The sequence below is a fragment of the Schistocerca americana genome, chromosome 6 (genome assembly GCF_021461395.2).
Source record: "Schistocerca americana isolate TAMUIC-IGC-003095 chromosome 6, iqSchAmer2.1, whole genome shotgun sequence".
Lineage (NCBI taxonomy): Eukaryota > Metazoa > Arthropoda > Insecta > Orthoptera > Acrididae > Schistocerca > Schistocerca americana.
Window position 1 is genome coordinate 484,669,505 of NC_060124.1, and position 60,948 is coordinate 484,730,452.

A 60,948-nucleotide genomic window follows, 5' to 3' on the forward strand; every position below is an offset into this window, starting at 1 on the left:
ATTATAGAGCCACCATCAACCTGCACAGTGCCTTGGTGACAAACTGGGTTCATGGCTTCACAGACCACACTCGAACCCTACCATCAGCTCTTACCAATGGAGGGGCTCATCTGATTGAGCCATACTTTTCCATTCGTCTAGGGTCCAACTTACACGGTCACGAGCCCAGGAGAGGCGCTGCAGGCGATGTCGTGCTGTTAGGAAATACACTCGCGGCAGCCGCCTGCTGCCATAGCCCATTAACGCCAAATTATTTCGACGCACTGTCCTAACGGATATGTTAATTCTACGTCCAAAATTGATTTCTGTGGTTACTTCACTCATTGCTGCTTGTCTGTAAGCACTGAAAACTCTGTGCAAAACGCCGCATCTCTCGGTCGTTAAGAGAAGGCCGTCAGCCAATGATTCGTCCGTGATGAGAGGTAATACCTGAAATTTGGAACTTTTATCACAATCGTCACACTGTGGATCTCGGAATGTTGAATTCCCTAACGATTTCCGTAATGGAATGTCCCATGCATCTAGCTCCAACTACCATTCCGCTGTCAAAGTTAGTTAATTCCCGTCGTGCGCCATAATAAAGTCGGATACATTTTCACATAAACCCCCTGAACGCAAATGACAGTTTCGCCACAGCACTACAAGAAGAATGGGAGAACACCCCTTGAAAACCTTACAGTACCTGTACTTATCCACTCTGAGACGACTGGAGGCTGTTTCGCATGCCAGCGGGTTTCCTACTTTGCTATTTCTTGATGTTTCCGTAATTTTCTCCAACATCCCAATCTAAATCGCACTCTAAGTCAAAAATGACGAACCACGAAGCAATTACCCAAATGGACCGAAAATCCGTAGACGTGATGTTCATGTGCAGACCAACGAATGATAACAGGTTTAGAAAAATTGGATGATTTATTCGAGAGAAGGTGCATCACAAATTGAGTAAGTCAATAGCGTGTTGGTCCACCTCTGGCCCTTAAACAAGCAGTTATTCGGCTTTACATTACTTGACAGAGCTGTTGGATGCCCACCTGAGAGGACTATCGACCAAAATTTTATCAAACTGTCGCGTGTGGAAACTTCTGAGGTGGCTGGCGGGCCCTGTCCATAATGTTGAAATAGTTCTCAGTTGGGGTGAGCCGGCGATCTTGCTGTCCGGCGAAGGGTGTTGTACACACGAAGACAAGCAATAGAAACAATCGGCGCGGGCAGACGGGCTTTATCTACCTGAAATGTTTTGCAATGAAGGGCAACAAATCGGGCTGTAGAACCTCGTCGACATACTGTTCTGCTGTGAGGATTCCGCAAATGACAAACAGAAGTGTCCTGCTCAGAAACGGAATGGCAACCTAGAGCATCACTACTGTTTTTGTGGCCATATGGCTGGCAACCCCTGCCCAGGGTGTCAACAGACACGACTTCACTGGTCATCAGAACTCATCGGGACTCATCACTGGAGACAACTGTACTCCAGTCAATGTGATTCCTGGCCACAGACGTGTCTGGATATGTTATGGACAGTGGTGCCATACAAACCTGACCGTCGCCCATGATAATGGCCCATAAGCCACTGCTTTTCATAGCAGGAGCCAAGTCGTTGTTATCCACGGCACATTTACAGGGTGTTTCAAAAATGACCGGTATATTTGAAAGGGCAATAAAAACTAAACGAGCAGCGATAGAAATACACCGTTTGTTGCAATATGCTTGGGACAACCAACAGTACATTTTCAGGCGGACAAACTTTCGAAATTACAGTAGTTACAATTTTCAACAAAAGATGGCGCTGCAAGTGATGTGAAAGATATAGAAGACAACGCAGTCTGTGGGTGCGCCATTCTGTACGTCGTCTTTCTGCTGTAAGCGTGTGCTGTTCACAGCGTGCACGTGTGCTGTGGACAACATGGTTTATTCCTTAGAACAGAGGATTTTTCTGGTGTTGGAATTCCACCACCTAGAACACAGTGTTGTTGCAACAAGACGAAATTTCAACGGATGTTTAATGTAACCAAAGGACCGAAAGGCGATGCAATAAAGGATCTGTTTGAAAAATTTCAACGGACTGGGAACGTGACGGATGAACGTGCTGGAAAGGTAGGGCGACCGCGTACGGCAACCACTGAGGGCAACGCGCAGCTAGTGCAGCAGGTGATCCAACAGCGGCCTCGGGTTTCCGTTCGCCGTGTTGCAGCTGCGATCCAAATGACGCCAACGTCCACGTATCGTCTCATGCGCCAGAGTTTACACCTCTATCCATACAAAATTCAAACGCGGCAACCCCTCAGCGCCGCTACCATTGCTGCACGAGAGACATTCGCTAACGATATAGTGCACAGGATTGATGACGGCGATATGCATGTGGGCAGCATTTGGTTTACTGACGAAGCATATTTTTACCTGGACGGCTTCGTCAATAAACAGAACTGGCGCATATGGGGAACTGAAAAGCCCCATGTTGCAGTCCCATCGTACTGGTCTGGACCGCCATTTCTTCCAAAGGAATCATTGGCCCATTTTTCAGATCCGAAACGATTACTGCATCACGCTATCTGGACATTCTTCGTGAATTTGTGGCGGTACAAACTGCCTTAGACGACACTGCGAACACCTCGTGGTTTATGCAAGATGGTGCCCGGCCACATCGCACGGCCGACGTCTTTAATTTCCTGAATGAATATTTCGATGTTCGTGTGATTGCTTTGGGTTATCCGAAACATACAGGAGGCGGCGTGGATTGGCCTCCCTATTCGCCAGACATGAACCCCTGTGACTTCTTTCTGTGGGGACACTTGAAAGATCAGGTGTACCGCCAGAATCCAGAAACAATTGAACAGCTGAAGCAGTACATCTCATCCGCATGTGAAGCCATTCCGCCAGACACGTTGTCAAAGGTTTCGGGTAATTTCATTCAGAGACTACGCCATATTATAGCTACGCATGGTGGATATGTGGAAAATATCGTACTATAGAGTTTCCCAGACCGCAGCGCCATCTGTTGTTGAAAATTGTAACCACTGTAATTTCGAAAGTTTGTCCGCCTGAAAATGTACGGTTGTCCCAAGCATATTGCAACAAACGGTGTATTTCTATCGCTGCTCGTTTAGTTTTTATTGCCGTTTCAAATATGCCAGTCATTTTTGAAACACCCTGTATATCACAGTGGTACGTCGTCTAACTCTATGTACTTAAAAAAAAGCTGATAAAAATGCTCTTAACGTCTTTTTAAGAGACAGTCTTCCCACCTTCCGATCTGATCATGTAAGTAACTCTTCCAGTCCATATGTGACATAACAGCAAACAAGCACTTAACAGTATTGGTTAACCAAGAGTGTTTTTAACCAATACTGATCATGTAAGTTTAGAAAAGTTGTGGAATGTTTTCAAAGAGATAGTATCGACAGCAATTGAGAGATATATACCACATAAATTAATAAGTGATGGTACTGATCCCCCATGGTACGCAAAACGGGTCAGATCGTTGTTGCAGAAGCAACGAAAAAAGCATGCCAAATTTAAAAGACCGCAAAATCCCCAAGATTGGCAAAGTTTTACAGAAGTTCGAAATATTGCCCGTACTTCAATGCGAGATGCTTTTAATAATGTCCACAACGGAATTCTGTCTCGAAATCTGGCAGAAAACCCAAAGAGATTCTGGTCATACATAAAGCACACTGCGCGATAACAAAGGCGAAGTCACTGATGACAGTGCCACTAAAGCATGGTTATTAAACACGGTTTTCCGAAACTCTTTCATCAAAGAAGACGAAGTAAATATTCCTGAATTCCAATCAAGAACAACTGCCAAGATGAGAAACGTAGAAGTAGATATCCTCGAAGTAACGAAGCAGCTTAAATCCATTAATAAAGGCAAGGCCTCCGGTCCAGATTGTGTGCCAGTCAGGTTCCTCTCAGAGTATGCTGATAAAGTAGCTCCATATTTAGCAATTATATACAACCACTCGCTCACAGAAAGATCCGTACCTAAAAACTGGAAATTACTCAAGTCACACCAATATCCCAAAAGGGAAGTAGGAGTAATCCGCTGAATTACAGGCCTATATCACTAACGTCGATTTTCAGTAGGTTTTTGGAACATATACTGTATGCGAACATTATGAAGTACCTCGAAGAAAACGATTTATTGACACAGAGTCAGCACGGTTTCAGAAAATATCGTTCTTGTGAAACACAAGTAGCTCTTTATACTCATGAAGTAATAAGTGCTATCGACAGGGGATGTCGAATTGATTCCATATTTTTAGATTTCCAGAAGGCTTTCGACACCGTTCCTCAGAAGCGTCTTCTAACCAAACTGCGTGCCTGGATTCGTGATTTCCTGCCAGAAAGGACACAGTTCGTAGTAATAGACGGAAAGTCATAGAGTAAAACAGAAGTAATACCCGGCGTTTCCTCTATTGTTCCTGATCTATTGTAACGACATAAGAGACAATCTTAGTAGCCATCTTAGATTGTTTGCAGATGATGCTGTCATTTACCGTCTTGCAAAGTCATCAGAACGACTTGCAAAATTATTTAGATAAGATATCTGTAGGGTGCGAAAAGTGGTAATAGACCCTGAATAAGGAAAAGTGTGAAGTTATCCACATGAGTACTAAAACAAATCAGCTAAATTTCGATTACGCGATAAGTCACACAAATGTGAAGGCTGTAAATTCAACTAAATACTTAGGGATTACAATTACAAATAACCTAAATTGGAACGATCACGTAGATAATGTTGTAGGTAGAGAAAACCAAAGACTGCGATTCACTGGCAGAACACTTAGAAGGTGCAACAGGTCTACTGAAGAGACTGCTTACACCACGCTTGTCCGCCCTATTCCTGAGTATTGCTGTGCGGTGTGGGATCCGCATCAGCTGGGACTGACGGATGACATCGAAAAAGTACAAAGATGGGCAGCTCGTTTTGTATTATCGCGGAATAGAGGAGATAGTGTCGCAGACATGATACGTGAATTGGAGTAGGAATCATTAAATCAAAGGCGCTTTTCGTTGCGACGGGATCTTATCATGAAATTTCAATCACCAGTTTTCTCCTCCGATTGCGAAAACATTCTGTTGGCACCCACCTACATAGGGAGAAATGATCATCACGATAAAATAACAGAAATGAGGGCTCGCACCGAAACATTTAAGTGCTCGTTTTTCCCGCGCGCCATTCGAGAGTGTGTAAGTAGGCTGTTTAGGTTTTTATGTTGGTAACGCCACATAGCGCTCTATATGAAAATCACTGACTGTGCTGTGTAATGGCTGTGGTTGGTTTGCATTGTTGGAGTATATGCTATTGTAGTGTTGGGCAGTTGGCTGTTAACCAGCGCGTAGCGTTGCGCAGTTGGAGGTGAGCCACCAACAGTGGTGGATGTGGGGAGAGAAATGGCGGAGTTTTGAGAACGGATGATCTGGACGTGTGTCCATCAGATACAGTAAATTTGTGAGACTGGATGTCACGAACTGCTATATATTATGACTATTGAACACTATTGAGGTAAGTACATTGTTTGTTCTCTATCAAAATCTTTCATTTGCTAACTATGCCTATCAGTAGTTAGTGCCTTCAGTAGTTTGAATCTTTTATTTAGCTGGCAGTAGTGGCGCTCGCTGTATTGCAGTACTTCGAGTAACGAAGATTTGTGTGATGGTGGTGGTGGTGGTGGTTAGTGTTTAACGTCCCGTCGACAACGAGGTCATAAGAGACGGAGCGCAAGCTCGGGTTAGGGAAGGATTAGGAAGGAAATCGGCCGTGCCCTTTCAAAGGAACCATCCCAGCATTTGCCTGAAGCGATTTAGGGAAATCACGGAAAACCTAAATCAGGATGGCCGGAAACGGGATTGAACCGTCGTCCTCCCGAATGCGAGTCCAGTGTGCTAACCACTGCGCCACCTCGCTCGGTGATTTGTGTGAGGTAAGTGATTTGTGAAAGGTATAGGTTAATGTTAGTCAGGTTCACTGTTTTGTAGGTATTATTGAAAGTCACATTGCGTTGCGCTAAAAATATTGTGTGTCAGTTTAGTGTTGATCAGAATAGGTAAAGAGCGAAATGTCTGAGCACGTTCAGTTTTCTTCAGCTGATTGAAAATCAAATAACGTAAGAGGTTTATCAGCACAGTAATTCATAAATTTTTCTAAGGGTACGTTTTAGGGGGAACGGTAGAGAGACAGCTTGAAGGTGGTACATTGAACGCTCTGCCAGGCACTTTATTGTGAATAGCAGAGTAATCACGTTGATGTAGATGTAGACGTGTATGCCCCGTTTTGTTTCACATCATGGCAGGCTATTCTGGGCTTATATTTCAGGAACATAACGCCCGCCCGCAAACGGTGAGAGTTTCTACTGCTTATCTCCTTGCTTGCCAAACCATATCTCGACCAGGAAGGTTGTTGAATCTTCCCCATTTGAGGACATTTGGAGCATTACAGGCATGACCCTCCAACCATATCGTGATTTTGAGGATCTAACGCTCCATTTGGTTACTCAATTTTTGAATACCTTTCTCTTGAATAAACCATCCAGTTTACCTGAAACTGTGATCATTTGTTTGGGTGTACATGTACATAATACCTACATGTACATCCGAACCTTTTGGATAATTCCTCCATCGTGCATCGTTCTTTCCTTCGTCTTAGAGTGCATTAATAAGAAAGATCATGGATTAATGATTACAAATGCGTCTTTTAGCAGATGAAGACCACAGTACAGGAAGTGCGGTTCCTGGTGGGTCCTGCGGGGTCGGCACTGGGATGGCTGGGCATGTGGCGGCTGCCCGGAAGCCCGCCAGTCGGGCTCAGGATGCTGAGGGGTGCTGCGGTGATCGCCCTGGAATTCATTCTCTGCAGCCTCTCTGTGCTGCTGCTTCTGGTGGACCCGCCTTCCGATGCGGAGAGCTACCGTGAGACCTGCTTCTTCACCATGGCGAGCTTCACCTGGCTGATACGGGTGAGTTCACGTACCTCGCTCGCTGATAGTTCCATCCCCATGCGAATAACTGCCACTGTGAGGAACGTAGTTCCAATCCGAAAGCAGAGTCGAGAATGAAGTGCAACCTTTAGCACTGAAAGCTCATTTGTTAGACTTACCAAAGTACAGACAGAACAGAATTGCTTCCTGACAGAGACAACTGATACACTCGCTAAACCCGCTGGGCAAAACAGGTAATAGTATTGTGGAAAGGGCCAAAGGTTGAGGTCAGTTTCTCCTTCTAATGGTCATTTATTATAATTTAATAATCTCCAAACAAGAAATCTTAACAGATCAACAAGATAAAAATCCAATTAAGATAACAATAAAATAATTTTAAAAAACAGTAAATATATGCAAAGTGCAATACAAATGGCTGAGGGTCACAATTAAAGTTCAAAATTCTAGAATGTGATACTGTAGACTTTTAAAGGCAGAAGGCCGCATAGTTCAAGCTTGAAAGATAAATTTACATCTACATCAACATGATTACTCTGCAATTCACGTTTAAGTGCTTGGCAGAAGGTTCATCGAACCACTATCATACTATCTCTCTACCATTTCACTCCCGAACAGCGCGCGGGAAAAACGAACACCTAAACCTTTCTGTTCGACCTCTGATTCCTCTTATTTTATTTTTATGATCATTCCTACCTATGTAGGTTAAGCTGAACAAAATATTTTCGCATTCGGAAGAGAAAGTTGGTGACTGAAATTTCGTAAATACACTCCTGGAAATTGAAATAAGAACACCGTGAATTCATTGTCCCAGGAAGGGGAAACTTTATTGACACATTCCTGGGGTCAGATACATCACATGATCAGACAGAACCACAGGCACATAGACACAGGCAACAAAGCATGTACAATGTCGGCACTAGTGCAGTGTATATCCACCTTTCGCAGCAATGCAGGCTGCTATTCTCCCATGGAGACGATCGTAGAGATGCTGGATGTAGTCCTGTGGAACGGCTTGCCATGCCATTTCCACCTGGCGCCTCAGTTGGGCCAGCGTTCGTGCTAGACGTGCAGACCGCGTGAGACGACGCTTCATCCAGTCCCAAACATGCTCAATGGGGGACAGATCCGGAGATCTTGCTGGCCAGGGTAGTTGACTTACACCTTCTAGAGCACGTTGGGTGGCACGGGATACATGCGGACGTGCATTGTCCTGTTGGAACAGCAAGTTCCCTTGCCGGTCTAGGAATGGTAGAACGATGGGTTCGATGACGGTTTGGATGTACCGTGCACTATTCAGTGTCCCCTCGACGATCACCAGTGGTGTACGGCCAGTGTAGGAGATCGCTTCCCACACCATGATGCCGGGTGTTGGCCCTGTGTGCCTCGGTCGTATGCAGTCCTGATTGTGGCGCTCACCTGCACGGCGCCAAACACGCATACGACCATCATTGGCACCAAGGCAGAAGCGACTCTCATCGCTGAAGACGACATGTCTCCATTCGTCCCTCCATTCACGCCTGTCGCGACACCACTGGAGCCGGGTGCACGACGTTGGGGCGTGAGCGGAAGACGGCCTAACGGTGTGCGGGACCGTAGCCCAGCTTCATGGAGACGGTTGCGAATGGTCCTCGCCGATACCCCAGGAGCAACAGTGTCCCTAAGTTGCTGAGAAGTGGCGGTGCGGTCCCCTACGGCACTGCGTAGGATCCTACGGTCTTGGCGTGCATCCGTGCGTCGCTGCGGTCCGGTCCCAGGTCGACGGGCACGTGCACCTTCCGCCGACCACTGGCGACAACATCGATGTACTGTGGAGACCTCACGCCCCACGTGTTGAGCAATTCGTCGGTACGTCCACCCGGCCTCCCGCATGCCCACTATACGCCCTCGCTCAAAGTCCGTCAACTGCACATACGGTTCACGTCCACGCTGTAGCGGCATGCTACCAGTGTTAAAGACTGCGATGGAGCTCCGTATGCCACGGCAAATTGGCTGACACTGACGGCGGCGGTGCACAAATGCTGCGCAGCTAGGGCCATTCGACGGCCAACACCGCGGTTCCTGGTGTGTCCGCTGTGCCGTGCGTGTGATCATTGCTTGTACAGCCCTCTCGCAGTGTCCGGAGCAAGTATGGTAGGTCTGACACACCGGTGTCAATGTGTTCTTTTTTCCATTTCCAGGAGTGTAGATCTAGCCGCGACGAAAAACGTCTTTGCTTTAATGACTTCCATCCCAACTCGCGTATCATATCTGCCACACTCTCTCCCCTATTACGTGATAATACAAAACGAGCTGCTCTTTTTTGCACCCTTTCGATGTCCTCCGTCAATCCCACCTGGTAAGGATCCCACACCGCGCAGCAATATTCTAACAGAGGACGAACAAGTGTAGTGTAAGCTGTCTCCTTAGTGGACCTTTTGTATCTTCTAAGTGTCCTGCCAATGAAACGCAACCTTTGGCTCGCCTTCCCCACAGTATTATCTACGTGGTCTTTCCAACTGAAGTTGTTCGTAATTTTAACACCCAGGTACTTAGGTAAATTGACAGCCTTGAGAATTGTACTATTTATCGAGTAATCGAATTCCAACGGATTTCATTTGGAACTCATGTAGATCACCTCACACTTTTCGTTATTTATCGTCAACTGCCACCTGCCACACCATACAACAATCTTTTCTAAATCGCTTTGCAACTGATACTGGCCTTCGGATGACCTTACTAGACGGTAAATTACAGCATCATCTGCGAACAACCTAAGAGAACTGCTCAGATTTTGCAAAATTTTAAGAGAATTAAGAAAAAGGGCCATAAGCCTTGAACTTAAGGTAGCTGACAACGGGTAATTAAACACCGGTGGCACTCAGAAGCCTCCAGGGAGGTCGGTCAGCCATTGTTCACTTAGACGAGACAGGTCACCCAACTACGCTTATCCGTCGGAAACCAACCAGGCGACAGACACGGACCGACCGACAAAACTTGTTTGCGACCAATCGGTACATGAGAACTCAAACACCAAAGTTAGGAACGTGATTATCGACAATATGTATCTAACCACTCAACATGTATGAACATGGCTTGTGTGGTTGAAACCACTGCTCAACTTTGACGTCCCGGGTCGGAGAACCACGAAGCCCGTGGCGATCGGACAGCTCCACACGCGCTCCTACATTGCGCAGGGACCGGCAGCGGACCCAGAGACTCCACCGAGCGGAGATATCTTCCCTGGTCCGCAGCAACTGACCGACTGCTTGCTGGTCCGTCCACGACTGCTGCTCCATCGCAGATGCACTGCTGATGCGTCTCCCGTTCACTTCTAGTCACACAAAGGCGGAAATACTGGCTCGGACCCATCCATGCAGAGGAAACACGCCCACTGGCTAACCGACATCCCTGCACGAGGAAAGGACCGACAAAAGTTCCACAAGATGGTAATTGAAGGGGCTCAGAAGTGCTCAGAGAACCAGTCATACGTCGCGCGATGAGACGACCGACCTCTCAGAGCTAGTACGCCGACAACATTTAAAATAATCGTCAGTGGAACTGACGCCAAATACACACAGAACCTGAGAAACACTTGCAGGAAGACCTGAACGATACAACAGCAACTAATCACGCATCGGGAGTCGGTGCACACACACACACACACACACACACACACACACACACACACACACACACAGCCGACTCATGAACGATCGGCGAGCCAAAACACGTCGTTCGGTAGGACGACCTACCGACGATCCACCAAAACCGTGGCCCGGCTCAAGTGATGCGTGGAGGCAATGGTCGGGCGAGCCATGTGGACGCAGACCTCACTGCTTCTCCAACTGACTGCACTAGTGTCGCATTGCAACTCCCTGACTGGCTGGTCCGAGCTGAGCTCCAGACGCGTTCCAACTGACTGGCAGACCCGAACTCGTAACCCGAACTCACTGGCTTACGACAAACTACGACCGGGAAGAAATAGCAGTCAAGTAAAGATACTACTAGAGGGGATGTATCGATACCCGCTGCTAGCGCCAGTCACAGTCAGGGAAAGCAGCAACTCACTGACATTAGTAATTCAAATAAACGTAGTCAGATGGAAGTATGTTAAAAAGAGGGTGTAAAATAGATGATGACGGGAACACGAGCCACGCACTGCTCAAGTACAAAAATAACAAATACAGGGTGTTACAAAAAGGTACGGCCAAACTTTCAGGAAACATTCCTCTCACACAAATAAAGAAAAGATGTTATGTGGACATGTGTCCGGAAACGCTTAATTTCCATGTTAGAGCTTATTTTAGTTTCGTCGGTATGTTCTTCCACCTACGCTCAATGGAGCACGTCATCATGATTTCATACGGGATACACTACCTGTGCTGCTAGAATATGTGCCTTTACAAGTACGACACAACATGTGGTTCATGCACGATGGAGCTACTTCACATTTCAGTCGAAGTGTTCGTAAGGTTCTCAACAACAGATTCAGTGACCGATGGATGGGTAGAGGCGGACCAATTCCATGGCCTCCACGCTCTCCTGACCTCAACCCTCTTGACTTTCATTTATGGGGCCGTTTTAAACCTCTTGTTTACACAACCCCGGTGCCAAATGTGGAAACTCTTCGTGCTCGTATTGTGGACGTCTGTGATACAATACGCCATTCTCCAGGGCTGCATCAGCGCATCAGGGATTCCATGCGACGGAGGGTGGATGCATGTATCCTCGCTAACGGAGGACATTTTGATCATTTCCTGTAAAAAAGTGTTTGAAGTCACGCTGGTACGCTCTGTTGCTGTGTGTTTCCATTCCATAATTAATGTGATTTGAAGAGAAGTAATAAAATGAGCTCTGACATGGAAAGTAAGCATTTCCGGACACATGTCCACCTAACATATTTTCTTTCTTTGTGTGTAAGGAATGTTTCCTGAAAGTTTGGCCGTACCTTTTTGTAACACCCTGGATATGATAATCATAAAAGTCTGAATAAATTTTCATTGTCTGTACAGTTACGGTTATAGTAGTACATTTAACGTATGAAGTTCGACTGTAATTATTACGCAAGAAGCAAATTTTACAACGGAAATCCATATACTTCTAATCTATAATATTATTAGTAATTTTACAGTAACTGACAATTTAAATTCAGGCATTCTGCCTAACTGATATATTGGGTCCAAGGGATATTTCCGAGCGCACGATGTACTTTGTAAATTAAATACTCATGTAAATGTTAAATATAGTTCCCAGACTATTTTACAAAGAGAAGCTCTGAAACTGCATTTATATCTTTGAATAGTTGTCGCAATAAACTCACTTTCTTACTGAAACAGTTAACTGATAAATGCTGCCAAATCAATAGTTTTAAAACCAGTTTGTATGTCCTGAAAAGCCTGAAGTGTGTGGTCTGCACACATATACATTCACACAAATGTAATTTTTGTGTTGGCAGGGCACGTTCTTCATGCTGGAGAGTTCCAGACTGGAGAACCTAATGTCCATCTTGCTGGATTCGGCGAAGCAGTTTCCTGATGACGGCGTCGGCATCCGTAGCAATTATCGCAAGAGGACCGTCATGCTGTCCCTCCTCTGGCAGGTTAGATCTTATTATGAGTCGCAATCACTCAAAACCGTGTGCGCTGTCAGTTAATGCAGTGCTTTTTATGGGCCAAGCTTGTGTCCTTTCTTGTAGTATGACGGACTGCTTTAAATTTTCCATGAAAAGTATTAAGGGCTATAAAAAGTTCTGAAAAGTGATGGCGTAACTTGCAGTCACTGTACCATGTTTCACAATCTCCATCTCATCTACATCTACAGCTACAAGGTTACTTTGCGATTCACACTTAAGTGCCTGGCAGAGGGTTCATCGAACCATTTTCATACTTCTTCTCTACCATTCCAATCTCGAATGGCTCGCGGGAAAAAGGAACACCTACATCTTTCCGTTCGAACTCTAATTTCTGTTATTTTATTATGATGATCATTCTTCTCTACGTAGGTGGATATCAACAAAATAATTACGCATTCGGAAGAGAAAGTTGGTGATTGAAATTTCGTAAATAGATCTCGCCGCAAAGAAAACTGCCTTTCTTTCAGTGACTGCCACCCCAACTCGTGTATCATATCAGTGAAACTCTCACCCATATAGCACGACAACACGAAACGAGCTACCCTTCTTTGCACTTTTTCGATGTCCTCCATCAATCCTACCTGGTAAGGATCACAGACCGCGCAGCAATATTCCAGTCTTCTAAGTGTTCTGCCAACAAAACCCAGTCTTTGTTTCGCCTTCCCCACAATATTATCTATGTGGTCTTTCCAGTTTAAGTTGCTCGTAATTGTAATTCCTAGGTATTTAGTCGAATTGACAGCCCTCAGATTTTTGCGATTTATCGTGTACCCAAAATTTATCGGATTTCTTTTAGTACCCATGCGGATGACCTCGCACTTTTCTTTGTTTAGTGCTAATTGCCTTTTTTCGCACCATACAGACATTCTCTCAAGATCATTTTGTTGTTGTAATTCCCCTGCAGATGAAGTTTTATCCCTCACGTAGTTTTCACATCATGGTGAGTCTCCTTCTACTCTAGTACACTGACGGAAGGAAATCGCAAGAGCAAGAAGGGTTTGCGCGACATCAACCAAAGTTGTTAGCTGTACTTCTACATCTGAAACGTGATGACATTCCAGATTTCTTACCAGCTGCAGAGAGTGGCGCTAGAAGCGTCGCTGCGAGGATGCAAATCAATTTTGCTTAAAATACACGTTGTAAAAGTATTGAGCGTTAATTTTGAATTTGGAAATTTGTGGGAAGTTCCTATGGGACCAAACTGCTGAGGTCATCGGCCCCTAGACCTACACACCACTTAATCTAACTTAAACTAACTTACGGTAAGGACAACACACATACCCATGCCATAGGGAGGACTCGAACCTCCGACGTGGGGAGCCGCGTGAACTGTGGCAAGACGCCCCGCGCGGAGAGCGTTAATTACGCTGAAATTGGTCGTGGTGACTTGTTGTTAGACAAGAATGCCTTTAAGGTGCCAAAGATCCCGCAATCAGTTTGAACGAGGTCGTGTAACAGGGTTACGAGAAACTGGTGTTTCTCCTGCGATATTGCAGAAAGACTTGGCACCATTGTGAAAACTGTACTTCCCTGCTGGCAGCGGTGGTCACAAGAAAGTGTCGTCGCAAATAGACCGGGCTGCGTAGGGCCACGTGGCACTACCGAGAGGGAAGACCATCGTGTTTGGAGCATCTGCAGCAGCAATTTGAGCAGCAGTTGGCACCACAGTGGCACAACGGTCAGTTGCAAATCGGTTACTTTAAGGACAGCTCCGAGCCAGACGCCCTGTATCTTGCATTCCACTCACCTCAAAGCAACATCTTTCACGACTTCAGTCCTGTCGAACGAGAGCTCATTGGAGGACAGGTTAGAGGTTCGTTGTGTATTCTGATGAAAAGTGCTTCTGCCTTGGTCCTATTGATGGCCATGTGTTGGTTAGAAGGAGGGCAACTGAGAGCCTGCAACCAACCAGTCTGAGTGCTAGACACACTGGACCTACACCTGCAGTTATGGTCTGGGAGGCGATTCCGTATGACAGCAGGATAACTCTCGTGGTTATTTCAGGTACCCTGACTGCAAATTTGTACGTCACTCTGATGGTTCGACCTGCTGTGCTGCCGTTTATGAACGGTATTCCATGGAGTGTTTTCAATCAGGATAACACTCGCGCCGGCCGGTGTGACCGAGCGCTTCTAGACGCTTCAGTCTGGAACTGCGCGACCGCTACGGTCGCAGGTTCGAATCCTGCCTCGGGCATGGATGTGTGTTGTGTCCTTAGGTTAGTTAGGTTTAAGTAGTTCTAAGTTATATGGCACTGATGACCTCAGATGTTAAGTCCCATAGTTCAAAAATGGTTCAAATGGCTCTGAGCACTATGGGACTTAACTTCTAAGGTCATCAGTCCTCTAGAACTTAGAACTACTTCAACCTAACTAACGTAAGGACATCACACACATCCATGCCCGAGGCCGGATTCGAACCTGCGACCGCAGCGGTCACGCCGTTCCAGACTGAAGCGCCTAGAACCGTTCGGCCACACCGGCCGGCTAGGGCAATACACTTGAACCGTATCATCTTCATCTTTGCCCAGGGGTGGTGGGTCGTCTTCCGGAACCTTGGCTTTGCTCTGGCGCGATTGGTCCGTTTGCTTTTAAATTTCGGAGGGCGCTGCGTTCTGGGGAGAGACCTGCTGACGACGAGAGTATCGAGTGCTGCTGCCGGAGTGAGACGGGGAGTTTAGTTTCCGGTTGTGTGGCAGCGCAATGTTGTGGGAAAGGTGGTATAACTTCCTGTGAACGCACGTGATTGCTACGAGCGTGTGTACTCGGGACGGCGGCAGTCGTTCTGGACGGGCTGTGTGGTAAGGAAGCTCGGCGTGGCAACTGTTGACTTGGCATGTCCGCGTTGCTATGGCGGAACTGGGACGATTGACATAACTCGAGTTGGTGCTGGTTGCAACCTGTCGCCGAATGCTTGTCTGCTTTCTGTACTATCGGTGAGAATTTCTTGACTTGATGTGTCTCACTCAATTTCTGCCCGTGTCGTCGGGTGTGTTTTGCTCTAAGGTCGTGTGCCATGGTGTTTCGCAATTTTAGTAGGCTCAGGCGTGCCCGATATCCCGATTCAATGATCTGCTGTTATATTGTCAAGTGTAACTATCACTAGAAACGAGTGTTAACTCTCTGTGCCTTAATAACTGAACCCATAATATTATCTGTGGTTGAAATTTTATTCTGACAAGCGCAATAACGATCTTGGGTTTTACAATTTGTTGGGTGGTATTATTATTTAGTACTGGCCGTCACATTTATTAAGTCGAAGATTTACGAAGGCCAGTGGGCGTCATTAACAGTTCCTGCCTAGATAGGCGTTATATTTTGAACCATGTGTTTCAATGTTTAGTAATTTTTATTTTATATGTTATAGAGAGTTGATGTCATGCCCTATATGGACGATTCGCCACGTTGGTGAAGATTCTAGTTGTTCTGCTGGTCTGTGCCACATTGCAAAAGCAGGCAGTCCTAGCACAGCTGATTGTAAATTTTTCTTAGTGGTGAAGAGCACGGGTTGGTTTTAATTGCTAACTCACGAACTTCAACCATTCTAAAATATTTATTACTACTGATATTCAGGCTCTTCAGGCCGAGTGGTGACGTCACTACCCATTTTTGGTTATTAATTTTATATTGTTAGCTTGTTTCATTAAAAAAAAACCTTTGGTATACGAATTTGTCTTTTGGTCTTTACTGCTCCTTTGGACGAAGTAAATTAACTGATGATTTTGCATCCTTGTAGCATTATCAAAACAGCATTTGTGGTTATATTTGATTGGCCCTTGTGGCCGAATGATTAAAGTCATTCCTTTCAGTAACTTACTGTATTAGTCAATAATTAATCAAAAGTGTTGGGTCTTTCAGACCCTGATTATCTCCTTATGTTGAATCTTAAGGTTGTCATTCTGATATTACAGTTCTGAATGTTCAGCGGCCCTTTAGGCCTGGAGTTTAAAAATTTTTATTGTGTTTTTTATATATACATACCAGTGAACAAGTGTTTTTTAATGTTTAACAAAATTAAATTGTGTTTGAAACTGCAACCTCATTTGGATCTACGCTTTCACTCCCTGCAGCCTTTGAGCTCTGCTTACCCTACGTTTTGGTTAAGTTTTCCCATACCACGACGTATCGACACTAGTTGGTTGCGTCATGGTGGAAGACACCAAAATGAATAACCTCTTCAGAGTCCTAGAAGCCTCTCGCCTTGACTTTACTGGCTGAAGATGCGACTTTGAATTTTTTTCTTCGGTGAGAGGTGGTGTGGCCTCACTTCATGGATTGACGATTTGTTTCCGGGACGAAGTGACAAACCCATGTTTCACCGCGTGTGATGATGTTCAACGTAAAAAGGTCACCATCAGTTTCGTAACGCGCAAAGAACCCCGCACAGACGGTCCTTCGCTGCTCGTCTGTCCGCACGTCTCAACATTGCAGGACGAACAGCCGTGCCGCCCGAGGTGGCCGAGCGGTTCTAGGCGCTACAGTCTGGAACTTCGCGACCTCTACGGTCGCAGGTTCGAATCCTGCCTCGGGCATGGGTGTGTGTGATGTCCTTAGGTTAGTTAGGTTTAAGTAGTTCTAAGTTCTAGGGGACTGATGACCTCAGAAGTTAAGTCCCAAAGTGCTCAGAGCCAGTGGAACCATTTTGAACTGACAGCCGTGTGCTGGCGGTGGGCACGCGGGAGATGGGACAAGTTTGTGCGACATCGTTGCAATGATGACAGACGCCTTGTCCAACACCTCGCGGTGCTTTTGTTCACTGCCAGGTCTCCGTAGATATTCTGCAAGCGTCTATGAATATCTGCGATGCTCCGGTTTTCCGCCGAAAGAAACTCATTGAGGGCTCTCTGCTTGGAACGCACCCCTGGTACAGACGCCATTTTCAAATTATTCAACAAATTATAGGGGCTGAAGCAGGAGTATTCCAAGGTGCACTGCAACTAATTCTGCATTTTCTCAACAGAAACTGGCCGAGAAAAAAATGTGTTGCATTACTTGTTAAACGCTCCTTGTTTATTAAGAAAACTCATAGGAGAACAATATGCCACGCGCCACTTTGTACGACTTCAGTCTGACACAAATCTTTTCAATCTTTGTTAACACTGGAAGGAAGCTCTCTGCTTCACACCTCCCAGACTTCAAGCGAACCACTGCTGAACTTTTTCCCTAATCCCATAGCGCCATAACCTATTAAAGCGCAATATGGATGCCTCCTGCTTGTTCCAGGCTGCTCCAGTCCTGGTGTTACCGGCGTGGATAGCACAGCCGTTGCTGGAACGGCGTTATGTGACGACTGGGAACATGACCGAGCTCTACCGGCGCCCCGTACTGTACATGTTGACGCCTGGGGACGGACAGGCGTCACCGAGTTACGAAATAGTGTACGTCCTCCAAGTAGTCTCTGTCCTGATCGCTGTCCAAACCAGCGTCATGATGGACATATACTTCTCTCACGTTTTGCTGCTGCTAGCCGCCGAACTGGATGTCCTGAATGCAAATATCGCTCGTATGCAATTGACGGCGGCAGCACGGATGGAAAGCCAGTCGATGGCGAACATGACCATCCTGGAATATTCTGGTACAGGCAGGTGGCCTTCTAAAGGAATTCATTTGTACAACAAGAATAAAATAATAGAAGAAGACGAGCTGCATAGCAGTGCACCTCTCTACGAAAATACAAGCGATGCATGTCAAGAACTCTACGAGAGCTTAGTGAAGAATGTTCGCCATCATCAGAGGATCATGATGTAAGTACGGTATACACTCTGCTTCGAAAAGGTTGTAGTGGTACCTGCGAGGTAACCGACAGTAGCCAGTAAGTTATTTGAATATTTTTTCCATACATCTGCCGTTTAGGTGCTTACACATATAGCGTGACGTGCAGCGCGCTAGATGGGAGATAGGAAGATCAGGGAGACCAGCATAGAATTCACAAGGTTGATTATCGACCGTGGCCGGTGCACTGGCCAGTCTGAGTTAGGGCTGTTGATAAAACATCTATACACCGATATTTTATCCCTAAAGTATTGATATATACAGCGTGATTCAAAAAGAATACCACAACTTTAGGAATTTAAAACTCTGCAACGACAAAAGGCAGAGCTAAGCACTATCTGTCGGCGAATTAAGGGAGCTATAAAGTTTCATTTAGTTGTACATTTGTTCGCTTGAGGCGCTGTTGACTAGGCGTCAGCGTCAGTTGATGCTAAGATGGCGACCGCTCAACAGAAAGCTTTTTATGTTATTGAGTACGGCAGAAGTGAATCGACGACAGTTGTTCAGCGTGCATTTCGAACGAAGTATGGTGTTAAACCTTCATTATAGGTGGTGTATTAAACGTTGGTATAAACAGTTTACAGAGGATGGGTGTTTGTGCAAAGGAAAAAGTTCTGGACGGCCGAGAACGAATGATGAAAATGTAGCACGCATCCAGCAAGCATTTGTCCACAGCCCAGGAAAATCGACTCACAGAGCTAGCAGAGAGCTGCAAATTCCACAACCAACTGTATGGAGAGTCCTACGAAAAAGGTTAGTTATGAAACCTTTTCGTCTGAAATTGGTTCGCCCGCATCTCGTGGTCGTGCGGTAGCGTTCTCGCTTCCCACGCACGGGTTCCCGGGTTCGATTCCCGGCGGGGTCAGGGATTTTCTCTGTCTCGTGATGGCTGGGTGTTGTGTGCTGTCCTTAGGTTAGTTAGGTTTAAGTAGATCTAAGTTCTAGGGGACTGATGACCATAGATGTTAAGTCCCATAGTGCTCAGAGCCATTTGAACCATTTTTTTTAAATTGGTTCAAGCACTGTCTGCAGCTGATAAGATTAAAAGAATCGATTTCTGTGATTTTTATCCTTGCTCAAATGGAAACAGATGAATCTTTCGTTTCAAAGATTGTGTTTAGTGATGAAGCAACTTTCCACACTAACGGGAAAGTCAACCGTCACAATGTCTGTATATGGGGCACTGAGAATCCGCGGGAAACAACTCAGTATGAACGTGACTCGCGTAAGGTGAACGTTTTCTGTGCCATTTCAGCCAATAAAGTTTTTGGTCCCTTTTTCTTCGAAGGTGCTACTGTAACTGGACTACAGTATCTGGAGATGTTAGAGAATTGGCTGTTCCCTCAGCTCGAACAAGAAGCACAACAATTCATATTTCAGCAGGATGGAGCGCCACCACATTGGCACTTATCTGAACGTCAACTACCCGAGGCGATGGATCGGCCGCCAGGCAGCCCGTGGCAGAGCACTTCATCACTGGCCTCCAAGAAGCCCTGATCTTACCCCCTGCGATTTTTTCTTATGGGAGTATGTTAAGGATATGGTGTTTCGGCCACCTCTCCCAGCCACCATAGATGATTTGAAACGAGAAATAACAGCAGCTATCCAAACTGTTACGCCTGATATGCTACAGAGAGTGTGGGACGAGTTGGAGTATAGGGTTGATATTGTTCCAGTGTCTGGAGGGGGCCATATTGAACATCTCTGAACCTGTTTTTGAGTGAAAAAAAACCTTTTTAAATACTCTTTGTAATGATGTATAACAGAAGGTTATATTATGTTTCTTTCATTAAATACACATTTTTAAAGTTGTGGTATTCATTTTGAATCACCCTGTATACCGGCAATATCCTTTTCCACCGATATAGCGATATCAAAATGGCTATATCGAGTGTCAATATTTTTTTTTTTTGTATCATATTTTTTCACAGTTTGCGGTATATATCTGAAGTACAATGGTAGAACACTCATTCTGGAAACGTCCCCCAGGCTGTGGCTACGCCATGTTTCCGCACATCCTTTCTTCCAGGAGTGCTAGTTTTGCGAGTTTCGCAGGAGAGCTTCTGTGAAGTTTGGGAGGTAGGAGACGAGGTGCTGGCAGAATTAAAGCTGTGAGGACGGGCCGTGAATCGTGCTTGGGTAGCTCAGATGGTGGAGTATTTGCCCGCGAAAGGCAAAGGCTCCCAGTTCGAGTCTCGGTCCGGCACACAGTTTTACTGTGCCAGGAAGTTTCATGTCAGTGCACACTCCGCTGCATTGTGAAAATCTCATTCTGGATATCTGATGTTGTTCTTTTGAAATTGTGGTGGAACATAATTTTACTCTCGCTGTGTCGAGTAGTCTTATTATTGTTTCAGCTTTCGTTACATCATATCTTTCACTTTGACTGTGTGCAGCAACTACATGTGGCACAAAATAAGAAGAAGTCCGATTGCAATCTGCGTTGTGGCGTGAATGGAATAACAAGATATCCGATGTGAAGAAATATCAGACCACTGGCGTTAAAAACAATTTCAACAATTTTTAACGCAGCTAGCGGACTATTCCTTCACATCGACATTCTTCAAAAACAGCTTCTGAAACTGATGAAGATAAATCTAAATGACAAGATTGGTCTTTCCGGTGGGCGGTCACGTGTGAGTGAAAACGGTGAAGCAATTGGTGCTCGCCTCTGCCGACAGAAACTGCAACTTTTGGATCACCATATAGTTTTCACACTACAACTGCTAGGTCACTGACTTTGGCAGAAATAATAAGAAAAATAAAAAAATGAATAAATAAAACAGGAAAATCGGCACGTAGTGCTCCGGAAAAATCCGATACGTGACGAAGCAGAACGACGGACCAACGGACGCCTTGTATTGTGCCATTTACACACAGTTACCATGGGTAGCAAAGTGGTTATCGCCAAGCGTGAACGTGCATCGATTTCCTTTCAGTTCTTGCTCTAATGGGAATAGGCAGGCTGCTAGCTTGCTGATGTACAGAATACCTAATAGTAAATCAATACTTAAATATACAGCTCTAAAACTGGCAGTATATTTGCAAATGTGCAGCCGATTTTTTTAAACGCAGATAGGTCGACATTTGTTCTGTCGATAATTGATATATCGATACTATTTTCAGTATTTTGAAGGCCAGTAGTAACATTTTTAAATATCGATATTCCGGATTCGAGAAATTTTCAAAAATATGAATAGTCCTAGTTTGTGTTTCCCACACTCCTTTACGCAGGGCCCCATTTTCCGCCTCATGAAATTCGATACGCATACAGTTACAATACGATCAAACACACACACACACACACACACACACACACACACACACACACACAACAAATTTTACACATTTCGCAGACAGGGGGTGCACACGACTCCCTCACCTAGGTAACTCACGACTATAGCGATAGTAAGGACATCGGGCTGCAAAGCTAAATAAATTAAAAACTGGCAAAACTTCAGTATGGCGGCGCCCGTATCTACAACGGGGTAAACGCTAACAAAAGGAAGAAGAACAAGATTTCTCATTTACGGCCGTACCCAGTAACCATGATTACAGTGTTAGGTCGCGATCGTTGACATCCATAAAATTCTTCTCAGATTGTATAGCTCTCTTTCAGACTTTGATTGTACTTACACTAGAAAAAGTTCGTACCATCCTATCAACAAATATATACGCAGCCCATTCCTTATTAAAACTACTTTTCCATTCCTATTCATCCGGCTGTAAGTCTCATTTTGCTCTGTAAAAAGTTATTTTTCTTCTTAATGAATTTTCACTCTGCAGCGGAATTTGGGCTAATGTGAAACATTTCCCCGGATTAAAACTGTGTGTCCTAACGAAACTAGAACCAGGAGCCTTCTTCTTTTCGCTGGCAGTGCTCTACGATTGAGCTATCCTCAAGCGTTTTACTACCGCCCGTGTAACATTACTTCCTCCAATACCTTACTTCTACATCTAAAAATTCACAGAAGTTCTCTTGCTTGGGTTGTGCAACTAGCACGTCTGGAAGAAAGGGCACTGCAGAGGAATGGCCACAGCTCAAGGGATTGTTTCCAGGATAACCATTCCCCCTGCAGTGGAGTGTGCGCTGATTTGAAACTTCTTGGCAGTTTAGACGGGTACGTTCTACCGAGATTCGAAGACGGAAACATTGACTTTTGTGGGTAAATGTTTATGTCTTCCAGGATACAATGTTAATAGGAGGAGAATTCAGGTTTGTGAAGATTAGATGCATCATCATCTTGAGGTTTGTCCCATGTTAGTGTTTCGCATTTCCATCTCCGATGGTCCAATGCTTCCTTTCTAATACGGCTGTTTGTGCTGCCTTCCTGTATATCGCCCAAGGTCTGAAGTCTCTTGCCCCTCCTTCCCTTCCACAGCTGCTTTTATGAGCGCCTCCTTTCTTTTATGTCCAGTCAAATGGATTTCTCCGCTCTCGCACCTAGCGGAATGGGACAGTGGTTACCATACTGGACTTGCATTCGACGGACGACGTTTCAAATGTGCGTGCGACCATCTTGATTTAAGTATTCAGTCAACCTCCTAAATTGCTTCAGGCAAATGCCGGGAAGGTTCCTTAGAAAGATCACTGCTGATTTTCTTCCTCATCCTTCTTTAATCCAATCTTCTGCTACATTTCTAATAATATTACTGTCGACGGGACGTTAAACTCTTATCATTCTTCTTTCCTTCTGCTCTCGTACTGTTCTCAGCACCTCCTCAATTCCCACCCGCACATCTCAAATGTCTCCTGCAGTGCTGTTTTTCCTCATTTCACACGTTTACACACCAAATATTTGTCCATATATCTGCAGAAAACTCAAATTCCTCTTTGGCCATTTCGATCCCGGTTTTCATTTTTGCGCAGCACTTTTAGCTGGCTTCTATATTAATGTGCACATGTTCTAATGTTTCTCTAATCATAATTAACCTTATCTTATTTTCCCTCATAATGGAATTATATTTGTTTCCCTTGCTCTTATTTTCATTCCGTACCGGCTTCCTTAAGCTCCAATGATCTGCACCATCACATGCACTTTTTCGCTCCCATATTCTTAGATCAAGTTAATTGACTAATTGGTAATTAATTGAAACCCTGAGCTGCCGACAGGTGTTGTTGATATACCTCGATGGGGACAGCTGAAAATGTGTGCCCCGACCGGGACCCGAAACAGGAATCTTCTGCGTACATGGCAGACGCTCTATCCATCTGAGCCACCGAGGACACAGATGAATAGTGCGAATGCAGTGAATAATCCGTTGCACACTTCCCGTGAGACCCACATTCCCAACTGTCCACAATTCTACATATGTATTGTACCTTATAGACATTTGCCCACCCACTCATTACTCGCGCACACTTTGGCGATTCCCGTAAGAGTTCGGGCAACCTGCGCGCATTCGCACAGTCGAAGGTCAGTGGCTGGGTAGCGTTTAACTATACAGGGTGTTACAAAAAGGTACGGCCGAACTTTCAGGAAACATTCCTCACACACAAAGAAAGAAAATATGTTATGTGGACATGTGTCCGGAAACGCTTACTTTCCATGTTAGAACTCATTTTATTACTTCTCTTCAAATCACATTAATCATGGAATGGAAACACACAGCAACAGAACGTACCAGCGTGACTTCAAACACATTGTTACAGGAAATGTTCAAAATGTCCTCCGTTAGTGAGGATACATGCAGCCACCCTCCGTCGCATGGAATCCCTGATGCGCTGATGCAGCCCTGGAGAATGGCGTATTGTATCACAGCCGTCCACAATACGAGCACGAAGAGTCTCTACATTTGGTACCGGGGTTGCGTAGACAAGAGCTTTCAAATTCCCCCATAAATGGAAGTCAAGAGGGTTGAGGTCAGGAGAGCGTGGAGGCCATGGAATTGGTCCGCTTCTAGCAATCCATCGGTCACCGAATCTGTTGTTGAGAAGCGTACGAACAGTTCGACTGAAATGTGCAGGAGCTCCATCGTGCATGAACCACATGTTGTGTCGTACTTGTAAAGGCACATGTTCTAGCAGCACAGGTAGAGTATCCCGTATGAAATCATGATAACGTGCTCCATTGAGCGTAGGTGGAAGAACATGGAGCCCAATCAAGACATCACCAACAATGCCTGCCCAAACGTTCACAGAAAATCTGTGTTGATGACGTGTTTGCACGATTGCGTGCGGATTCTCGTCAGCCCACACATGTTGATTGTGAAAATTTACAATTTGATCACGTTGGGATGAAGCCTCATCCGTAAAGAGAACGTTTGCACTGAAATGAGGATTGACACATGGTTGGATGAACCATTCGCAGAAGTGTACCCGTGGAGGCCCATCAGCTGCAGATAGTGCCTGCACACGCTGTACATGGTACGGAAACAACTGGTTCTCCCGTAGCACTCTCCATACAGTGACGTGGTCAACGTTACCTTGGACAGCAGCAACTTCTCTGACGCTGACATTAGGGTTATCGTCAACTGCACGAAGCATTGCCTCGTCCATTGCAGGTGTCCTCGTCGTTCTAGGCCTTGCCCGGCCGCGAGTCATAGGCTGGAATGTTCCGTGCTCCCTAAGACGCCGATCAATTGCTTCGAACGTCTTCCTGTCGGGACACCTTCGTTCTGGAAATCTGTCTCGATACAAACGTACCGCGCCACGGCTATTGCCCCGTGGTAATTCGTACATCAAATGGGCATCTGCCAACTCCGCATTTGTAAACATTGCACTGACTGCAAAACCACGTTCGTGATGAACACTAAACTGTTGATGCTACGTACTGATGTGCTTGATGCTAGTACTGTAGAGCAATGAGTCGCATGTCAACACAAGCACGGAAGTCAACATTACCTTCCTTCAATTGGGCCACCGAGCGAGGTGGCGCAGTGGTTAGACACTGGACTCGCATTCGGGAGGACGACGGTTCAATCCCGCGTCCGGTCATCCTGATTTAGGTTTTCCGTGATTTCCCTAAATCGCTCCAGGCAAATGCCGGGATGGTTCCTTTCAAAGGGCACGGCCGACTTCCTTCCCCGTCCTTCCCTAATCCGATGAGACCGATGAGCTCGCTGTCTGGTCTCCTTCCCCAAAAAACCAACCAACCAACCAATTGGGCCAACTGGCGGTGAATCGAGGAAGTACAGTACATACTGACGAAACTAAAATGAGCTCTAACATGGAAATTAAGCGTTTCCGGACACATGTCCACATAACATATTTTCTTTTTTTGTGTGTGAGGAATGTTTCCTGAAAGTTTGGTCGTACCTTTTTGTAACACCCTGTATATATGAAGATAGTAATTGTTCTCGAAAGAACAGATACCACTGATGACCGTGCAGCCGGTGCTCCCTGATAAAAGTTGCCACGCACAGGTGTATATATTTGACAACATTTGACGGTCGAAATTATTTTGCGATTTTCTCAATAACGCTTGAGAAGTACGCGCTATTGCTTACACATTTTGTTGTCCTAATGGAGTACTACGAGTGTAGGAAGTTTGCAGTAAATCCGCGTTCCAAACGTCGTGGCCTCCTCTTGTCAGAACGCTTCCTTGGTGCTGTGACTTTTTATCCGTCAGTGTAGTAGGAATTTCGTTTTTTAATCTAGAGTAACCACTGTGAAATTTCTTGTCTGTGAAACGGTGAGACAGAAATATTGATTAACTTTTTATTTTCTCTAAATATATATAAGAACGTAGCATCTAATTTCATTCTGGAGCAATGTGAGCTCTCATGGAATGAAATATTACTGTTACAGATGCACCGACGAGCTGGAGGGAGCGATGAGTAAATCTATCACGATTGTGCTGGTGGTTAGCACTTTTGTCATTTGTCTGAATGCTTTCGGATTTGTGGAGGTAAGCAGGTTACACGGTAAGCAATAGTATTTGAAAATGGTAAGGCTTTTAACTGCAGTAAAATTAGTAAAGTAGATGTCACAGGAGAGACAAAACGAAGAGTGTATTCGGATTTGTTTACTCAGAATACAGAGGTTAAATAATTTGAATCATGTTGAGGACTGATTTTCAAATACGACCATTCCACTTCAAACTATCTTTGTTTTACCTGAACCTTACAACTTAACTTAATAATTCCGTTACACAATCCCTGAAGGAGTCATACTGAATTATTACTGGATAAAACGTACTAGTGAATGTGCGTACAGTGTGGCCTCAAACTTTTACGTGGCTCATTGACCTCTATGTGGGTGACTCTGTGTCGTTCCTTTGAGCCTGTATCCCAACACGGTAAGATTCTAGAAATATCTCTGTAGCAAAAAACTGGGCAGCTGCGAATGGGACTTCTGCACTGTGGATTTCTTAGAAACTGAATCCATTCGGGAATCGAAGATTTCGATGATTTTTGCCTGTTATCGAGATTGATACTGGCAGGATATCGGTCCCCAGGGATTGCGAGACTTTCAACAATGTTTTAATATCAGGTTTGAAGTCTGATAATAGATGATAAAAGAAATATTTCTTTCGTGTGATATAATTACAAATTAACCATTTTCTGACTGTTTTCCTGTACTTGTACTGTAAAACCTTCTTTCTAGCCAAATTTTATAATTCCACTTCAAAGGGAAGTGCTCTATAGATTTTAGTGAGTGAGTGGGCCAGCATCAAAATGCTTGACATATGGTGCCATATCTTTTGATTGTGAACTTAAAAGATTAACGTTTTTATATCACTAAAAGATTATCGACCTCAGTATGTGAACTAAATTTCAACTTGATATAGGCGTATCTACGCGTTCCTGAGGAGAAAGGGGGTTTATGAGAGGGAGGGAGAGACAGACGGATGAATAATAAATGACAAAAAAAAAGTTTCCTTTCATATAGTTGCAAAATTCACAATTTTCGAATTTTTTCCTTTGGTTGTAGTTTGAAACGTTACTGATAAGCCAATTCCATGATTCTAAGTCGACGGGAAGTACCTTTTAGGTTCTGAGGAATGATTTTACGAATGTTGAAATATGTGACATATGGCCGTTACCTTTTGGTAGCACTGACATTAGATGCTTAACATTTCTTACACTGCCAAGTGACTACAGACCCTAGTATGTGACATCAATTTCAACGTAATATGTCTATAGTTCTTGAGAAAAAAGGGGCTTAACAGACTAACATACAGACAGATTGACAACAAATGATAACATATTTTTCCGTGCGATATAATTAGAACTTCACAATTTTCGGATTTTTTAAATTGTAAAGTAAAAAATTGGTTCTTGCCAGATTTCATGATTTTTGCTCATCAGAAGTACTCTATAGGTTTTGATGAATGAATTTGCGTGTCTCAAAATATGCGACGTAAACTGCCGTACCTTTTGACTACAATTACTTAGATACTTCACTTTTTTACAACGTCAGGGGACTGTAGACCTTAATATGTGAGATAAATTTCAACTTGTTACTTTACCCGTCCCTTAGAGAAATGGGACTTACACACTGTCGTACAACAAACCAAAAAATTTTTTTGTGTGATGATATAATTACAAATTTACAATTTTGGACTGCTTCTTTATTTGTATTGTGATACGTTGCTTCTTGTCAAATTTCATGTTTCTAGGTCACTGGGAAGTACCTTATAGGTTTTGATGAGTGAGTTTGTATCACAATATGTGACGTAAACTGCGCATCTTATGACGGCACTGATTTAGAAGCCGAAATTTATTACACCGCCTAGTGATAGCAGACCTTCGCATCTGACATAAATTTGAACTTGATACATCTCGTTGCTGAGAAAAGTAGGTCTTAACAAAGAGACACAGACAGTCCTACAAAAATGAAAAAGAAATAATTTTTTCGTCTGATGTAATTACAAATTACCAATTTTTGTATTTTTTTTCCTTTTCTCTTACTGTTAATACTTGCTTCATGCCAAATTTCATGATTCTTGGTCGACGGGAAGTATTCTAAATGGTTTGGTGTGAGTTTTTGAGTACAAAAATGGCCGTTTCTTTCGACTGCATTGGCTTAGAAGCTTACACCGCGAATGAGCCGTACACCTTAGTATTTGACATAAATTTGAACTTAACACGACAACATGTTACTGAGAAAAGGGGTCGTACCAGACGGAGAGACTGACAGTTAAAAAAACGGCAAAAATTTTTTTTCGTGAGATATAATTATAAATTAACAATTTTTGGATTTTATCCTTTACTTTTACTGTGAAATCTTGCTTCTTGGCAAATTTCATTCTAGGTCAACGGGAAGTACCCAATATATATTTTGATGAGTGAGTTTGTAAGTATCAAAATTTATGATATAGATGGTCCTATCTTTTGACTGCATTGACTTACAAGGTTATATTTTTTACACCACGAGCTTAGTAAGTGATATAAATTTCCACTTGAGACGTCTACCCATTCCTGAGGAAAGAGGTTCTTAACAGTCGGACAGACAGACAGACAATGAAATGGACAACATAATGGTCGTAAAAGGGTTCCGTTTTTCACAAATTGAGGTACATGACTCTAAAAAGAGACGAATCAGGTTAACTAAAACAGTTACGAAATGTAATTTATGCAAAATGGGATCATGAAACCGTGCATCAATTCTCGAAACGAGCTGTAAATCTCAAAGTGCGTTTCCAGACACCTAATATATTCGTCACGCAAATATTAGAGATCACCTCTGCCTGAACACAGTTAAATGACGAAACAGCTCGTGTCAGTGTTTGCGAGGTATTTCCATTCCTTTTCAGCAAATTGTTGAACAAAAAAAGAACCAAAGTAGTCATATTCTTATCAATGAAAATAGCCAAAACAGCGTCGTTTTTATTCAGTTAACTTAATTTTGTAATTCTAGACTAAACTGTCATGTGACTCGACAGTGAAAGTTCGGAAATAAGCTCAGAAGCGTGCTGGTTATTCAGAAGCCGGAAACACACACTCCAACACACTCACATTCGCAAATGACAGACTGAACACGCTAAGGTACATTCTTCTTCAAAGAAAAACCTCTCGAGTCCAGGTGGAACTGAACCCACGGACACTAAAATATGGTCTAGAAGATAGAACAGTTATTAAATTCAAATACAGTGACATGTAATTATCATATTTATTAATTCAAGAACTTATAACATGAAATGGTTCGTAAATCAAATGGCTCTGAGCACTATGGGACTCGACATCTGAGGTCATAAGTCCCCTAGAACTTAGAACTACTTAAACCTAACTAACCTAAGGACATCACACACACCCATGCCCGAGGCAGGATTCGAACCTGCGACCGTAGCAGTCCCGCGGTTTCAGACTGCAGCGCCAGAACCGCTAGACCACCACGGCCGGCATGAATCATTATACCAAAATTACGCATGGTGTACTCTCATGCCTAGCTTCGATTATAAAACAGTCACTTCCATCTTCTTCAGTATTACGGTTTAAAGCAGTTGAATAAACCGAGCTATTTAATCTTCCAAACTTTTCTTTAGTAGACATAGTATGGTTACAACACTTAGAGGAGGGAATTCACTAGCTATTTTTGAGTTCATTCTATTTCTAACTTGTGTTTTTGCTGCATACACAACGTTGAACATTTTTTTCCATTATAATATTAGATGTACTTAGTGACATTAGCAGTAATACAAATGCAGATAACTCTCTGAAAATTAAACAGCGTCCAGGATTTATATGGTGCAATACTATTAGCCAAAATTTGTATTCACTTGTCAAAATGTCGCGTCCTAATAGCACAGTTAACCTGATCGATGGAGTTACATTGACACTAAGTAACATCCGTATCATTTGTTATGTAAATATGTACAAATAGCAAATCTTTGAAATTTATTTTGGATGCTTGTGACAGGCATATCTTAGGACTGACGTACTGGAGTGTCTTAAAATGATTCAAATTTGTATGCAACTATGATAGGTCGCTAAATTAACATCCTAACGTATTGCTTTGCTTTGTTCTGCAACTGACGCAACATGCTTTCTCTGAGCTGAATTGTGACAAGTCTGGACCTAGTTCAATATTCTCATTATCTGCATACACTAGATCGTTATCAAAAGAACCATTTATTTTTTGTAATCCATTCTGCACACAAACAGGTTTGAAAATCATTCTAGCTAAAAAAGATGAACATTTTAACATTATCTTTTTTATTTTATTTATTTATTGTTTTGGGTCATCTTTCTTCTGTGTAGTTTGAGGCAGCGCGCCACTAATTCCTCTCCTGTGATAACGTCTTCATATCGCAGTAGCACTTGCACCCTACGTCCATAATTATTTGTAGAATGTATTCCAGTCTCTGTATTTCCCTAGAGTTATTACCCTCTATACCTCGCCTTAGTACCATAGAGGTTATTCCAAGACGTCTTAACGTATATCCTAGCATCCTGTCCCATCTTCGTATCAGTGCTTTTAACATTTTGATTTCCTCTGTAATTATTATCTTGTGATTCACCTAATTTTCACCATTCTTCTGTAGCACCACATACCAAACGCTTCGACTGTCCTTTGTTCCAATTTCCCACCATCCATGATTCACTACCATACAATGCTGCCCTCCAAACGCACATTGTTATAAATTTATTCCTTTTCTCAAATTGAGGATAAATTCACTTCGAGTAAACTTCTCTTAGCCAGAAATTTCCTCTTTGATCGAGCTAGTCTGCTTTTTATGTTCTCCTTGCTTCGTCCGACATGCGTTACTTTGCTTCGAAAGTAGCAAAATACTTTAACTTTCTCTGCTTCGTGATCACCAATTACAATGTTGAGTTTCTCGCCTTTCTTATTTCTGATACTTTCCATTACTATTGCCTTTTTCCAGTTTACTCTCAATCAGTGTTCTGTATTTCTTAGACTGTTAATTCCACTCAAAAGATTTTGTAATTCGTCTTCACTTTCAATGAGGATAGAAATGTCATCAGCGAATCTTATCATTGATATCTTCTCACCCAACATTTTAATCCTAGTCTTGATGTTTTCTCTTATTTCCATCATTGCTCCTTCGATGTATAAATTGAACACTAGGCATGAAAGGCTGCATCCCTCTCTTGCACCCTTTCTAACACGAGCACTTAGTTCTTGGTCCTCCAGTCTTGTTCCCTTTTGGTGCTAGTACATGTCAGCGGAACGTTAAATCCAGTCTTCCTTCCTTTTCCTTCATGTTTACGACCGCTACAGCATGCATTGAAAGGAAACATGATTTACATCCTCTTCGTGGCGCCACTAGCGCCACTCTTAGGCAATGGCGTGAAATTTGAATAGACAGCGTGTTTTGAAACACAACTACCAACTTTAGATTCTGTCACACAACCCTTGTTGGTGTTGTGATTTTTTTCCGACAGTGTATTAGTCAACAACTTCTGCTACGTGTGCCAAAATATCATAAAGAATATCATGTGCCTCATTTAGAATATTTCATTTATTTTGCTTGTAACCAAAGGCAATGCGGTGAAAAACGTGTTGTTGTTAAATTAAATAAAACATATCGTAGTGAGTCGCGAACTGTTTGTAACTTTATTTCAAACTCGTTTTTCCATATTTTGCCTTCGTTTGACAGATGTTCCAGGGAGCTGCATCACGAGGATCGGTTGTGAAGAGGATAGTTGGTTTCCTAGTCTACTTGGCGCACAATGGCCTCTTCTGCTTCCTCGGACAGGCAGTCACTGACCAGGTATGTGGAAGGGTCAATTTCGGCACGTATAACGATCACAATATGGCTTATCATTTTAACGCTTCAGTTCTTCATTGTTTTAATATGCAATGCATTATCTAAAGCTGAATTTTGATAGCTATTGCCCTGTTTAACAAACGTATCTTGGAAAGGAAACACAAATGCACGATCAGATTTAGCTGAATTCATTTTTGTTCTATGAATTGTTGTATAGAGACCGGTTGCCCACCACTGCAAAACAGTTCCTATTTAAAAAAAAGCAAGATTATAAAGTTACTTGCAGACTACAGTATAATTAAAAGAATGCACCTGGGCCTGATTTTATCAACTCAGCTAGATGACACAAGGGATTACTTTGAAATTCAACAGTTAATTCACTAATACATAACTTTACTGTATCACCAGCAATAACCTCAGCAAATCTAGCAGGTTGCGAAATACACAAAAACTGACTCAAAACGTCACTCGCAATCCGTGACTAAACGATCAGTTAGTTCTACAGTGTGTATTTGATATTTCCCTATAAAGGCTTTAGCAGCTCCATGCTCTCATCTGTGGATTGTCACGATGTTAACTGGACTCGGAAAATAATCGAAGTTCCAACACTTGCACGACACGGCCACTTGCCGCGCAGCAAACTAATCGCACACAATCTTTACAATCTGTCATCTCACTCTTTCTGCAGTGGACGTACTGTAAAAAGCATGAAAACAGCTGCATGTGGCCAAAGCTATCCGGACAATCGAATGAAAGCGCTGGGAGCGGCGTCAGGTGTACGTCCCAGGAATATACAGCATTGTGCAGGATGTACGAAAGTACACTGGCAATACTTAGTATGTTGTGCAGAACACCTATGCGTAAATTTTCTAGGGAGGTATTCCTGCCCCATAATATACAGTTTTAGCACCGTGAGACCTCGAAAGTTGAGAACGGCACCGTCAAAGTTGCTTCGGATCGTGTTTGATATTTTAATTAGCTATGCGAGCCCATTATATACAACTTATGCGTGTGACCACAGAAGTAATGCTTTTAGCTGAACGCTACTTGTGTGTACACTTTATAATAACCACAATTTGTTAATTACATACAGCATTTACAATTATTTTACACCAGTTTATAGATTATTTTTGTCACTAATAACTTGATTATTATCCCTTATTGCAGATATATATTTTCATTTCATATGGAAAGATTAAGCCCTTCATACAGTCGAGAAATTAAGACACCACTTAATAACCATTCGGGAAGAGTGGCAACAAAATACCAAATAGATCCGTTGTTCGGACTTGCATATACTGAAACAGCAACAATTCTAAATGGCCTATCTGGGCTGAAAAAAGCGGAAAACACGACTTCGACTCCTGGTCCGGCACATGCAAGCGTGTCCTAACATCGTTATTCTTAACGACACAAGCACTACTATATCATATTCCAATTAAAAAATGTCCTCCCCTGTACGGGAATTACATAATATGTGTACGAGAAGAGACTGTCAGGCAGAAACGAAGAACATGGAAGTTTCGGTCTAGCCGAGGGTCCTGAACAGATAACCAAAGCCTGAAACGCGGGTATGAGTCTCGGGCGGGCACAAATTTTCATTGTCATCATTCCCTTACACAGCTGATGGTTGTTAGTGTTCGAAAATGCGAATACGTTTCACATATTCCATAACCGCTGCCGTCACCGCAGTGCCTGTCCCTTCGGACATTCTTGCATGTCAGAATGAACATTGCAGAGTTATTCTTAATAACACAGGCATTGAAATATCACTGGAAAACTAATATTTAACATCCTGTCGACATCGAGGTCATTAGAGACCGAGCACAAGCAGAAAGAAACAATCCAGGCATTTACTTAAGCGAACTATGGAAATCACCGAAAATCTCAATCTGTATGACCGGATGGAGATTTAATCTACCGTGAGTTCCTTCTACACTTCAGGTCGAAGTTCAGGAGTAAATGACGTAAGCTCTTTGAAAATAAATGATAATGTATCTTCGTATCGAAAATTCACTAATACTTCCATCAAGTCTGTACTAAATCGAATGTATACGATTTTAACGCACAGATTCTGCTATAAATATTAACTTTATCAATTTAGTTCACTCAAACTGTACACTCTTCCTAGAAGTCAGCAACCACAGCGAATCAATGAGTTTCCTATTGCAAACCATAACAGAAATAAACCTGCTAACTCTCAAATTTTCACACTGTGTTTAGTGACTAAGTATATCTGTCAGAATATTACGAAGGTAAATTCTCAGCAGGCTTGTGTCTGTAAGTAAAATACTTGTAATACGCCAGTGGTATTACGACTTTGATTAAAAATCCAATTTTCAACTTACCTAACAAAAACTCGGAGAAAAATCATATAAATTGTACATTAATATCTCCACTTTATGCTCGCCGCTTACTGTTCCTTTTCTAAGAAGACTTTACCGAACTGTTCAAAGCAAAGTCATGACATCCTTTCTGAATGACGATTCGACCCCATCTCCTCAATAGGTTAATACGCACAGTCAAGCAACTGTCTCCAGAAAGGTAAATCGTTATCATGTGCATTGGTGCTGCCCTCACGTAGTTGGTTACTTTCCCAGCTCGACCAGTCATTATTCTTTAAATAAATTTAGTATCCTGACAAGTTATAGCGAAGAAGCGTTCACGTGTGTGAAAGACTGAAGTCAACATATTACTTTCTCGACATAAATAGCAGTTGATTTAAAAAATGCCATTCGTCAAGTGTATGTGATGTACTGTATGATTGCACAACATTATGCACAATTTTATACGTACTGACGTATTAACAATTTTTATATGTGTTCTTGACGTACACTCTTCACGCACTACACAGAACATTCTCATAGCGTAACAGCTGTATATCACCGACGAGAAACAACTTTTTCACCTCAAAATGTTCCGAATGAATGATTATTACAAGCAGTTACCTGACATATGACTGACATATTGAGAAGAAATTGTATCCGGGCATCTCTTTTACCACAAGTGAGGTGCGTTTGTTTATTCTGAGTCATCTGTCTTCTGACGGGTTTGACGCGACCGCCGCGAATTTCTTTCCTGGGCATCTCCTATTAATCTCGTAGTAGCACTTATACCCAAAGTCCCCAGTTATTTGTTGGATGTACTCAAATCTCTGCTTCCCCTGCAGTTTTTAGTCTCTGGAGTTCACTCTATTACCATGGATGTTATTCGCTGAAGACTTAACACATCTCCTATCATTCTGACCCTTCTTCATGCAAGGGTTTTTCATATGTTTCTTTCTTCGCCGATTCTATGGAGGATTTCTATTCCCTGTCTAATTAGTCCACCTTATTTTCAACATTCTTCTGTAGCACCATATCACTAGCGCTTCGATTCTCTTCTGTTCCGTTTTCCCCACTGTCCTTGATTTACTAGCAAACAATATTGTGCTCCACATCCACAATCTCAGGAATTTCTTCCTCAAATTACCGACAATGTTTGACACCAGTAGACTTCTTTTGGCTAGGAATGCTCTCTTTGCCTGCGCTTGTCAGCTTTTTATGTCCTCCTCGTTTTCTACGTCATGGATAAGTTTGCTTCCAATGTAGCAGAACTCCTTACCTTGGTCTGTTTCATGATCCTCAATTTTCTCTCATTTCTGCTACATCTAATTACAACTGTGTTTTTCCGATTTACTCTCTTTCCATATTTTACATTCATTAAACTGTTGATTCCGTCCGCCTGTAACTCTTCTTCGCATTAACTGAGGACAGCAATATCATCAGCGAATCTTATCATTGATATCCTTCGACCTGAATGTTAATCCAACACTGAACGTTTCTTTTGTTTCCGTCATTGTTACTTCGATGTAGGTATAGCTTATACAGCAGGAACGAAAGATTGCGTCCCTGTCGTACATTCTTTTTAATCCGAGCACTTCGTATTTTGCCTTACCATCCCTCTGGTTAAGTTGTATACTGTATGTTACCATCTTTCCCTACAGCTTATTAGTATTATTCTCTGAATTTCGAATATTTTTCTCCATTTTACATTATCGAACGCTTTTTATAGTCGACGAATGCTACGTGTGCGTCTTGATAATCCGTCAAACTTGCTTACATTAACAAGAGCAACATGACAAATGCCTCTCTGGTATCTTTACCTTTCCTAAAGCCAAACTGAAAACTTGAATCTCATTTCAAAAAGGTACTCCACTCTTACAACAATAGCTGGCGATGACTTCAATCTACCCTCGATGTATTGGCGATAGTACATACTTAAAATCGATGGTAGGCATAAATCGTCGTCCGAAATCGTCTGATTGTATTCTTCGAAAATACTAGTTCAGGAATCCATTCGAAGTGTGAATGTTGCGAAAACGTACTTGACGCCTTAGCAGCAAATAATACTGAGCAAATAGGAAGTATCATGATGCATACATGGATTAGTGACGACAAAGTTGTTGTAGTGAACCTAAATAACGTAACATCAAAACCCGCCAAAAAAAACACAAAATACATCTATTTAAAACTGCAGATAAAAATTTGCTTGACGCCTTCCTAAGAAACAGTCTCCACTCCTTCCAGACGCATTATGTAAACGTAGACCACATGTGTTTTAAAATTAAAGAAGTAGTAGCGGCGACAGTTAACAGACGTATACCAAATAAATTAGTAATAAATGGTACTGATCCCTCCTGGTACACAAAACGGTCCACAACACTGTTGCAGAAACAACGAAAAAGGCATGCCAAATTTAAAAGAATAAAAAAAGCAATATTGGAGATGTTTCACAGAAGCTCGAAATTTAGCCCGAACTTCGATGCGAGATACTTTTTCACTATGAAACTCTCTCTGTCCATAACGAAAAACTGCCTCGAAATCTGGTAGAAAATCCAATGACTTTCTGGTCGCATGTTAAAGTACAACAGCGGAAAGACACAATCAACACCTTCACTGCGCAATAACAATGGTGATGTCACTGATGATAACGCCTCTAAAGTTCAGTTACCAAAAGGGGGTTTTCCGAAATTCCTTCAGCAAAGGTGGAGTAGTAAATATTGCAGAATTCGAATCAAGCCCAGCTGCAAGAATGACTAACTTAGAAGTAGATATCCTCGTTGTGGCAAAGCAGCTTAAATCACTTAAAACAGGCAAGGCTTCCGGTTCAGATTGTATACCAGTCATGTTCCTTTCAGAGTATGCTGATATAATTGCTCAATCCTCAGCAGTCATATGCTATCTCTTGGCGGTAGAACGAACTGTACCTAAAATGCACAAGTCACACCCGTATCAAAAAAAGGGCACACGAGTAATCTGCTGAATTATAGACCCACATCGCTAATATCGGTTTGCAGTCGGATTTTGGAACATATAACATTATGAGCTACCTCAAAGAAAACCACTTGTTGACAGTCAATGTGAATTCTGAAACTATCGTTCTCGTGAAGCGCGACTAGCTCTTTACTTTCACGAAGTAATGAGCACTAATGTCAGGAGAGTAACATCTAATCAAATGCGTGCCCTTGGAATATCATCTCAGTTATGTAACTGGATTAGTGATTTCCTCTCAGAATGGTCAAAGATCTACATCTACGTCTACATCTACATCCATACTTCGCAAGCCACCTGACGGTGTATGGCGGAGGGTACCTTGAGTACCTCTATAGATTTTCCTTTCTATTCCAGTCTCGTATTGTTCGTGGAAAGAAAGATTGTCGGTATGCCTTTGTGTGGGCTCTAATCTCTCTGATTTTATCCTAATGGTCTCTTTGCGAGATATACGTAGAAAGGAGCAATATACTGCTTGACACCTCGATGAAGGTATGTTCTCGAAACTTCAACAAAACCCGTACCGAGCTACTGAGCGTCTCTCTTGCAGAGTCTTCCACTGGAGTTTATCTATCATATCCGTAACCCTTTCGCGATAACTAAATGATCCTGTACCGAAGCGCGCTGCTCTCCGCTGGATCTTCTCTATCTCTTCAGTCAACCCTATCTGGTACGGATCCCACACAGGTGAACAGTATTCAAGCAGTGGGCTAACAAGTGTTCTGTAACCTACTTCCTTTGTTTTCAGATTGCATTTCCTTAGGATTCTTCCAATGAATCTCAATCTGGCATCTCCTTTACCGACGATTAATTTTATATGGTCATTCCATTTTAAATCATTCCTAATGCCTACTCGCAGATAATTTATGGATTTAACTTCCAGTTGCTGACCTGCTATATTGTAGCTAAATGATAGAGGATCTTTCTTTCTATGTATTTGCAGCACATTATACTTGTCTACATTGAAATTCAATTGCCATTCCCTGCACCCGCGTAAAACAAAAGTAATGTGTGGCGTTCCTCAAGGAAGTGTTATAGGCCCCCTGATGCTCCTAATTTGTACAAAAGATTGAGCATATAATCTGAGTAGACCATTTAGCAGATCTTCTTAAGTCAGCAGATTACCAAAACCAACTGCAAAATGCTTTAGACAAGATATCGATATGCTGCGAAAAGTGACAGTTGACACTAAATAATGAAAAGTTAGATGTCAACATGAGTTCTAAAAGGAATATGCTAAATTTCGGTTAGATGATAAATCAGACAACTATAAGGGTTGCAAATTGAACGGAATACTTACGGATTAGAATTCCTAATAACTTCAGTTGATACGATCAGACAGATAATGTTACGGATAAAGCAAACGAAAGACTGCGGTCTATTGGCAGAACACTTAGAAAATGCAACAGGTCTACTAAAGAGCCTGCTTGTACTACGCATGTCCGTCCTTTACCGGAGTACTGTTGCAATACGGGATCCTTACCGGATAGGATTGATGGCGGACAACGGAAAAGTCCACAGAAGGGCAGCTCGTTTTGTAGTATAGCGAAACAGGGGAGAAAGTTTCAAGGATATGATACGCAAAATGGTGAGGAAATCATTGAAAGAACGACAGTTTTCGTTGCGAGGCGATCTTCTCATGAAATTACAATCACCAACTTCCTCTTCAGAGTGTGAAAATATTTTGTTGATGCCCACCTGCTTAGGGAGGAATGTTCATGAGAATGAGAATGAGAGAAATCAGAGCTTTTTTCCTTTATTGTTATTTTCATACCTTATACAGGTAAGCTGGCAGCGGCAAACTACGCCGCTCTTCGGCCACATATAAGACAATCGGTACATACGGAGACATCGAAAAACAAACATAGTCGATAAACAACAGTAGACAGAGAAAATTAAAATACATGGAGCCGTTCACGGGCGCAATGTCCAAATAAGAAACGTTCAGAACGTGGACACGAACAGACATGACATGACACATGTGAACGATGGAGTACAAACGACGAAACACTGAAACACGAACACGAAGGCACTCACAAACACTGTCGACGATCTCCAGCACACGAATGTTCACTCGAATGTTCACCGTTCATGAACGAATCCGGAGACTTGCCAAAGGGGAAAAGGTGGGGGAGAAGGAAGAGGGGGAGGGTGTAGATGCCAGTGGTAGAGGAGCAGGGAGGGGGAGGAAAGAACTAGGGGGGTAAGGGAAGCCCGAGGGAGAGGAGGGATGAAGGAAAAGAGGAGAGAGAGAAGGGAGAAACACTGGGGGTGGAAGGGGACGATCAAAGTTGGTAGGAGCGGTAGATGGAGGGGATGAGGCCATCATCAGGGAGGGGGAGCTGGCGGAAGCCACAATGGGGATGGTATGGAGAGTGGAGAGATGGAGAGCAGGTGGGGGAATACAGATGTGGCAGCAGATGGGGGTGGGAAAGGATGGGAGAGACAAGCAGGTGAGGGGGATTAAGTTTATGGGAGGTGTAGAGAATCCGTATCCATTCAAGGAAAAGGAGGAGGTGCAGGAACGGAATAATGTCATACAGGATCCACTTGGGGGAGGGGAGGCAGATGTGATAGGTGAGGCAGAGCACATGGCGATCCAGGATTTGAAGAGATTTGTAAAAGGTAGGAGGGTCGGAGATCCAGGCAGGATGGGCATAGCAGAGGATAGGGTGGATGTGAAGGATGGTGGAGGGGTCCAGACCCCATGTGCGGCCAGGAAGGAGCTTGAGGAGATGGAATCGGGAGTGTGCATTGGCTTGGATTGTCTGGAGATGAGGGGTCCAGGAGAGGCGAAGGTCAAGGGTGACGCCAAGATATTTGAGGGTGGGGGTGAGGGTGAGAAATCCGAGCTTGCACGGAAAGTGTTAAGTGTTCTTCTTTCCCACGTGCTCTTCGAGAGTGGAACGGTAGAAGAATAGCTTGAAAGTGGTTCGATGAATTCTCTGCCAGACGCTCGATTGTAAATTGCAAATTAATCATGTAGATGTGTATGTAGATCTCGAATATACCAAAGCTGACTCTGTCTCTTTGTGTGTGTGTGTGTGTGTGTGTGTGTCGTGTTGCAGAGCGAGCGCCTGCCGCACTCGGCGTTCGGCTGTGGTTGGCCAGACGCTAACCCTCCGTTCAAGAGGTCGCTCATGATCATGATGCAGCAGACGTCGCGCCCGCTCATCATACGTGTGGGCAAGTTGTTCACCCTCTCCAGCAACACGTTCATACAGGTAATCATTTCAGGATTGCAGTCGAGACTCAATTACTCGTATGGTGACTGGTCTACTGACGCTGCTTTAGTCTGCGATCATTACAAGGCACATAATTTTCTACATATCTAATAACATCTCTCACTTGTTATGGAAACAGTTGAAGTCGCGATTCATTTAGCGGCTGGGCGCTTTCCCTGTTCCGTAAAGTTTTCCCACTCACCTTCCGGTATGTTCTTCTTCAGCGAATCACTCCTCACGTCGCGCGAAGTATAATCTTGCTCAGTTGCAAGGCTAAGGCGATGAATGAACTCTATCGTACGTTTCACCAGAGCGCGAGTACCTAACGTTTTCAGTTCACGTATAACTACTGAAAGAGACGAAATCAGTTCTGGAGGCACTAATACGCACTGCTGACACAACAATCGTGGGATAGCTCCTAATATCGTGTAGAACCTCCTTCCGCCCGTCGTGATGCAGCAAATCGATATGGCATCGACTCAACAAGTCGTTCGAGAACACCTGCAGAAATATTGAGCCTTGCTGGCTCTACAGCCGTTCATAATCGCGAAAGCGTTGCAGGGGGTCTCCGTGGTCAAATAATTCGTTCGAATTGTCCAGAATAGTGGCCGGGTAACATGGTGCATTGTCGTCCATAAGAATTCCATCGTTGTTTGGGAACATGAAATCCATGAATGGCTCCAACCGCAAGTTGCCTAACATAACTACTTCCAGTCAGTTATAGGTTCAGCTGGACCAGAGGACCCAAGCCATTCCTTGTAAGCATAGTCCATACCATTACGGTTCCACCACCAGCTTGCATAGTGTCTTTGTTGATAACATGGGTCCATAACTTCGTGAGGTCTGCGCCACACTCGAACCCTATGATCAGCTCTTACCAATTGAAATCGATACTCATCTGATCAGGCAATGGGTTTCCAGTCTACGAGCAGACAACGCACTTACGATGGGAAACCCATCGTCACCTCTTTTCGCCAGTTTGTTTACAGAAGATTTCGAGAAACATGTGTTGAAATCGCCGGCTTTATGACCCGCGTGTTCCCTTTTCCAGATGTGTAGACCATACCTTTGTTGTTTGGCCTCTTGGTGGTGGCAATTTTAACGACCTTTGTTTCACTATGGAGGTGAAAAGGAATGGCTGTCTTCCCTGCCTCGATGTGGTGGTCAGGAGGAGGACGGATGATACGTTGGGACATGCAGTTTGTAGGAAAACTACTCACACTGCCTTGTATCTGCAGTCTGATAGTCGCCACCATCCGGCTCAATGTGAAGGGGTAATTCTTACCGGTGTTCAAAGGTAGTACCAAAAATTTAGTACTCCCGGCACATACTTGACAATGAGGATCTCGGAATACTGAATTTTCTAAGATTTCCTAAATGGAAAACCCCATGCGTCTAGCTCCAACTCCAACTCCACGTTCGAAGTCTGTTACTTCCGGTCGTGCGGCCATAATTACCTCCTAAATTTTTCTGAGTACAAACGACAGCTACACCAATTCATTGCCCTTTCATACCTTGTGTACGTTGAAGACGGTAAGAGCTGACAAGTGCGAGAACTATCGCACAATCAGCTTAACAGCTCATGCATCGAAGCTGCTTACAAGAATAATATACAGAAGAATGGAAAAGAAAATTGAGAATGCGCTAGGTGACGATCAGTTTGGCTTTAGGAAAAGTAAAGGGACGAGAGAGGCAATTCTGACGTTACGGCTAATAATGGAAGCAAGGCTAAAGAAACATCAAGACACTTTCATAGGAATTGTCGACCTGGAAAAAGCGTTCGACAATACAAAATGGCGCAAGCTGTTCGAGATTCTGAAAAAAGTAGGGGTAAGCTATAGGGAGAGACGGGTCATATACAATATGTACAACAACCAAGGGGGAATAATAAGAGTGGACGATCAAAAACGAAGTGCTCTTATTAAGAAGGGTGTAAGACAAGGCTGTAGCCTTTCGCCCCTACTCTTCAATCTGTACATCGAGGAAGCAATGATGGAACTAAAAGAAAGGTTCAGGAGTGGAATTAAAATACAAAGTGAAATGATATCAATGATTCGATTCGCTGATGACATTGCTATCCTGAGTGAAAGTGAAGAAGAATTAAATGATCTGCTGAACGGAATGAACACTCTAATGAGTACACAGTATGGTTTGAGAGTAAATCGGAGAAAGACGAAGGTAATGAGAAGTAGTAGAAATGAGAACAGCGAGAAACTTAACATCAGGATTGATGGTCACGAAGTCAATGAAGTTAAGGAATTCTGCTACCTAGGCAGTAAAATAACCAATGACGGTCGGAGCGAGGAGCACATCAAAAGCAGACTCACTATGGCGAAAAAGGCATTTCTGGCCAAGAGAAGTCTACTAATATCAAATACCGGCCTTAATTTGAGGAAGAAATTTCTGAGGATGTACGTCTGGAGTACAGCATTGTATGGTAGTGAAACATGGACTGTGGGAAAACCGGAACAGAAGAGAATCGAAGCATTTGAGATCTTGTGCTACAGACGAATGTTGAAAATTAGGTGGACTGATAAGGTAAGGAATGAAGAGGTTCTACGCAGAATCGGAGAGGAAAGGAATATGCGGAAAACACTAATAAGGAGAAGGGACAGGGTGATAGGACATCTGCTAAGACATGAGGGAATGACTTCCATGGTACTAGAGGGAGCTGTAGAGGGCTGAAACTGGAGAGGAAGACAGAGATTGGAATACGTGAAGCAAATAATTGAGGACGTAGGTTGCAAGTGCTACTCTGAGATGAAGAGGTTAGCACAGGAAAGGAATTCGTGGCGGGCCGCATCAAACCAGTCAGTAGACTGCTGACAAAAAAAAAAAAAAAAAAAAAAAAAAAAAAAAAAAAAAAAAACGCGATACTGCCGACATCTGTATAAGGGCATATTGCTATCCCATGACTTCTGTCACCTCAGTGTATTGCATATTTCAGTTATACAGCTTCACCACCAAGTCAGAATCTATTTATAACATTGCGCTTTCCTTTGACACTTTAGCACTCATTCGTATAACACTATTTAGCAAATACCGCTGACCTTACCCGAAAAAGTACATACACAGCAGCAGCTGTCAACAAACCAGGAAAGTTCACTGTAACTATCGCTCCATATACCACATGGAGTTTCTACTCAAATTACCTCAGTCACGAAGTCACTTAACTCTCTAAAATGACGTAATACACATCCCCATGCTCCACATACTATTCCCGAAGCTATACCAAGTAGAGAAACTAAACAGAATTAACCTTTTCAACAGAGAAATGTGCCGAAAGCTTTACATGTCTCGAACACGGATGGGCACCATCTGCCTTCTAGTCACACGCAAACGCCCGTGCATTGAACGAAACACGTGGCAGCTCTCTCCCTTCTGATTGGCTACTGAAAACTATAGCCAATCTGATTCCCTTTCTTCCAGAACTCTAATTGGTCTACCAATTACCAGCAACATTACTATGTGTTAAAATGGACAGAGCTGAAATTAAGAATCGCCTCAAATTGAAATTATAAACCTCTATACTGTTTGAGTGCAGAAATCACCCCTGTGGAAGTGATTCAGACACATCGTACTAGGAATTTGCTATGACGCTCCTACACAGACACACACACACACACACACACACACACACACACACACACACACGCACACCCTATAAATCATTACATTATCATTTAGCCCGGTTCCACACACATAGCCGTCTCATACATGACTGGCCATTAAAATTGCTACACCAAGGAGAAATGCAGATGATAAACGGGTATTCATTGGAAAAATATATTATACTAGAACTCACATATGATTACATTTTCACGCAATTTGGGTGCATAGATAACGAGAAATCAGTACACAGAGCAACCAACTCTGGCCGTAATAACGGCCTGATACGCCTGGGCATTGAGTCAAACAGAGCTTGGATGCTGCCCATGCAGCTTCAACACGATACAACAGTTCATCAAGAGTAGTGACTGGCGTCTTGTGACGAGCCAGTTGCTCGACCACCATTGACCAGACGTTTTCAGTTGGTGAGAGAGCTGCAGAATGTGCTGACCAGGGCAGCAGTCGCACATTTTCTGTATCCAGAAAGGCCCGTATAGGACCCGCTACATGCCGTCGTGCGTTGTCCTGCTGAAATGTAAGGTTTCTCAGGAATCGAATGAAGGGTGGAGCCACGGTTCGTAATACATCTGAAATGTTACGTCCACTGTTCAAAGCGCCGTCAGTGTGAACAAGAGGTGACCGAGACGTGTAACCATTGGCACCCCATACGATCACGCCGGGTGGTACGCCAGTATTTCGATGACGAATACAAGCTTCCCATGTGCGTTCACCGCGATGTCGCCAAACACGGATGCGACCATCATGATGGTGTAAACAGAACCTCGATTCATCAGAAGAAATTACGTTTTGCCATTCGTGCACCCAGGTTCGTCGTTGAGTACACCATCGCAGGCGCACCTGTCTGTCATGCAGCGTCAAGGGTAACTGCAGCCATGGTCTACGAGCTGACAGTCCATGCTGCTGCAAACGTCGTCGAACTATTGGTGAAGATGGTTGTTGTCTTGCAAATGTCCCCATATGTTGACTTAGGGATCGAGACGTGGCTGCACGATACGTTACAGCCACGCGGAAAAGATGCCTGTCATCTCGACTGCTGGTGATACGAGGCAGTTGGGATCCAGCACGGCGTTCCGTATTACCCTCCTGAACCCACCGATTCCATATTCTGCTAACAGTCATTGGATCTCAACGGACGCGAGCAGCAATGTCGCGATACGATAAACCGCAATCGCGATAAGCTACAATCGGAAACGTGATGGTACGCATTTCTCCTCCTTACACGAGGCATCACAACAACGTTTCACCTGGCAACGCCGGTCAACTGCTGTTTGTGTATGAGTAATTGGTTGGAAACTTTCCTCATGTCAGCAAGTTGTAGGTGTCGCCACCGGCGCCAACCTTGTGTGAATGCTCTGAAAAGCTAATCATTTGCATATCACAGCATCTTCTTCCTATCGGTTAAATTACGCGTCTGTAGTACGTCATCTTCGTGGTGTAGCAATTTTAATGGCCAGTAGTGTAAATGTCATTCTCAGACATTTCAGAAAATAAATAAATAAATTAAACTGTGTGTATTGTGAAATGAATAGAATCAGATAAGTCAGTTTTAGTGAAACTCGGGAAACAGTGACCTCAATGTTCGAATCATGGTTACATCAGTATACTCGTTGAGAACACTCTATTTATTTCATAAATTATTTGCATCCGGAGTCTTGCCAGAATAAAGTAATTTCTCAAAATACAGTGAAACGTTACCTTGTAAAGAGAAAGAAGCAGGTAAGTCAAGCGAAACAGACGCAATAATCGCATAATACACTTTCTGGTTGTGATAATACAGAGATAGTACTCATATCACGTACATTTATTTGCGTCGCAGCTTCACATAACTAAGTCGAAAAAATTTAATTATGCTTCTCAAATCTTTAAATTTTAGTCTAGAAATTTGAAGGAGATCCAGAATAAAGAAAGGAATTCTGAAGTAAAATATACCATAACAAGCAGGTATTGGCAGTTCAAACAGGTTATACATTGGTTCACATTGTCATGGCGTCTGTATGACGGCAGTTTACATTCCTTCGCGGTAAGTCGTTTGACACTTCAGCATACTGCACTGGCTTGATTCAGATAATCTTAATAGGCTGGGTTTGTGAAAGAATGTTTTGCAACGTACTTTTACTCCAGCAGTATTTCACATTTCTTGATGAACAGCCGCAGTCAAAGAAGATGGCTTACATCTGGATGCCAGTTACCATCAGCGCCTTTCCGTTAGATAATCCTACATTTTTATAGTACTATAACCACGAATTTCCCCGCGTAGATAATGCATTTTTTTCTTATTCAAACCGCTAATTTGATTGGGAGTTACGTAATGAAGGCGAAGACGGTAAAGTTTTTACACTCCTGGAAATTGAAATAAGAACACCGTGAATTCATTGTCCCAGGAAGGGGAAACTTTATTGACACATTCCTGGGGTCAGATACATCACATGACCACACTGACAGAACCACAGGCACATAGACACAGGCAACAGAGCATGCACAATGTCGGCACTAGTACAGTGTATATCCACCTTTCGCAGCAATGCAGGCGGCTATTCTCCCATGGAGACGATCGTAGAGATGCTGGATGTAGTCGTGTGGAACGGCTTGCCATGCCATTTCCACCTGGCGCCTCAGTTGGACCAGCGTTCGTGCTGGACGTGCAGACCGCGTGAGACGACGCTTCATCCAGTCCCAAACATGTTCAATGGGGGACAGATCCGGAGATCTTGCTGGCCAGGGTAGTTGACGTACACCTTATACAGCACGTTGGGTGGCACGGGATACATGCGGACGTGCATTGTCCTGTTGGAACAGCAAATTCCCTTGCCGGTCTAGGAATGGTAGAACGATGGGTTCGATGACGGTTTGGATGTACCGTGCACTATTCAGTGTCCCCTCGACGATCACCAGTAGTGTACGGCCAGTATAGGAGATCGCTCCCCACACCATGATGCCGGGTGTTGGCCCTGTGTGCCTCGGTCGTATGCAGTCCTGATTGTGGCGCTCACCTGCACGGCGCCAAACACGCGTACGACCATCATTGGCACCAAGGCAGAAACGACTCTCATCGCTGAAGACGACACGTCTCCATTCGTCCCTCCATTCATGCCTGTCGCGACACCACTGGAGGCGGGCTGCACGATGTTGGGGCGTGAGCGGAAGACGGCCTAACGGTGTGCGGGACCGTAGCCCAGCTTCATGGAGACGGTTGCGAATGGTCCTCGCCGATACCCCAGGAGCAACAGTGTCCCTAATATGCTGGGAAGTGGCGGTGCGGTCCCCTACGGCACTGCGTAGGATCCTACGGTCTTGGCGTGCATCCGTGTGTCGCTGCGGTCCGGTCCCAGGTCGACGTACACCTTCCGCCGACCACTGGCGACAACATCGATGTACTGTGGAGACCTCACGCCCGACGTGTTGAGCAATTCGGCGGTACGTCCACCCGGCCTCCCGCATGCCCACTATACGCCCTCACTCAAAGTCCGTCAACTGCACATACGGTTCACGTCCACGCTGTCGCGGCATGCTACCAGTGTTAAAGACTGCGATGGAGCTCCGTATGCCACGGCAAACTGGCTGACACTGACGGCGGCGGTGCACAAATGCTGCGCAGCTAGCGCCATTCGACGGCCAACACCGCGGTTCCTGGTGTGTCCGCTGTGCCGTGCGTGTGATCATTGCTTGTACAGCCCTCTCGCAGTGTCCGGAGCAAGTATGGTGGGTCTGACACACCGGTGTCAATGTGTTCTTTTTTCCATTTCCAGGAGTGTATTTTGACCACCAGTAAAATATGCAGGATGTCGCAGGAGGAGTGGTCATCGTTCAGGGATATGACAGAAAAACTCGCGGAAACATGGGATCTAAAATGGATACTTAGTAGCTACGAGCACTTCTTCATATTCGGTGCATGAAACTGTTAAGCATGTTAGAGCCAAGTTTACAAGACGTTTCTGCTTTTAATGGTCGTTCCTGTTATATCCCCAACTATTGACCATTCCTCCTGGGACACGCTGTGTGGAGCTGTACAATGTCCTCGCCCACGTCATGTGTGATGAACTGAAAAAGAATGACGCCACTTCATTTGCAACCTTGATGAACGTAAAAAAAGGATTGTCACTTGCTAGAATATTGATATTTAACAAATGCATCAAAAGATGCCGCTTAAACTAAACGTCATTGGTTACTATGTGTGATAGGCTACCCGTTTTTTTCCAATGCGTGTGCAGATAGCCACCTTATTTCCGATCTTCCTTTGTGGCTGGATGAGTTACCACTGACTAGCTTACTTGTTTCCCTTGAGTTACCTGGTTCTTCCCCCATTATAAAAATTATAGAATGCTAGTATCTCTGGACTCTCCTGAAATTTTCCCAGTTTTACCTGTCAACAGATGCATACGATCAATCTGAATCGAGTTGTACCAACAACTCCTATTTCGAAAGAAGGCAACCGACCTGGTTTTTCACCTGACCCTTCAAATATAATTTGCGAAAAGTAAAATAATAACTCTTCTGGGACCAAAACGTGTTATTACCAAGAGTAATAAATATATCTCTGAGAAGTAATTTTCAACTGGTTTGTTTCAATGCTCAACTCCCACCAAACTATTTGTTGTTGTCTTGGTGAAAAGATCAGATTGAATTACAGTCGATAACGTAGAGATTTAGGTACTTTCTCGTAACTTTGGCGGTAAGTTGGTTATAGTACTGAAATTCACAGAGAATTAAGTAATTGTTAATACAATAGCATGTACAAACTTTCATTGAGATAGGTTTGAAAACAGAGCAAGTATTACTTCGCGTATCTCAAACTTATAAATGGTTTACAGCATGCTTGCTTAATAAATCTGGAAGCTGTCCTCGATCGGTTCACGCGCATCACATCTGCACCTGTTAGACATGACTCACCTCTCCAGTGGCTCTTTCCTGCATCTGTTTAACAACTGGCTTGTATTGATACTCCACAATATGTCGTTTATTGTGCATAAAGTAGAAGATATTACCTCGTCGATGAAGCTGCCTCGCCATGGATAATATGAAACATATTGATTTCCTTTCTTTTATTAACTGTTTGTGTGTGTGTGTGTGTGTGTATGTTGCTTTAAATGTGGATAATGCGGGAACCCACACCGAGGCGGCAACATCGAAGAAGTAATTCGTTCTATTTTTGCAAAAGGAATGATACTAACTCCAGCAACAATGCTAAATCTATCTACGTGGATTACAAATATGTCGGAGAACGCGTATTTGTACGGGACGATCCACAAACAAAATTTTGAGTGTGGCTCTAGTATATTTTCTGAGTGTTTTCGTATCAAAGTGAACGCGATTTCTTTCATTTATTGCATCCATTACCATTTATAAGTTTGAGCTACGCGAAGTAATACTTGCTCAGTTTAAACCTATCTCAATGAAATTTTGCACATGCTATTGAATTAACGATTACTTTATTCTTTGTGAATTTCAGTTTTGTAACCAACTTACCGCCAAAGTTACGAGCAAGTATCTAAATGTCTATGTTATCGACTGCAATTTAATCTGATCTTTTCATCAAGAGAACAACAAATAGTTTACGGGGAGTGTGAGCATTTAAACAAACCAGCACAAATATCGACAGTGTACACTGTGCTTCTTGTTTGCAAACAAACATGTTCCACTGAGTTCCGGTACTTTCTGCTGACAACAGTGATGCCCGCTACGTTCTACACCTTCATGCTTGCATTCAGCACTGCTCCATTATGTCTCGGGTCTGTTTCCTGGAGGTTTGAATTTCATGTTAACGGCTTCTTTTTAGAAGGCAAGCTTTCACGGCCAGTATTTGCATTAATGCTGATATTTCTTTGATGGGCACAGAGTCGCCAGATTAGCCGAGAGCGTTAATGCCCTGCTTCCCGGACTCGAGTAGGCACGCCGCCCCCGGATCGAATCCGCCTGGCTGATTAACGCCGAGGGCCGGTGTGCTGGCCAGCCTAGATGTGGTTTATAGGCGGTTTTCCACATCCTGTTAGGTGAATATTGGGCTGGTCCCCATGTTCCACCTCAGTTACACGCCTCGCAGATATTTGCAAAAACGTTCGCACTAATTCATGGCTTACACTAGATGCAGAAAGCTGGGGTACACTGATTCCGTCCTGGGGTTATGTGGTGGCTATAGCAAGGGCATACGGCCACCCTCAGTCACTAACATTGCCAAATCCAAAGAAATAAGGCCGACCCCACGTTGCAGTGGGACAAAGGCTCAAAGAAAATGATGATGGTTTCTTTTGTGGGCATAAGCGTTATGTAAGGCATAGTTCTCTTTCTAATGCAGTTTGGCTTGCTGAGCTTGTTCGAGTCTGTAACTGCATTAGAGACCATGATGATGTCTCCAGCATCATGCAGAGAATACGGCCTTATGTCTATAAAACAAATATCAGCTGGTTCTATACATTTCGCCGTTATCATGGAGGACAACATTTGAACAGTACCTATAAGGGAACAGTTCTTCACTTACTGCAAACTGAGCTGCGCACTGACAGAAATGACGTATCAAACCTGTACAGTCTGACGGTTGTTACATTACTCTGCATTTTGTGCTGCGCTGTTTGATGATTGCACATTACTGGCTTTATGACTGTTGGGAGGCATTTTCACAAAAATAAAGGTAATATGGTTAAGAAATTGGATAAGTCACAATTAGATTACGATATAACAAGCCTACAGCGAACACGAGATCCTTAATTCAGAGTGCTCAGAAAATACCACAAGTTTTGTCGATGTGTTTGACATTACCAAAAACTGTGGACTCTGGAAATGTCTCAGGAAGAGACTTTCTGACAGATTGGAACTGTGTGTCGGACAGAGACTCGAACTCGGGACCTTCGCCTTTCACGGGCAAGTGCTCCAGCGACTGAGCTACCCAAACACTCCACTACAGAGTGAAAATTTCATGCTGGAAACTTCCCACAGGCTGTGGCTAAGCCATGTCCCCTCAATATCCCTTCTTCCAAGTTTCGCAAGGAGAGCTTCTGCGATGTTTTGAAGGTAGGAGACGAGGTACAGCCAGAATTGAAGCTGTGAGGAGGGGTCGTGATTCGTGCTTGGGAAGCTCAGTTGGTAGGGCACTTTCGTGCAAAAGGCAAAGGTCCCGAGTTCGAGTCTTGGTCCGGCACTTAGTTTTAATCTGTCAGGAAGTTTCATATCAGCGCACATTCCACTGCAAAATGAAAATTTCATTCTGTAGTTTGAATTACCTATTTTTTGTGCATTATCATTTAATGAATGCAATGCACAGTCTGTTTTGTTCATTCCTGCTTTTCAGCACAATATATTTCCCTGTTTTCGAAAAATGTATTAAAACTGAATGTATTAAAACTGAATGCAATGAAATCGAAAACATGCAACATCCCGGTATGTGGTCTTGGGCCTAAAGCCACTACATCGAGAAAATGCAAAATTTAGATACTGAGAGATCTTTAATTACCGTAGAAACTTTCCATTTTGTTGTGAGTCAATGGTAGTTGTTTTTTTAAAACAGGTTTTATAATATTTTATCACTATGTTTACACTCTGAAAATATTTGTTATATTTTGTGTACTTCTGTGCGTAACTAATTTCTTTTACCCCTTCACTAATGCAAATTTATTTATTCATTTATTTATGTTTTTCGCAGATAATAAATACATCGTACACTATATTCAACATGATGCTGAGCTTACAGTAAAGGATATTCAAGCTGAAGATTTCGGGATCACGACACCTTTTAACTGCAACAAACCTTAGCTATTCTTACAGGCTCCGACAGAATAGTCCCAGGCAGGTGAATATAAATGAACTCAGCTTGCTCATTGTCACTAATACTACATAACTGATCACCTGAAATGTCCTTCAGAAAATACATACTTAAACTTCACTTAGCCTTTCCAAGACTGACTTCATTTTAATACTACGTGTATCACCAGTTTTTCTCAAATCTGTTGCCAGCATAATGTACTACCTGCATGCGAAGAAATATAAAAAATAGAAGCAAGAAGTCTCTCTCTACCTCTCCCTCTCCTACACACAGACTTTCCAAAGCAAATAAGATAGCTGGTGAGAGAAAAAAATACTAGTTATTGTTTCCATGCACATTATGAAAAAGGTTTCTCGTTCCAACTCGACTAACAAATTGATGATTTTAACATCTGCAAACATTGCGCTCAGTCCAAGTGGCAGTGTTTTCTCTGAGTGCTGGAATTGTGATTTCTCCATGTTCTTTCTGCAATGTGTTGATGCCCATTTGGTTAACCATTGTTTCCCAGAGTTTCGATGTATTTTCACAGACAAATGGACAGTAACAATGGAACATGAAACATCACATGATAAGTGCGTTATCCATCCCACGCCAAATTTTCCATTTAATGGCAAAAGAGCATTACGCTGAGACATATTTGTCAACACAGCAGTCAATAAATACAGTACTTCAACCTTTTGAAGGAATTAGTTGTACAAAACCCTTACACATAATAGAACAGCTATACAGGAAGATACCATCATATGAACTCTAGCATCGACAGGTAAGCTTTGTATCAATGTACTCAGATCAGTCAACAATCAATAATAATGATGATGGTGACACGTTATTCAGCCGTCTGTGAGTCATGTTAGCGTTGTGACATGATGGCTGGTCTTTGTTGTGCTACACACACTGAAGGGAACTCATCTACACTGAGATGACGAAAGTCATGGAATACCGATATGCACACATACAGATGGTGATAGTATCGCACACACAATGTATAAAATGCCACTGCACTCTAAGAGCAGTCATTTCTACTTAGATAATCACGTTAATGAATCTACGACGTGATTATGGCCGCAAAACGGGGATTAACAAACCTGGAACGCGGAATGGTACTTGGAGCTAGAAGCATCGGTAATTCCATTTCGGAAATGTGTTAAGAGTTTGCCGGGAATATCATATTTTAGGTACTACGTATCATTACAGCCAATGCAATGCTCGGCCGTCTTCACTTAACGACAGACAGCAGCAGCGGCGTTTGCATAGAGTCGTCAGTGCTAACAGGCAAGCAACACTACGTCAAAACAACGCAGATACCAATGTGAGATGAACGAAGAACATATCTTTTTGGACAGTGAGGCGAAATTTGACGTTAATGGGCTATGTCAGCAGACGGCCGTCGCGAGTGCCTTTGCTAACAGGACGACATCGGCTGTAGCGTCTCTCCTGGTCTCGTGACCATATTGGTTGGACCCAAGGCAACTGGAAAACCTTGGAATGGTCAGATGAGTCCCAATTTCAGTTGATAAGAGCTGATGTATCGCAGACCTCGCGAAACAATGGCCCCAACTGCCAACAGGGCACTGTGCAAGCTAGTGGTGGTCGATAATAGTGTAATTTATGTTTACATGGAACGGACTGGGTCCTCTTGTCCAACTGAACGGGTTATTAACTGGAAATAGCTATGTTCGGCTACTTCGACACAATTTACAATAAAGGATTTCATGATCCCAAACAGTAATGTCACCAGTCCACAATTGTTCGTGACTGTTGACGAACATACTGGGCAGTTCGAATGAATGATGTTGCCACCCAGATGGCCCGACGTTATTCCCGTCGAACATTTATGGGAGACACTCGAAAGGTCAGCTCGTGCACAAAATCTTCCACCGGCAACACTTTCGTAATTATGGACAGCTGTATTTCTGAAGGGAGCTTCCAACGACTTTTTGAGTCCTTGCCAAGTCGAGTTTCTGCATTACGCCGGGCAAGATAATGTCTGACACGATATTTGGAGGTATCCCATGACTTTTGTCACCTTAGTATACAACGAACTGTACGGTAAGTGATCAATCTACTTGGTATTGTAGAATGTGAAATATCTATATCCTGTAGTCTAATCTGGCCACTGTAAGCAAATGACAACACTAACGCTGCAAAGACAAGCTGATGTACAAGGTTATATTTATTCTTTCTGGAGGCGACCTAACCAAGAAAGTTGTAGGAAAGATAAAGATCTTAAACTGGAAGAGAGGCCTGTCTTTAACAGAATTTCATTTCCTTTTAAGTTCGATAAAAGTTAATGAAAAGGTATCAAAAGCGCAAGATTAACTGAACTGTGAATTAGGTTAACAACAAGTGAGACTAGTGCTGTAAGAGGAACCTTAAGGAGGGAAGAATGCCTGAAGGCTGTAGCATCACGATATCACTATCCATGCAGGTCACTGATACAAGATTAAAGCTACCAAATCCAAACTGGAATGTAGTGAGCAATTCAGGCTGCACATTCGTAACATATCAGACGCCAGATGCTGAGATTACGGATCACACTGCCGTCGATTGCTAAAACTTATCTCTGTTCAAAATCAGCAGAGTGCGCCCTGCAACCCCAGATAGCTCCCTGCGCCAGTCCCCTCCAATACTCCGTCACTGATTATTCCTTCCTCCTGCACAAGTTCCATCCTTTTAGAAATTAAATGGGAGGAGACAACTCCATGATATTACCAAAATGACAGACGATAAATGTCACAAAATTTACTAACAATTTACAAACTTATGCGTCTTTGTGTATACAGTACTCATTTTACTGTCACGAGCTTGGCACTGGGAAGAAGCAGTTGATTGGTCGGTCCGTCCATACCCTGCACTAAGTAGCGTCATACAGTGTCATCGGGTAAACTAAATCTTTTGAGCGGAAACAGAGATGTACTTCCCACGGTAGGCAAGTGATGCTGCGACGTCCAGCCTTTAAAGCTCAGCTGAGCCACATTGTTGTACTCTATTTAGCTCCAGGAGGTGTCATGTAGGAAGCGGTGTCCACTTTCCAGCACACACACCAGTATCGGCCAAGTACACACAACAGCAGTGGAGTGGGCCACAGCCTAACTTAGATCCAGGTTTCCCAAACCACAAGGAGACGTGGAAATCAGAATTATATTTACCGATTGGTCCTTTGCTGACAAAGAACAGTTAGGCCAACCCGAACTGCTAGGAGGATGCAAGGGGCCGGCCGTGGTGGCCGAGCGGTTCTAGGCGCTACAGTCTGGAACCGCGCGACCGCTAGGGTTGCAGGTTCGAATCCTGCCTCGGGCATGGATGTGTGTGATGTCCTTAGGTTAGTTAGGTTTAAGTAGTTCTAACAAGGGAACCTCCCCATCGCACCCGCCTCAGATAAGCTTGCACATTGGATAGGCCTTGAGAAACTGAACACAGATCAATCGAGAAAACAGGAAGACGTTGTGTGGAACTATGAAAAAAATAAGCAAAATATACAAACTGAGCAGTCCATGCGCAAGATAAGCAACATCAAGTATATTGTTGGCTTAGTAGTGCCTTGGTCCCGTGGTTAGCGTGAGCAGCTGCTGCATGAAAGGTCCTTGGTTCAAATCTTCCCTCAAGTGAGAAGTTTAATTTTTTATTTTGAGACAATTGTCGAAGTTCAGGTACTCACACATAATCAACTTCGCTCTCCAAAATTCCAGTTCATGTTCAGATTTGCTTGGACATATGGAGGATTTGACGGTCTACACGCGGAAGAATTTGAAAACGTTAAAAACATATGTTTTGACAGAGCACAGGGAAAACTGTGCGACTGTGAAACTGTTGCCTTTATTTGTTGCAGTTTATGTGACAAACTCTTATATTTTCATCACTTTTTTGGGAGTGATTATGACATCCACAAGAAAACCTAAATCGGGCAAGGTAGAAGAATCTTTTCACCAATTCGCAAAGTGTACAAGTTAGGTGGGTCGACAACATATTCCTATCATGTGACGCACATGCCGTCACCAGTGTCGTATAAAATATACCAGAGGTGTTTTCCTGTGGAGGAACTGGTTGACCTATGACCTTACGATCAAATGTTTTCGGTTCCCATTGGAGACGCACGTCCTTTCGTCTACTAATCGCACGGTTTTGCGGTGCGGTCGCAAAATACGGACACTAAACTTATTACAGTGAACAGAGACGTCAATGAACGAACGGACAGATCATAACTTTGCGAAAATAAAGAAGGTAAAATTTTCAATCATGGGAAGACTTGAACCAAGGACCTTTCGTTCCGCAGCTGCTCACGCTAACCACGAGACCACGGCGCAACTGAGCCCACAATGTACTTAATGTTGCATATCTTCCGCATGGACTACTCAGTTTGTATGTTTTGCTTATTTTTTTCATAGTTCCACACAACTTCTTCCTGTTTTCTCGATTGATCTGTGTTCAGTTTTTCAAGGCGTATCCACTGTGCCAACTTATAACTAAATCTGAGTGGGTTGCGATGGGGAGGTTCCCTTGTAAGTTCTAGGGGACTGATGACCTCAGAAGTTAAGTCCCATAGTGCTCAGAGCCATTTAAACCATTTGAAGGATGCAAAGCTTTCTCTCCCAGCACACACTTCCAGTACCTACATACAAAACTGCAAAACAGTCGCTGTAAAAATGAAATGACAATGCATAGCAATATGTAACAGTAATGCGACAACAGAGTGAATAGAAAAAATAGTAACGGCAATTCCACTTTCATACACACAACTTTGTAAATTTCTAATATGATTGCCAATGGGTTGGACGAAGAGAAATATTGTAAAGCTAGCAGTAAAAACTATAACTTTTTTTGTTTACTGTTGTAGAGCATAATACATCACCGCCTTCCCTCCTTCAGTGGTTCTTATTGACATGAAGTATTATTGAAAACCTTTGAAAAATAGTTCGTTAGTTGAACCACCATGGTGTGGTATCAAGGATCGATACCTCTCTCACCACAGTCTCACAATTGGCAATGGGAATGCACGTTTCTGACAGATGCCGAAGCGTCCACGCAGGGACTCAACGGACCCAGTGAGGTGCAACCACCGCGCCACTGGATCCGCCACGAAACAGGATGGACGTTGGCAGCTACACGGCCCAGTCTCAGTCGCTCTCCTCGACACTCTTCAGTCTTTGTCATCCTGTGACAGTTTGCTCGTGTATTAGTAACGGGAGCCTCACGCTGCACAACGCCCTTAGTTTGCTTCTTGTAATAGCTGGACTTTATTGCTCTTTATACATAAGATGAATTATAGCGAATAATCTTTACCATCAGTTGTAGAATATGTAAGTAGGCTGTTTAGGTTTTTATGTTGGTAACATCACGTAGCGCTCTGTATGAAAATCACTGGAGGTGCTGTGTGCTGTCTGTGGCTGGTTGGCATTGTTGGAATATTCGCTATTGTAGTGTTGGGCAGTTGTATGTGAACAGCCCGTAGTGTTGGCCAGTTGGAGGTGAGCTGCCAGCAGTGGTGGATGTGGGGAGAGAAATGGCAGAATTTTAAGAGCGGACGATCTGGACGTGTGTCCGCCAGAAAGAGTAAATTTGTAATACTGGATATCATGAACTGATATATATATATATATATATATATATATATATATATATATATATATATATATATATATATATATATAATGACTTTGGAACATTATTAAGGTAAATAAATTGTTTGTTCTCTTTCAAAATCTTTCATTTGCTGACTATGCCTATCAGCAGTTAGTGCCTTCAGTAGTTAGAATCTTTTATTTAGCTGGCAGTGTTGACGCTCGATGTATTGCGGTAGTTCGAGTAACGAAGATTTTTGTGAGGTAAGTGATTCATGAAAGAAATAGGTTGTTGTTAGTCAGGACCATTCTTTTGTAGGGATTATCGAAAGTGAGATTGCGTTGTGCTAAAAATATTGTGTGTCAGTTTAGTGTTGATCAGAATAAGTAAAGAGAGTAATGTCTGAGTGCGTTCAGGTTTGCTCAGCTGTTTGAAAATCAAATAACGTAGAGGTTTATGAGCAGAGAAATTCATTAATTTTTCAAAGGGGATGTTTCAAATATGTGCCACCCCGGGCCTCTAAACCGGATTTCCCACCTATCACGAGCGGTCGCCTCACCTTTTGGCTACCCATGCACAACTTACGGCCAGACCCAAAATTCCATATGTCGTCAACCATACGACAACCATACATGTGTCTGGCCGTGAGTCATGCATGGCTAGCCAAATGGTAAAGTAACCGTTAGCGGTAAGCGGGATATTTGGGTCCGAGTCCCAGTCTGGCACAAATTTTCATTGTCATCACTCCATTCTACAGCTGATGGTAGCGATTATTCGCAATTGAGAATTCATCTGATGTGTTTAATAACGGCTGTGGTCGCCGCAGTGCATCGTCATCAGAATACCACAGCCACTGCAATATCACATTAACGCTGTTCGTTCTTTTGTAAAGTTTCTTTGCAATGCTTGAAAAAGCTGTAAGTTAAGGAAAGCTTCTGACTACTCTATTTAGGTGTTCAGTATCATTTCTGCTACTGTCCACCTTCCCTACAAAGACAGCTGCTGCACCAATCTGTAGCCCACCTGCCGGCCGAAGTGGCCGTGCGGTTAAAGGCGCTGCAGTCTGGAACCGCAAGACCGCTACGGTCGCAGGTTCGAATCCTGCCTCGGGCATGGATGTTTGTGATGTCCTTAGGTTAGTTAGGTTTAACTAGTTCTAAGTTCTAGGGGACTAATAACCTCAGCAGTTGAGTCCCATAGTGCTCAGAGCCATTTGAACCATTTGCAGCCCACCTCTCCATACAATTGAGAATGAAGCAGCACATAACCAGTGGAACATAACACCACGTAGGCTTGCAACTGAAAAAACAATAAAATAATATTTTAACGCGTCAGTAGCATGAATTAAACTTTTATCTAGAGTATAAAATGATGAATTGCTTTCTTCCACCCTAAACGGTACTTCGTGAGGTAAAGCATAACTGAAAAACTTCAAAAACAAAACCAGCAGGTGGCGGAAGTTTGTTTATTGTCCTAGAATCCTTCTGCTATAACTTACTACTCCTGCCAGTCGTAACAGTGAAGCTGACTGTAATTCTTTCGTTGTAATCTTTCTTGGATATTATGATTGACAGTGTGTGTGTGTGTGTGTGTGTGTGTGTGTGTGTGTGTGCGTGTGTGGAACATGGAAATAACACTGTAGCACTTAATTTGAAGATCCATTGTATCTTGCGCCAAGTGGGTACAGAGAAAGAACATCAGTTTGGTTTGAGTGCCAAGTGAACCTTAAGACAGGAAGGACCAATAAGTGAGCTGGCCACATGAGTTTTGTACTTTCATAGGAAGAATTCTTTAACAATTTTTGTAAATAATAGTTTTCTTTTTCTTTCTTCAAAATGCTACTCAACTTTGGTAGAAAAATCGAATGTTCGACAATGAGTCATAAAACAAATTTCCACGTTTTTGTTCAAAGCAGCATACCGACACTGAAGTATGGGAAAGAAATGGCGGTCCTTGGGGAAAATACTGAATGTATGTTTTATTTTCGTAGGGATCTGTAGTTGTGGGAGCATATATATATATATATATATATATATATATATATATATATATATATATATATATATATGTGTGTGTGTGTGTGTGTGTGTGTGTGTGTGTGTGTGTGTGAGTGTGTGTGTGTGTGATTATGTATCTATGTGCGTGGCTCTCACGAGCACACTTCCATCAATTCCCGTGCTGCTCATAAACTCACGGCCACTTGCATGTAGCCAACCCAAGATGTGATTTCATGGGAAGGGTATTATGGTCAATACTGCGCTAAACTTATAAACTCGTGGCTAGAAACTGCATTGCCTGTACTGGTGACCTAATATTTTTATAGCATCTCTATCACAATCTAGTGCTCCAGCAAATAACTTAGACATGTGCTAATACATTATGTCACTCTAATAATTTGTTTCTAAGTATCAGCTGCAAAAACTGCTGTTTAGCAGAACGTTTCCGTTAAAGGAGAGCTCGGTGACAAAAAAGTCTTTATCGGAAAACAAAAGGTGAGAATTCTGTAGTTGTTGGAGTGTAATGGCCAAGGAGGATCAACAAGGAGAGTAGCGTCCACATTGTTAGTCATTAGTGCACTTAAAATTGAAGAAAGGTTTAGAGTACAGAGATAGTACTGACAGTGAAAATTGTTATGAACTCAGCGGCCTTAGAATACCGTTGGAGAAACCACAGAGGTGCTTAAGTCAATAGATTCTTGACTTTTACACACAAATAGTGTATGTGGTCATCTACATGACACATAAGTAAACGCTAGCATTAATGACGAAAGTATAGGAGCAGCGTTTGGAGAACTATGAAACAGAATAATAAAATCACAAGAGTAAAGAAAAACTGGAATCCTTAAGACTTCGAACTAATGAAATGAAACGGTAGTATCTTATTAGTGAACATGAAAGGCTGAATTATATATGAAATTTCAAGTTATGCAAGTTTAATTCTCCTAGACATTTATGGCACAGAAAACAATGAAACTAAACGCTGTCTATGTCCACATCCTAGGAGAAATTTACATTGCCAGTGAAGAGAATCCCTGTAAGTTACGTTCTTCTATTGAGTTTGATAATCAATATCTTTTCAGTAACGGTCCAGAACGTATTAAACATGTTACAGCGTAAAATTCATGGCACAGACAACGACATACGAAGAAATGGTACTAAATTCAGATTGCTGCGTACAGTTCGACTCGCCGAGTTCTTGACATCATTTCTGCGATGTCTCCTAAAGCTAAACGTTTTTGAACCATTATTCTCTGCACTTATCACAAAATAATTTTACTAATCTCAATGGCTCCTTTAGCAAAAAGCTGCAAAGTAGATGGCCGCATAAACTATCTCTCGGAGTATACCCAAAATAGGTTTCTAAAACTTCTGACAACAGTGAATGAAGTTTTTTGTATCTAAAGGATAAATAAATCAACACAATATTATATTATGAAGATCAGTTGTAATTGTAATTAACAAAGAGCAGTATGTTGTAGACCAGACTGTCCTAACTACATTATACAGTTTGATCATAGAATCTGAGATGAACGTTTGA

General features: G+C 43.1%; 1 protein-coding gene across 1 annotated transcript; it reads left to right on the top strand.

Moving 5' to 3' along the window:
• Positions 1–12,393: 12,393 nt before the first annotated feature.
• LOC124619923 (odorant receptor coreceptor-like) lies at positions 12,394–51,967 on the top strand. The gene is made up of 6 exons (XM_047146566.1): positions 12,394–12,516; positions 17,772–18,292; positions 26,071–26,170; positions 31,826–31,939; positions 40,317–40,472; positions 51,733–51,967. The coding sequence occupies exons 1-6, from the start codon at positions 12,415–12,417 to the stop codon at positions 51,781–51,783; spliced, it is 1,044 nt and encodes a 347-aa protein (XP_047002522.1). The 5' UTR covers positions 12,394–12,414; the 3' UTR covers positions 51,784–51,967.
• Positions 51,968–60,948: the final 8,981 nt, after the last annotated feature.

Bases quoted from the DNA above. Each gene is read 5' to 3' on its own strand.
- LOC124619923 (XM_047146566.1), top strand. From the start codon at position 12,415: ATGTCCATCTTGCTGGATTCGGCGAAGCAGTTTCCTGATGACGGCGTC. The intron at 18,293-26,070 runs GTAAGTACGGTA...TTACTGTTACAG, and splicing joins CATCATCAGAGGATCATGAT to ATGCACCGACGAGCTGGAGG. The intron at 40,473-51,732 runs GTAATCATTTCA...TGTTTTTCGCAG, and splicing joins CCAGCAACACGTTCATACAG to ATAATAAATACATCGTACAC.